Genomic DNA, 72,089 nt, shown 5'->3' with positions numbered 1-72,089 from the left:
CCAAAACATGGTTATTGGCTGAATACAGAACATAACACACAGGGACTCTAATCCATTTTTCAAGAGATAAACCAGTTCTTTTTTTCAACCGTGAAACTCTTTTTTTTCATCTTGGTCCAGCCAACTTCATAAGGATTATTTCTTATTACTGCCTAATTGCAAAGAAGCAATTATTAGTATTAGCAACATACTAGTTGCAAATTAATGTCCAGACAAGCAGGAAAGTTTTATTTAGCATAGACAGACAAACAACAAAAAATATCCTGAATTCAGAAAATACTGAAATACAGGCTTAACTTTCATGGTTAAACTTCAGAAGGATGAAATCCAGAATACTGAATATGAGCTTTCATCTGCATAGGATTCATCACGCTTTTTGAGTGTCTTGGTCTAAAAGGCAAACCCGTTAAGAAGTACTGCTTACCAGCTAGACTGTTTTCAGCCAAGCATTTTGAAGTTATCCTCAATAGGGTCATCGCATAATGGTCACTGGCCATCATTTGTCCTGGCAGGCTTTGCATGGTGTATACAATGTAGGTCGAGACCTCACCCTAGCTGATGAACAAAACCCTGCATACACATATACTAGAATACCCTGGAATAATAAACATAATTTCAGGTCAAGAAAGAGAGTCCAGTGGAGCACTGGACCACAGCAGAAGAAAGTTTCCATTACTTTTTGGGTCTGCAATAGGCTTTTCCCATGCCAGGTGACTGGCTGTGTCTTTACAGTTCTCAGCAAACACTGGTTCAACGCTGGTCTCCAGAACTTGAGACTGAAATACTGCAAGGTCACTCTGCTAATAAGACTTTTTTACCAGGAATTTAACCACTGGCCTGAAAAATGAAAGGACCACCCAGCCCAGCTCTTGGGTAATTTCATGTTTAGCCTAACCAAAGATAATTGCTTCATTTAGACATGACTTAAGACTAGCAACCTAGTAAAATAATTTAGACCTACTATTTAATCAATAAAAGCCCAAGCCAGCAACCCTTATACCATTTATATCACCCTTTATACATTTGTAAATGTCCAGAGAGAAAAATGTTGAGATTCAAATGTGAATTATTTAGTCCTACTGTATGTCTGTTTTGACTGAGTTTGAATTCAAACCAGAAGCTTTTTATTTAAATTCATACATTTCTCTCAAAAATTACTGTCTAAAATATGTGTACTTGGAGATGAGCTATTGCTCTCTATGAAACCAGTGTCAAACCTGCTATTGACTTTATTGGCACTGGAGTTTTCACTGAGCCATTACATCCAGCTACCCCACTATGTGTTAATTTACTGGTTGCTTTGTTCCATGTATTTTTATCTGTGATTTTGTTTAAGAAACCTGGTATGTACCAGGACTTTAAGAGTTTGTATACTTACTTGTTTTCTATTTTTCAAGGCCAGTAGCCTGTAGCATTCTTGCCATATCATCAGTCTTATACAGTTTTTAACCAAAGTAAAATAGGGAAGGAGTAGAAGGAAATACTTCAGGTTTAATTCTTGCAACACCTGTCCAAATTAATTTGGGATGTATTTACTTTGTTTTCCTGTTTCCTTTTTTCCTCCTTTTCTTCAGGGAAGGCTGTCAAAATCCTTCTCCCAGTCCAGCTCTCCTGTTGTGTCCAGATATCTGTATCTTTGAAAGAAATTGCCCCTTCTGGTATTTATATAATGAAATAATAAAAATCTGCCCCCTGTTGTACAGAAGGTATATGTACATTTCCTGTTTCTTAGTGTGTATCCACAGGGTCAAACCAGACTGGTATATACTGGATGACATACCAGTACTTTGTTGCATCTGCTAGCACTCTGGCAGACAAAAGAGAATCTGAATGGAAAACATGATTTTGCATTCTAAATTTTTAATTTCAGACATTTTATGTAAACACAGTCACAAATATGTATCAAATGGGAAACAGGTCATCTATAAAATGGAAAGAAACCTGGCAGTTTGAACACACTGCGTTACCCTGTAATAAATAAATGCAGGTAAATATAATAACAGGTAGCAATTCAGAAAGTTAAAAATAAAAAGTCATCCAAAGCTTAAACCTCTTGAGAAGACTGAAAACGCTAACAAAAGAGCTCCTGTAAAACAACAAAAATAAAAATAGATGCTGTACTTGCTGGATAAAAATAGTGTAGATTTAATGCCTTCTTCAAACAGATGGCTCTAAAAACTTGAAATGACAAATTATGATTTGTTCAGCCCAAAAAGAAGTCTTTCCAAAGGCTCTGTGAATTGCGGTAACACTGTTAGAGATGACCTTGAAATGGGTCTAGATACCTTCAAATGAAAACTTTTTTTGTGAGTTGAAAACAAGTATTAAGAGCAAAATAAAATAGGGAAAACAAATATTAGAATTCTAGATAAGCTAAGAATTTTACTAACATTTAATTTCTTGTACTGTGAACAAACTAGAAATAGTGGTAGGGGAAATAGAAGAAAACTTGTCTTTGATGCATTTTGCTACTTTCATTGTAGTGTCTACAGTCGTGGCTCATCAGAGAGGGGCTTCAAATTTCTTTTCTGCTGGTGTGGCACTTTTGTCTCAAATAGGGGGGAAGAGGAAGGAATGAAGTACCCATCCATGCCTATTTTTATTTCCAGATGTTGCTCTACTTAAAGATGCAAACCATTTTCTGAACGTAAAGAGAAATATATAAACCACTTCTGAAGCTTTTCAGGAATGGATTTTCCAAACAAAATGATCTGTTAATAGGCTAGTAGATAGAAATATCGACCAGCAAAGTACTTAATAGTCCCTAGCACCTGTGCTTTGCTAATGGCCTCACCTTGTTCATGGATGCAAACAGAACACTGAAATGCAGCTGCCTTTCCCTAAGGAACCGTAAGAATTATGGATGTGATTCACTTCTGCCTTGCTCCAGCCCTATTCTGCTGCAAACCCAGGTTGATATAATAGCCGTAATAATTCAGTGATGAAGGTAGCTTGTTATCTGCAACTTAATAAGTAAGGAAAATACTTTCAGGTGTCTGTTTTATAGAAAAACACCTTTGTATTATTAACCTCTGCCACATATGGATTTTCTTATTTTCACTGTTTCAAATTAGATAAGCTGCAATAATGGTTGTATATATAAACAGCTTAATGTTTCTATAGCAACTATCTTGTTGCAAAAAGCTTTACAACCATTAATTATTATTAATCATATTTATTATTCTTGTGCTTAAGGAATCAACCAATTTCATTGTGTCCAAAACTTAACAAACTAAACTATTGAGACTGTGCTAGGATGAGTGCTGGGAAATCTTTAACCGCTCTATATGGATGCTCTGTATTACTCCTGAATTTTATCATTTCGGGTGGGTGGTAGAATAGGGAGGAGTTTAATTAACTTGGGAAATGATTTAGGTCCTGCCCTCCACTAGGCAACAAGGGTCCCTTGCCCTCCTACAGTAGCAAGCTCTGACAGTGCACCACTGGGAGCGGCCGAAAACGCAGCAGCCCCGCTCCTTTTGCCCTCTGTGAGCTCAGCATTGGTCTCTCCATGCGGGTGGAATATAACAAAGGAATCAGCTGCTGTAATACGTCACACAGGCCTGAATTTAGTGCAAAGTGAAGAGACAAGGTAAGAAGTGAAAAGAGTAAGGTAAATCAGATGGAATAAATGGATGCGTGAGACCAGAGGAGGGGCAGGTCTAGAACAAACCATCATTCAGCACAGGACATACAAAGTCCTAAGAAAATTGATCCTTATCAACTTATCATTTGCCCTTCCTTGGTTGTGAGATTTGACTCTGCTTTCTGAGTCACATCCAGGACATAACTTGATGCCCTTTTCCTATTTGTCCACACCACTAACTGGAATGAAAAAGGCATCATGGTAGAAAATGAATTGCCAGTGGGACAAAATGCCTGTTATAGTATATTACAGATGTGCCTTTTCTTGTTCACCATGCTGCGGCTTTGCCCTGAAATCTAGATATCTGAAATTAAAAGCAGAGAAACTCTGTCAATGCATAATTTGCTTTTTCTATTTTCGGAACATGTCAAGAAATAATTCTCATAAGCAACTGCTTGTTAGTGGCAGCCACCCAGCTGCCATAAAAAATGGGAGACAATGTATTTTCAGAACATGAAAATGGCTGTACTAATGAGTTAGGCAGAAGTTCCATCTTTGGAGCTGTATCCTGTCTCTGGTGGTGGTCAAAATCAGATGCCAAGGGAAAGGTATAACAGGGTAATATGCGATATTGTTCTCACACTGCTAAATGTTTCAGTACATGTGAGAAAATTCTCTGGATGTTTAACATCTCTCTGTGATGAGAGCTCAGGGAAGGTGGCAGCCTCACCTGGTCACAGTAGTGGTTTCGACATCCAGTTCTTCAAAATCCCCTCACTAGTTTTTCAATCAAATCTTTTGTGGAAAGATATCCACATGATCCATTTAAATGTGCTCTCTGTCTGGGCAGCCACATAAAACCAAGATTCCCGAGTACAAACTGCTACGTGAATGAGTGTTCAGTATGAGATATGCTTTCTAGAAGGGCAATTTGTTCTAACTGGACTGAGATTAGTGCACTTATTTTCTGAATAAATGTAGAGTCAAGTGTTGAGGAGAAATGGCACCCTTTCAGATGGTTTATTAGTGGTGGGTGAACTTGTACAGCCTAATTTCAGATCCACTCTAACTTTGCTGTCTAGCTAATATTTTGTTTAATATAGACTGTAAAGAAAGGGACAGGAAGGTTGTGAGCTGAATCATGCCTGGTCACTAAGTCTGCTCACCTATGGGGGCAAGGATAAGACACAGAGCAGTTCCCCTGAGTCTGCTGACTCCTATATCTGCCCTGTGTTTGATGGTCAGGTAAAAAAGTAGCTGCTACAGCAGCCAAAATTTGTCTGGTTATAAAACAAGGCATTGACATTCTGCTCACTTTGTCCTCAATCATATCACTGGGATAAAGCAGTAAAATTCAGGGAAGAAAATGTGGTCTAGAGGAATCAGTGGGAGTTTCATCACTAACTTAAACGGTGACTGAATTTCACCCCATTTTCTTTGCAGGGCTCATGTCTATGTCTAGCCTTTATGCAAATGTAAAGCCTGACATACAGATTTCAGGCTGCCGTTAATCATACCCGAGTCTCAGTCTGGCTAAACAAAACCTGGAATCAAGAGAGCGGTGGGAGTCTCTGTTTCCCTCCCCACGAACAGTGCTGCATTCCCTAAGGGGTATCACAGTGTTTGGTATGCTCAGTGTTGCTCCTGCTCTTCCAAGCCCTGGACACAACTTTTGTGTGTGCCTGCGTATAACTATAGAAACTCTATTTGACTAATTGCTCTGTTATTGAAGGGTCTAAGGAGTTCTATCACAATCTAGGCAATTGGGGAGAGGACAGTTATGAAATTATACCTTAAGTTAGAAAAGTGACTAGTGAACATGGGTTATGTATTTAGCTTGCTTTATTCATGTATTAAATAATTAGTTGTACAGAAATCACAGCCATCGTAGCAATTAGTTAAAGTGACATTTATTTGCATGAGCTAATTAGCTATATTTTCCTTATGGTCCAAGAGCCACAGGTGTATTTGTATGGTTTTGCAAAGGAAAAGGAATTGGTGTGTGGAAGCTACAGCATCCTCTGTGTTCCCTTGGGTCACTGGCAACACAGCTGGTGATCCTAAATGTGGTCACCCTCAGCTCCTCTGCTCACTCTCAAATCTCAGGGGTGGTATTATAAATTCTTGACGTGGTACGATTCATCATGTCCTTACTCAGAGCTTGTTAATCACTTGCCCGTTTGCTGGCTGAGCTCCACTTGCTGTCAGACCAGTGTCACTCATCAAACTCACAGACAGGAGAAACAGCACGTGAAATTCAGCCAAAGATGGAGAAAAGCACTACATGTAAGAAATCAAATGTGTGAAGACGAAGTAATGTAGGCAGGCAACATCAGTGCAGAAAAAAATCTGGCTGTTTAGACAGCGACACTGAAATCTTAAAATTATCTTGGGTAGACAGCACTGTTTTACACACTGTCCTAACTCAAATCTTCTTCTATGCACAAAAATGAGGAACAGTTTTCATATAACAGTAGTTTCCACCAGCACTCACCAGGTCTGTGTTCTCGTTTCCCTTCGTGCAGTGTGGTATTTCCCCTGTTACACGACCTGCGTGTTAGGCCATGTCTGCTTCCATCTTAGGAGTCAACATCGCATTTCATCTGAAAAAAAATGTGGAGAGTTCTGCAATGCGGAATTTCTGTCTTAACTTTGTGTTTTCAGACCTTTGTTTCATACAGCCAGAACCAATAGCTCATTCCATTATGCATGCATTTTATTTATGTGCAATTCTGGCATTACTAGCTATGCCAGACTACCAGCTTAAAAACAAACAAAAAGAACCAATAGCATAGACTGGGAGAGCCTGAGCTATGAAAGGAAAACATACCCCCGGGTAGCAGCACAAAAGCAGATTTTTTGCATGAAAAGATTGTTATAGGAATAGAAAATCCATCAAGGAAGAATGCTAACGTGAACACAGCTTGACTATTCCAGAACCACTTAGAGGGTATCATGGAGCAAAATGGATCAGTGAAAGAAAAGGGTCAGATTTATTTAATGGAGTAATTGTGATTTGTACCATCAGGAGTCCTATCCCCCCAAAATGAAGCCTATCATATGAAAAGTATTCTTTTGTGTTCTGAGCATTGCATTTTCCTTCCTCTGTACTCCCAGCACACAGGTGGCAAAGTCAGAAGCTCACTTGAATCCTGAATATGTAAAGGAGGAGCTGCAAAGCATTTGAAACATCTCTTCTAGTTTAATAAATCTTCTAAAATATCAATATTATCCTTTGTTCTTTTTTTTCAAATGAAGCACCTGGAAACTACTCTTGTGAGTAGTGTCAGCTCGTTAATCAGCAAGCTAATCCCTTCCTGATAATTTGGGGATGATGTTTTATTTGCAAAAGAGTAATGTATCATAAAAAAGAAAAATGAAAGAGACTATTTCAGGAGATGAGCAAAGCTAAATCAATTCTTGTTAAAACCTTCCTGCGTGACTTTAATAATTTTTATTTCAAGTTATTCTGTTGTTCCTATGTTCTACCTCACTTCACTGGCTTCTGGACACCAATGCTTACAATGATTATCTGCAGGAATATTTCCTTAAAGTTACAGAATAAGCAAGAATACCGAAATGGTAGGCTTTAATCCACAGACTGCCAGTAATTTTTTTCTGCGGTGTCATCAAATGTATGATTTCTCTCCATATACCTACAGAAGATCCATATTTCTTACCAGTTTTCTCAGACACTGAGGTTAATTTCCAGAAATAATAAAGGTTCCTTTAGCTCAAGTTTCAGATAAGGATAGTGATTCCATTCTCTATTACTGCAAGCACCTTTTTTTCATTATTTTCATTGTGTCCAGTCAAGTGTAAGAATATGATCATATGCAAACATTCAGAAATGGGGTGTCAGCATCTTTGACTCAAAGCAAGATTTTGCTGATTTTTTTCTATCAGTTACCAGTGGATCAGATCCTCCGTTGATGTAATTTGGAATCATTCCATGGAAGCCATTGAAGCTAATCTGATTGTACCAGTAGAAGGACTGTTCATTTAGTATCCAAGTCTGAAAAATACCATTTAGTTAAACCACTGGGGACTTGAACACAGCTCCGGAGATAAAAGCAACAGCTTGGTCTAGAAAGTTAAGGTTAAACAGAAACTATTCAACTGCAGCTATAAATGCACCCTTGCTGTGAGATGCCGTAGGACACCCGAGTCATACACATGGGGCTGGCAAATATAACAGATGATCTACAACAGATATCCATGCACCTTGGAGGCAGCAGTTGGAGGCTACACACGATAGCCTCAAAGTCCAAAATGGCATGAGATATCCACATCGGAACAGCTGAATCAAGCCCTTAGTTCTTCTGAACTGGAGTTAGAAGGAGACCTAAGATAGGCACAACACTTACTACCCCAGACACTACTATTGGTCAGCCAAGATTCTCTGGCTACATGAGAGTTTGGCTCGTTTTCATTAGCTGAGAAAAAAGCCAAACCCTTAGGGAACATGTGCAATGCAGAACAGGACCTGCTACATTGGTGCTGAGGTTGGCACTAACTCCTGGCCATTAGTAGGTGTGGTTCCAGTAGGAGGAAGGGTGTCCAGGTGGATATATAGATTCAAACTCACATTTTCTCCTGTCCCTAGTCCAGTTAATTTTTATGCATTCAGTGCAGAGTGAAAAAACTTCACCAAGAGGTCTGCAAAAATTCTACTGTAAAGGCTGCCAGCTATTTCAGTGGCTAGAAAACTCATGCTGATTAAGTGAGATTTAAATTTTCTCAACCAAAGGGTCTCCGCATCTGAGGTGAGCACTCCAACTATTGAATTATTGAATTGAAATGCACCGCGCTGTTTGTGGTCCTTGAAAGCACGCTTATTTTAGGCAGTTAATCTTATTCAAAGTTTATCTGCATTGTGGCACTGTCAGACAAAGATCTGTGGTCAGTTTGGCAATTGTAGGGATCAAAAGTTAGTCGAGAAAGAAATGTTTTGAATGTGGCCATAGTCTGGGAACCTAAAATGGCAATTTAGCATTAAATTTGAGGAAAACTGAGGAACTTCATGATTGAATAAGCAGCAACCAGGGTCTATAAAGCCATTGTCTTAGCTTCTGATTTTATTAAACTGGTGCAGTTTCTCCTTGTGAAAAGGACACAGCTGAGAGGCAGGAGGGTTGGTCGTGTACTCTACTCTGCTACTATGTACCCATGTGTAAATCACATTTCCTCTATATCTATTTTCTCTCCCACTGTTCTTAATTACTCTTTAGGCACCGTGAAGCACAGATTTTAATGTGCAGTACAGTGCATTGTGTAAGGAGGGCTTGGTCTGTTACAGGTCTCTGCAATTCACTAAAACTTACATCTTGGGGCTATAATAAATGCCACTAATTTTCCTGTATCAGTCTGGGAAAATTTGCCTTTGCAGTTTAGACTAGTCACACATGTGATGGGAAAATTTAAGAGCTGTGCAAAAAATATCTGTAAACACTGTTTCTTGTATTAGGCTCTTATGTATTAAAAATTAAGTCATAACTATGCAGAAGAGTTAAAAATAACACAAGCGTGGATCTATGCAGAGACACATATAATACATACATACACCACAGGAACAGATTGAAATATCTTTTCCCACTTTTTTAAATGAAGAGCTCAATTTGGTTTCAAATATCTGTATTTTTTGACCTCTGTGAAGCCATTTGGTGTAATCCATCAAGTTCTTGAGAGCAAAACTTCAAAATACAACTTCAAAATACAACTTTAATTTGAACTACTCACACAGTGATGCATTTTGGAAATTGAAATTATGCTCCAATCTGTTATATTCTTTTTCAACAACATGACAAACCCACCTTTTTTTTGGACAGTCTCTGTTATGTTTGTGTTCTGAAATGCTACCATGTATGTGTGCAAATCAGGTGGGCAGAAGCTTCTTCTACCATAACGTACCAATGTGCTAATGCACCTGTGCACCTATTCATAAACAAGCCACTCAATCAGAGGACGCTTCAGCTAGATCTTAGGATAAATCAGTATTCCTGAGAAATCTAAATTGCAATCTAAATGAAAGTTGCTTATTCCTGGCCTAATTGAAAGATTATTTGAAGGATGAAATTAAGAAACCAAACAGACCTCCCCCTCTCAACAGCTTTCCAACATAAACAGAATCCTAGATATATGAACCACATAGAAGTTAGAAAAAGATCAGATAATGAGGCACAGGAAGATACATAGCTGGTGAGATCAAATATTCATGTTTACTGTCTATTGCACTAGCCAACAGCAAACCCTGCGAATGCATGCATAAGGAAAAGGTGGTATTCCCCGGAGTGCTCTCTTGCCCTGCAACTTTTTAGGCTTTAGCCTGTTGTGGAGCTGCAGTTGATGCTTTCATATGAAAAATTACCAACTATTACTCTCAGGAGAAGAGTCACTATGGAGAGGTGCACGGTTAGTCTTGAGTTGCTCAGGTCAACCTCTGTGCAGCCTAGGGGAAATGTTAAGATCCATAATTTCAGTCTCAATCTAATCTGGCACATGAGTTCTTCAATGACTATTCCCTCTCTGAAAAGATCTTTAGTGTACAAATAGGAATGTCACACTCTAAGGGGATGTCTCTCCTACAAACAACATGAAGAGCAGGGTTACTCTCTTTGGAAAATGATCCAAGCAGGGATTCATTTCACCAGATGTTTAAAGCTCTGGTAATCATTCTAGGGTCTCTAGTTATGGGGCTAGATGAAGTTGCCAATGGTGTCTATAGATCGGTTTAACTTTTTCTGACGCATATGTCCAAAACAGGTTAGGCAAATCACACCTCTAAGCACCCATCATTCTTCACCTACTCTTGGGAGACTCGCTTAGAGGTAATATTACACAGATAATAGACAGAAAAGCCCAATGTCCAAAATGTGTGATCACCAGCCTTGGTGCAGAGGATTTACAGACCAGAAGTAAAACATGAAGCTGCTTTATTCAGATCAAATTGCCCCTGGAGAGTCAAAAGCCATTCTCTCATCATATTGTTGTGATTTGTGTCCTGTATTGCAGTCAGTTCACTGATGGCACCCTTTCAAATTATGGAAAAGTCCTGGGTAATGGAAATTAAATTTCTGAGTCCACCAAATATAATCTGTATTAATATTATACTTTCTTAACATCACAAAACAATGTTTTCTGCGTTTCAGTTATACTGTGCCAGGTATTATGCCTTACAAAGTTTTTTCTTCTTACGCTTTTCTAAACTTGCGCTAGTTTAGGCTGTCTTGAGCTGAGGGTGTTTTATGGTCAGTCTTCAAATAGGTTATTTTTTTCCCCATTTAGACTTTGAGAGTACTGTTAAAAATATAACATTTTAACACATATTTGGTCATTGTTCATAAAGATTTGGTTTTATGCATAGAGTGTGTATCCAGCCACACTTAAAGGAAAATTGTAATAATACTGTCTTACATACAGAAATAATAGAAAGATCAAAATGAGATTGAAATAGAAACAAACAAGCAGAACAAACATCTTTTAATGTGTATATTCAGAAAAAAACTAATGAGTTCAGCTAACTGGCCTTCTTTAGGGCCTGTCCACGTTTCTTCAGGGAGAAGTGATCCTCCTGATACAATTTCAATAACTACTAAATAAAGTGATAAGGCAAATATGAAGCAAGTTAAGATCTTTGATGTGTAAGAGGCCATTACTTTTTAAAAAAAACCCACATATGTAATATATGCTTTTTGGCATTTTTCTATCCCTTAGGGTTTTCACTCAATATTTTTTGTTATGTCACTGATGTGCCATAAAATGTCATAATGTTATTGATCTAATGTCAGGTCAATGGCATAAGAAAGCTTTGGAATGACAACTTGAGTAGAAGGATTGTTAAATTTGAACTGATATGTTTGCCTTCCTGTCAAAACAGTGCACGAACCTTCAGCACATCCAGCCACCTGCCTGCCTGAACCAAGCTGATTTCAAAAGGCAATGCATCAATCAGTATTTTTGGAAACAAGCTATATTGTTCCTTTGAGGCTTTTGGTTTTGTTGTCTCCCTGTTGCACTCTCTTCAAATCTAAATATCAGGTTATAAAGTTATAAAGATACTTATTTCACCTTAACATTGCCTTTGAGCCTAGAAAGTGCATGTTGACACTCTTAATCTGTAGGTCAACTCACTAGCAAATAAACTGAATAGCTAAAGCTGCTAAGAAGATTTCATTTGCTTAGAGATTACAATACATTTCTCCCCACTGAATCAGTTTGTAAGAAATTAATCACATTTACATGATATTTGCTTGTGATTGTCTAGAACTGTTCTGCATGGCACAGGTCTCTGTTCTCTTCAAGTTTCTCTATTCTTCTCCCACCAAAATCAGTTTTCTCAGACGTGTTGGTTGGATTCTTCTATATACTCTATCTGCTTTTGGGCAAGACATCCTCAGTGGCCTTTCTAATCAATGGTGGAAAAAAGGTGCATATTTCTGCTGCCCAGGCAGATAACAGATGTCATATGCCCATCTCTATTTCCACTGTCTGGTGCTGTATGAGATGCCATAAGGTATCTGATACATCAGCCTGAAAGATGACACGGGGCACACAGGAGGCTTGTACGCTTCTGGAATGGCTATCTCCATCCCACATGGACGCCATGTGAGATTCCATAAAGTATCTCAGATGGCAGCAGTTCTTAATCAATGGGCAATTGAATCAAACCTAAATAATTAGGGCATGATTTCTTTCACTTACTTTTGATATATTTTTCAGGATAGAAAACTTCTAAAATAGACACTTAAATATGTTGGATTAATAGTTCCTTATTTTACTCCATTGATTAGAAAGGCAGTTTAAGATGGTTTTCTTAGGAAGTAGGTGCTGGTTCTATGGACATTTGTATTTGGTCAAGAAGAACATGACCCCCTCTTACCAGGTGAGGGTGCTTCTCACATGAGTTTTGTATGGGTGCAGGTACTCAGGTGCTTTTTTTTCTCTTTGTTAATAAAGTCTTCTGTCAGCCAATAATATACTAGCTAAGAAAGCAGAGTTCATTTCTCATTTTTCTTTTGCCTTCAAGTTTCATCACAGAAAAAGGACTAAAAAATAAATGTCTTCATTTTGACATTTTTAACTGAAGCATTTTCATTAGTATTTCAAAATAGTTTAGTCTGAAAATGTATTGACATTAATTTTTAAAAGATGTCCAAAGAACAGAAAATATTTAACTTCAATCGGGAAAAAAAAAATGGTTCAAACTTACTTTCCACTTGCTAAAAAAAACAAAGAAAAAAATCAACAGATTAGCTCATAGTTTGCTTAATTTTTCAAAGCAGCTAGTAAAAAAAAATATAGACTTGTCATATGTCTGAACATCAAGAGAAACTCTGCTGTTTCCCAAGCTTTTCCTGCTCCTCTATAGCTCAGCACAATCTTCTTTGAAACAGTCTACCTCATTACCGTGGGATGTACTTCTTTCACCAAGGCATCTAAACTGTCTATAAGAACCAGGTTTCCTTGTTAAAAAAAATACACAAATAACTTTTTGTTGTGGTTTAACACCAGCCAGCAACTAAGCACCACCAAAGCCACTCTGTCACTCCCCTCCTCAGCTGGACAGGAGAGAGAAAATATAACAAAAGGCTCGTGGGTCAAGATGAGGACAGGGAGAGGTCACTCACCAATTACTCTCATGGACAAAACAGACTCGACTCAGGGAAAATTAACTTAATTTATTGCCAATCAAATCAGAGTAGGGTAATGAGGAATAAAACCAGATCTTAAAAACACCTTCCCCCCACCCCTCCCTTCTTCCCAGGCACAGCTTCACTCCCTAATTCTCTACCCCCAGAGGTGCAGGGGGACTGGGAATGAGGGTTGGGGTCAGTTCATCATATGTTGTCCCTGCCGCTCCTTCCTCCTCAGGGGCAGGACTCCTCACTCTTCCCCTGCTCCAGCGTGGGCTCCCTCCCACAGGAGACAACTGTCTATAAACTTCTCTGGCATGGGTCCCTTCCCCGGGCTGCAGTCCTTCAGGCACAGCCTGCTCCAGCGTGGGTCCCTTCCCCGGGCTCATCTTCAGTCACAGACTGCTCCAGCGCTGGCTTCCCACGGGGTCCCAGCCTCCTTCGGGCATCCCCCTACTCCGGCGTGGGGTCCTCTCTCCCCAGGCTGCAGGTGGAGATCTGCTCCCCCGTGGAGCTCCCTGGGCTGCAGGGGGACAGCCTGCCTCACCAGCGTCTTCATCACCACGGGCTGCAGGGGAATCTCTGCTCCGGCGCCTGGAGCATCTCCTCCCCTCCTTCTGCTCTGACCTGGGGGCTGCAGGGCTGGTGCTCTCACATGTTCTCACGCCTCTCTCCAGCTACCATTTCTATGCCCACTGCAATTTCTTTTTCCCTTCTTAAATCTGTTCTCCCAGAGGCACTACCACCGTTATTGATGGGCTTGACCTTGGCCAGCGGCGGGTCCGACTTGGAGCTGGCTGGCATTGGCCCCATTGGACATTAGGGAAGGTTCTAGTAGCTTCTCACAGAAGCCACCCCTGTAACTCCCCCCACTACCAAAACCTTGCCACGCAAACCCAATACACTTTTCCAGAGAACAACCAAGATATTTCAGGCTTTGGAGTGCAGAAAATAGCTACCGGACTTGTGAGCACTTGAACTTACGATTCCTTGTTTCTGGGAAACTCCACCTGGAAGATTTTCTTGTGGCTGATAATGTGGTTGAGTTTCAGGTTTTCCCTTTAACTTGCTGTCAAAGTGACACATAAATGTAGGGGTAGAATAAGTGTCATATTCTTAGCAATAACCTTCATTATGTTAAGTGAAGGCATGGAAATGGCATGAAACATTCAGGGGCTTGGGGATTGTCCAGAGTGAGAATACTGAAGCATCTTCTGAAATGATCTTTTATAAGTCTTTCATTTCCAAATGGGATAGTAAAAAAAGTCTCTAGTACTGTACTGATTCGAAGTGTTTTGTTAATAACTCGAGATGAGTGGGAATAAACTGCTTACTTCCACTTCTGGATGAGGAAGCAGGTAGCAGCTTGGAGGATAATGGACAGGTTATGTATTAGTTAAGTGAGAAGCTGGAATTGTGGGGCTTGTGATAGGACTAGGCAGAAATCTGGATGAATTTTGGAAGAGAAATAACTCTTCTCTGTGCTTGCAACTACCCTTTAACTTCTGAAGCTGTAAATTAAAGTTTCCAAGTCTTGTTTTTGGAGAAATACTTGACAGAGTGCTAGAATTTAGACTTGCATCCAGCGCCACCTAATCTCTTGTCTATGAGAATCAGAAAAGTTTATAACATAGCAAGGTATATGTTGTATTTCTGGTTGAAAGAGTTCTTGCTGTTATTTATAACATTGACCCCTAGAACAAAAATAGACCAAATAAATCACTTTTAATAAACTAAATAAAACACTTAGATAAAACTCTTTTGATAGATTATTAAGGTCTTTTCCTCAAATTCTAATTCTAAAACTAGAGCCACACATACTTGTATTCTTCTATTTTGTTTCTTGTCTTCCCCAGTCGTTCCCTGTTTATATGACATATTTTCTGAAGGCTTATGATGACAGGCACTTATAGCAATAGTATTGCCCATCCAAGAAAACAAAGCCTAACTGAATTCTCCTACAAAGTCCCTCTGCATGTGGCTGCAGTCCTAGCGGCCATAAAATAAAAAATGAAAGCAGATAACAGCAATTAGAAATGTAGTGAAAAATCTTGAGACAACACTCAGACTTCACTTTTCAAACAGAACCTATTACTGTAAGCTACAATTATCAGCAGAGCAAGCATCAGTACACGCATTTGGAAGAAAACCCTTGACAAACCAAAGAGGATCAGGGTCAAAATAAGAGGGAAAGAAAGGGGGAGAGGGACAGTGTTTGCCAGGATAGCAAAACAGTGAGGTTTAACTAACTGTGCAGGAGGATTGTTTCACCCAAGAGATGGGACAAAATAAACCTGAGGCATAGGAGACCCTGTATTTTGTATAACTAGCAGAGCTGAATAAGAGTCTTCCTAACCCAGCAATATGGAGCCCTTTCTGTGTTAGGAGCTCTGGGAAGCAGGTCCCATGCCTATCAGGACGGACCAGGACTGGGACACCCAGCTGGTAGGGGGGCTCTCTGAAACAGTGATGCAGAGTGACAGGGGCTTTGTGGTCAAGACTGAATGGGCAGACTTCTGGAGAGAGAGGGAGGATTTGCCTTACAAGTGAAGAAAGGTGGATGTCATACCAGAAAATGGGGAAGAAACAACAGGAAGGAGAATGGCTGGAAGAAGGTTTCAGGAGGAGGTTCAGGCTGTGGTCTCCGTTGGAAGCTCAGTTCAGCCACCTCCACCCCAGCCTAGTCCGCAACCCAAACCCATCTGCCAGTCAGATGCTTTGCTGTCTCTGCTCCTGGTGTGATCTTGTTCGGAACAGTAAATCCTCACCTGAGACACCTTTCCCAATAAACAAGTTGTAGCAGAGAATTAATTTGTAGAAAATTATGTGACTTGTAACAACTCAGCCTTAAAATAAATCCCATTGTCATTTTAACAGAAAAATGGAAATGGTTGCATGTAGTCAGATCAAAGGTCCACTGAGTGCACTGTCCTGTCTCTGGCAGTAGACAGTAGTGGGTGTTTAGGAAAAGCAGATCCCTTCATTTGGTGATGTGAGTGCACAACAGAGCTTCATTCAGTTGCCCACACATAGACTTACATTGTTTTTTAAGATTCCTGCTTGGCTCTCAACTGCCACTACAGAAAGCACAAGACAATGGGAGCATGGCTCTGGATCATATCACTCCTGAAGAGATCTGACATACTCTGTGGCAACTCAAACACTGTAGGTATCTATGTATGGGAATTGCATTGAGACACCAAGCTCTTTTAACTCTGTTGATGAGATCTTCACTGACTGCAGTGAGATATTTAGGCAGCTGGTTCCAATGTAGACCTCCACAGGGTAGAAGAAACGAGTCAGATCAGATGTATCCCATATACGTGTGCACATTTTATTCACTGCTTTTCAGTATTATCTAGGGGTTTCTGTCTCATGCAGAAGCTGCAATACCATCCTTTTATGCTAGGGAACCTCACAAGTCATCAACTCTGACACAATTGAGTTAGTACGACTGAATGAGTTACAACTCAACTGGACTGTAGTAATTGACTGAGTGCATGCTCTTAGCATGGAAGAAACAAATAAAATGCATTAGCCTAAGAGTTAGTGACAGAGGTTTAAGCTTACATATCCTTTTTTTTGCATTTGTGAAAAGACAAAAATGTGCAGAAAGATGAGCTAATACAGCTCACCTGATGAGCAGCCACTCACTAAGCCTCAGTAGCTCACTCCTACATCTGAACCATAGCTCACGCTTTCAGGGGTGTATGTTTGTTTAACTCTTTAAAACGAATGAATGCTTGAAAATTTATACAAAATGAGAGTCTGGCCCTTTGCATCTTCCTGATGCAGAGAATGTCCCCTTGTGCACTGTACTCTCAGGAACAAAGAAGTGATTTACACGTTTACAGGAATAAGGCTTTGGAGCACATTTTTGAAAAAGTGAAGGTCAAACTGCTTGGACAGTTCATATAAACTGAGTCCTATTTAAAAAAACCCTCCAAAGTTGTTAAACCAGGATACTTCCCTCCTATTCCTTCCATGTAAATGTGATCAGCTTGGGTAAACCAAACATGAAGATTAAAGGCTAAAGAATCTTTACAGAGATGAACTCAGTGCTTTTGTATTTGGAGCTTATGGCAAGGCAAATACAGAGAGTTCTAGATCCTGTTGTACACTACGTTTTTTTTGCCTGTGTTTTTCTTGCCCCCTACCCCCGACCCTGCCAAGTTTTGGTAAATAACCAAGTCCTGCAATGCAGAATTGCATGTTTTAGGTAGCAGGAGCATGTATCTGGTCCTGTTATTAGGTTTCATAGAAATGGATTGCAGTTACAGAGAGCGTCTAAATACTTAAAGTCAAAGGACGGGATGTTTAGAGCAAGTTCTCCCTTTCACTGACCACTACTCATTTTAACCTTCTTACCACCATAATCACCTTTGTAACCCTTTCAGATCAAGCTGATAGCAATAACTTCTGGGGTGTCTGCTGTTCATCATTTCTAGGTGTTTGACTGTTACTTGCAATAGTCTGCCATTTTCTTCTAAGGATCTTGAAGAAGATCCATGCTGTGAGAGCCAGCTGGAGGATGGAAAGGCCATCTCTGGGCTTATTTGAAGGGTAAGGAGATGTGCTCTTGAAAAGTGGAAAATAACACATGAAAATTACAGCCTGTGCTTCTGAAATGGTGTAATCAGAACTGCACTGTTGAATAGCTTCCCAGGCTGAAACTACAACCAGCGCTGCTGCCATCCCATCCCACCCCAGCTGCTTCCAGGCTAATTCAGACACCCATCCATGCAAATGGGCTGCAGCCAGGCTCTTTGTTGCTTTTGCAGAACTGTCCTTAATTTATTTGTGCACACAGCCTCCTGTTAATGTCATGGTCCCTTCCACAGCTCTTGGGGACGTGTCTCTCAGAGAGCCAGTCATTGCACGGCTCGATAATGTCCACTTGCTCTATAGGACCAGTTCTCGCCTGGAGTTTGTGACAGCTGAGGGTTTTTTTTTTTTGCAGCAGGCTTCTTTGTGTGGCCACATGCTGTTTTGCTGTGTGCCAAAGCTCCGCATGGGCTGGAATCTGACGGAGCAGAGAGAACTGCCAGAGGAGCAGCCTCTCCTTTTAGTGTTCGCAGCAAAAGGGTTTCGAGCACAATGAACAGGTTATAAGAAATGGCAACAGAAACAAGTGAATTCCTTCCTAAGGGATCTTTTTCAGTTATATGGGCTTTATTATTACAGAAAGACAGGAGTGGTTCCAGAGCTCGCACAAATTAGAGTTGATCCGCCTTTCAGAAGTTTCCAGTTTTGACTCTCATCAGATATATGAGAATTCAAAGGACATATTATGCTGCAAATTGTTGCTATTAATAATAATACTACTACATGGAAATTCACCTGCTTTGCATGTGATATGATAGTTTCATATTATGAGATCTGTAGGGTATGCCTTGGTAGATGGTCCCTGTGATGTGCTCTGGCACTATCCTGGTGACTATGGCCAATCCCAGATGCTTGTGAGGAAAACAAAATAAAAATTCTAGAAACAAGCTGACCATGGGGAACTGTGCCCCCACCTACTTGTTAGGCAGAATTTTGCTTGCAAACTGGAATGTGAGAGTTTACATACCTTTTAAAATGCTTTAGACTCATTATAATCGCTGACGTTCACCTTTTTATAAATAAATATTAAGTTTCTTCATCCTACCTTGAGGGTTTCTAATATTTTGAGGTTTCTTAACACAATATTTTAAAAGGGCAGGAGGAAAACAGGAGCTCAAAAGGCAATAATGAAAGAAGTATTTAAGGAATATTCTTTTTCATGGACTACTGCTTATCGTTTTTAAGATCATACAGATATTTTCTCATACTGATGATGTATACCATCTAAAATTTGTTTATAGCACAGTTGTATTTAAAATAATTTTAAGTCCTAGTTTACTTACAAAACATCACCTTGCAGATATCCATTGATATGCACAGAAGAAGGTACAACTACAGGAGAAATATAATGCTATATTTGGAATATGTCAATGCATATAGATTTAAAATGTACACTGGGAGTACATTTGTTTTGAAGAATTACCTCTAGATTGTGGGGTCTTCAGTGTGTGTGTGTAGATTGTTTTAATTTTTCAGCCACAGTTTCTGAGTTATTGAGCACTGAGTATTTATTTTAAAAATTTTATGGAAATCTATATGTGTCTGTCTGTGTATGTGTACATACATTTTCTATACAAAAACTCAATCCTGTTTTCCAATCCTATTGGAAAATACAAGTTTTGACTGGCACTAATAAGGTTAAGTTTTAGAAACAGGAGATTTCTCTGCAGCACCATGAAATCAAAGACAAGAGAGTAATGTTCCACATGGCATTATAAAATAAATAAATAATCAGGTTGCTCTTGATTAAGATTACAAAGGAATGAGACAGTTGAAAACCCATCAATATGGAAACAAAGACTGAACATACAGCCAAGAGTTGTTTCCTGGGTTGGATAGTTCAATAGACCAATACAATATGGAATGGAATAATCCAAATAGAATATCACACTCTTTTAAACAGTAACTGTCAATGCTTAACATCCTGTAATTTCTTTTCATAAGAAATGCATGCACCAAAATGAACTATTAAAATACACCAACTGTTGAGTGCAGTCCACCTCTGCCAGACTGACACAAGGTTAGACGAGTTATTTGGGTGTTATGTCAGTATGAAGCACTCACATAAACCACATATACAGACACTGATGCTTGTGAAAATGCCAAGAAAAAAAATCGAAATACTGAATCTGAATGAAGATGGGAAGAAATACTTGGAAAGGGTGAATCTTTCACCTTATTGTAGCTGAAATGTGAAAAGGAAATAAACACAACGTAGGAAAGTCTGGACACACTCTGGGGTCCTGTATGGATTATTGTAGAGCAGAAAAAAACAACAGCATTTCTTTAAGGAATCAGTATTTCCTTCACTACTGGTATCTGTCTCAAATCATGCCTCTACAGTGTGCAGGTTTTGTGTGGAGAGATACAGAAGAGCTGGGCTACTATGTTCAGTGATGCAAGATTCATGAGGGCAGAGAGAGAGAGAGAGGGAAAAAACAGCTTCATTTTGTAGCCCAATGACACAGTCACTCACATGAGGGTTTAGTCTATGTTCCAGATGTTGTTCACATGTTTTATTCAAAGACTGTCTAATTCAGTCCTGGTAACAGGGTTTGACATTGCCATCCCCAGAAAGGGAGGACTAGCCACAAGGTTCCCCAGTTACATTGTGTTTTGTTTGGAAACCCTCTATCTTTTCTCCAGTAATTTCACATTTTTGGTGGTGCTGTGGTACAGGAGGGATGAAATGGGTCTTTGGTCCAGCCTGGTGCCCGTGCAGGCAATTGGTGCGTTCTCCTTGCTGGGAGAAGATGTGCGTTTAAATGTCTTCACCCTCAGGGAAATCCTCACTTCTGTGTCCTGGGATTTCTAACCCCTGGGCTGGCAGAGGGAGGTGGTGGCACTGTCCCTGCCCGGCTGGGAGAGAAAAGAGGAGGCCAGTGACTCCTGTGCCAAAGGCAGATCACTCCTTTTCCAAAAAAGAGATTTAGTTCCCTGAGGCTAGGAAGGGGATTCAGACTGGAAATGCTCATGCCAGTGCCACATGTGTGTTAACTTAAAACAATGATAAATCCTCACTTAACCAGTAGGTACTTCTATCAATTTGTATAGGTGCTAACTCTGCTCCTGGCTGTTACGGATTTCATCCCTCAATCCCAAATCTGTCTAACATTACTTTGGCCCCTCTGCACCATTTTCCAGAAATCCTAATATGCCTTTGGGTCCTTGCCCTCAGATGTATTGGTCTTCCTCTGCAATGAAGTACTTTTCAGACGTTACACTAGACGCCCATCCAGACAGGTGGTACCCCAACAGTCGTTGCAAAGTGTCACGCAAGGAACCAAACCAAATCAAACCAAAGCAAAACTCCAGCCGCTGTTGCGTTGACATCCCCACCGACATGAATCTTGTGTGCAGAAGCATCACAGATGAAACTTCACAGACCAGCTGTATCCCAGCACAATCCCACATTCCTAATAAGGGCAGCCATGAACCTGCAATCATCCTTTTTGCTTCTCAGCTGCCGGCTCTGCTGTCAGTAGAGCGGTGCTGCACGATTCAGCAGCAGGAGCACAGGGCTGATTTAAAGCCCAGGTGCAATACAACATGCATAAGCACACTGCAGTAAAGCAATTTATTCGCTTTGAGCTATTACAATTCTTGTCTTACCTCGTCTTCTTTTAAACAAACTTTGCAGCCTTCATCTCAACAAACTCAAAGGTGTACAAATTACTATTCAGTAATCAGCATGCTGAATTAGATTAGACAATAAGAACAACAAAAACTAATCTAGTTTAGGGAATATAAAATCCAAACACATTTTAAGCAGTAACTACATTATAGACTCTTTTAGCTCATTCCTTTGCGAAAGGAAAAGTCACTTTCCAAATTTTTACAAAAATACCTCTTCATTTATTTATCCATCTGAGAACAAGTAGAACTACTGCTAGCAACACTAAGCTGTAATGGAACTGGTCACCTTGTTTACCCTATACCCTCCAGCCCTGAAAAGCATTCAGGTTATAAGATTTTGGGTCAGAGGAAGACTCAGCTGACATAAATCCACCTGGCTGCGCTGACTTTCAGTGGTGTGGGTGCATCTGATTCACACACAGTAGATGAGCAGGACTCCAGATGCTCTGAAATGACACGTGCCATTAACTTCTGTAAAGGAACAAGGACTTTTGCTTTGTTCTGGAAGGAAAGTCAAACTCCAGATTCTGGTCAAAAACAGTGGGAAGAAACGGGAAAAAATCTTTAAAAAGAAATTAAATAAACAGAAAATGAGCTTTTTTGATTTAGTGTAAATGGAAGTTGTTACCCTCTGATGGTTGATAGGTAGAAAATAACAATTAGGAAATGACCTTAGGAAGGAAGAAGCTCCAATGTTTTAAAGCTGGGTTAATGGGGGAGCTTATAAAGCCCCTGTCTTCAGTGTATCAGCTCTGCAAACCCCATAAAGGGATTGACTGTTTGAGGACGATATTCCAGTACTTCACATTTCTTCTAAATGCTTTTTCAAAACAAGTTAAAAAACAGTGTAAGGGTTAGTGACTATGGTGTTTGGAAAACAGATCTTATTGAACATATCTGTATAATTTTCCATATTAGAATAACAATACAAATGAGTAAGTTCTTCTCCCTGAAAATGAGAATAAATGAAAGCTCAATGAAATGCACACTTATTATAAAGACTATTTATTTGCTAAGGCAGCACAGAGACAGGATTTACAGTTACATGGTGAAAATAAGGATCCTTTCAAACCTATTCCCTTTGCTACCAAACTGAATTAAAGATCAAATCCTCACCTGGTGCACATTAACATAGCTTCAGCAGCCCACTGCTTTTCGAAATACTGTTGTGTACTGCAGAATTTGTATTTGTGCTTTCTGGTGATTGGTTGTGCTTGCTTACTTTTTTGTCTGAAGGGAGTATGGTTTTTTTATAAGCAGCATCTGAGAATCAAGATTATGTTCACCCAGTCCTTAGTTTACTTAAGCAAAAGTCCAGCTTGTCAGGCTTCTGTCTTTCTTACTGGTGTCATACATATCAGTCAACAAAGACTTCTCCTGTTGCTAAATAGGAGCTTATTAATAAGCATATGTGAAGAAGGGAAACTCGGAGAAGAGACTAAATAAAAGCCATACTCCACACCCTGAAAAACACAGTCGGCTTAGTTGGTCTTTGGTTCAGCTTGTTTCTCTGCAGCATTTGCAGCATTTCTTTGCAGTGAGAATAGGACCAAGTGAAAATACTATTGCAAGTCTTGGGTGTCTGTTAAGATTCCCTAGGCGAGTTTTCTTTTAATAATGACAAAACCGTGAGTGTGATATTAGGATCTCACTGGGCATGGCTCCAAACACTACCCTCTTTCTATGCTGATTCAAAGTCAAAATTTGTTTAAAATAACATTCTATAAAATGAGCAGTGTTGCAAGGATAGGAGTAAGCAGCATTCGTACTTCTAGTGTGTGTAAAACCTATTAAGACCAAAATAAATATTTATGCATTGAAGCTAAGCAAATTTTAAACAGTTTCATAGAGATATGTGGATGGAAGGAATCTTCACTGGTCAACTAATCATTCCTGCTGTTCCACTAAAGAGATATTTGCCTGAAGTCCTGAACTGATCTTTAAAAGTTATTTAATGTTTTCCCCAAGCTTTACATTTTTTGCATCTTTTAATCAGTTGTTTGATGGAAGTATAATTTGGACACTTTTTAACAAAGCTCCTTCAAGAGGATGAGAAGAATGATTAAGGTGCGTGCATACATCCATACATGTATGTATCCCTCTAATAAATTCTATGTTTTTATTTGTAAACCATAAAAAGAAAAAACTTCATCTGGCTGAAGAGACAACTTGGAAAAGGTCTTCCGTACAGCTACTGACATGAAATTTTTCATACTTTCGGTAGAAGATTCTTCCTTTTAATTGTTCTGTATTTGAAAAAATAATACTGTCTTTTAGTTTAAGTGTTGATAGTTGGATTTCCATATTCAGAAGAAATGTTCTGTGATCTGAAATCAACACTGATTTAACATGGGATAACATGGGAGAAAAAAGGAACCTGTCGCTTCTCCACAACTTTGCTGATGCTGCATGCAGTGTGGGCTCTATGTTATGTGATAGAGATGCCAAAGTGTTTCCTCCTCTCTTCCACATAGCACTTTCACTGTGACGGTTTATTTTTCCAGTGTGTTTGACCAGTATTATAAAGGTCTGGATGAACCAGTGATCCTTTCCTGGAGCTGTGTTGCTTGGTCAATAATGTCCTTTCTGCAGTATGGTAGCTTTCCTCCTGCTTCTGTGCATTTTTCCTCTATCTGAAGGAAGGACTTTTCCTCCCAGGGAAGGCAGAGTCCAGGCACGCAGCAAAACACATCTTAAACCTCTGAATATATTGGAATATAATTCAAATGAAGGACAATTTTTTCTCTCAGATCCTCTTTCTCACACTAGGAGGGATATCAGGTCAGATTCCCACAACAGGATGTTTGTCCCTCGTTCTCCTTTCCAGCCCTTGGGACTCTTCACTCTGGCATCCCCTTCTTCTTTTGTCTTTCTCTCTGGTACTCTCCAACCTACCCTATCTTCCCTTAGGCTTTTGGCTCTTCACCAACAGTTTTTTTCACAACTTCTTCTATGTTCGGCATTATTTAGTTTTAGCTACGTGTTACCAATGAGCCCAGATTAAAATTTCTTTAGGGCAATATTTCTGCCTATACATGGTATCTCATGGTGCCATCCTGCATTACCAATTGTTATGATTAATAATTTAAATTATTAGTAACAGCATTGATATTATCACTTGTTTTGCTCTATTTCTATAACACTGCATTGCTTTCTGCTTTATTCACTGTTACAACAGCCCATCTCCTCTTGTAAGACTATCTATCTATTTTCCTTTCTCATTCATCATGATTTAGCACTATTTATTTTGAATATATATTCTCAAACAAACTATCTATCCAGCTGGAGTTGTCATCCCCATTTAATTTTCATTTCAGAGCAGTGTCACTGTCAGCCATACTCTGGGTCAGCTCTGATATACACTGAAAATGACAACTACAAGAAGCAAAGCTGTCATGATCCAACAGGGACACTATCAATGATTCAATTTAAAAAACCCAAAGAATTTAATGGGCAGAAGGGATGTGGCAAATAGGGAGACCATAGACTTAAAAAAAAATAAAGTTTGTATCCACTGTAAGGTAGTAAACTAATTAAAACAGCAAACACGCCTGAAAAGCAACAAATCACTTCGGACAGCTTGGCTAACAGTACAGTCTTATTCTATATACACTGTAGACGTTAAGAAACAAATTGGTATTTTGAAGTATGGCAGTAGAGAATTAGAATTGAAAAACAGGAGAATAACATCAATATTATGCAATTACTGTGTGTCTATGGTGGGGAAACCAGACTCTTCAGAGAGTTAGGGGAGCCAAACTACACAAATGTAAAAAGTTTACAGACGTAATGTAATTCCTATGGAAAGCTGAAAGTTGAAAGGCACATGTACTGGAGACACTTGTACACACAGAAAAACAGAAAAATATTGGATTTATATAAATGGTGAACAGAAAATAGAAAAGAATGGAAGAAGAACTTTAAGGTTCTATAGTTGATGGGAATATAATTTCCTCCAAACTTCAGGATGTAATATTTTTCCAAAAAATTTCTGTACTGTTCAAAGGGGAAATAGAGGGTCCCCCTTATTCCTGCATCCACAATGGATCTGTTCATTTCCATTCCTTCATGATCATGAACAGCACAAGTTTTTCTCTAAAAGAGAATTCATTCAAAGTCTACTGATCAATGCTGTGGAGGTTGCTATTCACAACCTCTGAGGAAGAGATTGAGCAAAAATGTTAGTTACTAGTGAATTCTTCCTTCCTTGTTACTGTTCTGTCAGAATATGTTGTCAAGAGTTACATCAAACTGTTTTTGTTGGTTTGGACACATATTTCCCAGGTGATCTTTAGATGTTAAACTGCAGACATGAATGTAGTATGGGATTTAAAACCAAGTCCACTTCTGTTCATGCATAGGAATGAAAAACTTCTCAAGTACTGGGACCAGCAGCAAAATAATAATTTTGTTTTTCCATCAGAAAAGAGAAAACTGAGGGAAAATTTGTCACAGAAATAAATACAAGTGTGTGTATTAAAAAAACCCCCTATATCCAAAAATGCATTAATATTACCACTGAGATTTGGATATTCAAATTCCATGAAGATAGTTTCCATCTAGAAGCTTTGACTCACCTGTCCTAAATATGTAGAGTCAAAAGGGCAAGCATCGATTTTACATATGGCCTTCTCCATGACAGACCATAAGGCTCAAGGTTGGTCAGAAATTTTATACAAAACCGTATTTTCTAAAAAGGAGTGTATTGGGTCTGGTTGAGTTGGAGATAATTCTCCCCATCACAGCCCTCATAGCCCTGTGCTCTGTACTGGTAGCCAGAAAGGTGTTGATAGCACACCAGTGTTTTGGCTACTGCTGAGCAGGGCTGGCACAGCATCAAGGCTGTCTCGCCAACATCCCTCCCTCACCAGTAGGCTGGAGGTGGGCAAGATCTGGGGAGGGGACATAGCCAGGACAGCTGACCCAAACTGGCCAAAGGGGTGTTCCATACCACATGATGTCTGCTCAGCAATAAAAGCTCAGGGAAAGGAGGAGGAGTGGGGACATTCCTTATTACAACATTTATCTTCTGGAGCAACTGCTACACATACTGAAGCCTTGCTTCCTGGGAAGTGGCTGGACATCATCTGCTGATGGGAAATAGAGAATAAATCTTCTTCTTTCCTCTGTTTCCATGTGCAGCCTTTGCTTTTTCTTTATTAAACTGCCTTTATCTTGACCCATGAGTTTTTTCAGTCTTATTTTCTCCCCACCCTGTCTGGCTGAAAAAGGGAGTGATAGAGCAGTTTGGTGGGCACTTGACATCCAGCCAAGGTCAACCAACCTCAAGAGCCATTCAAAGAAATGGAAACATCTTTATGAGTGAGAGTTCTTAACCACCTAACATCAAGGAGCAAGTAAAACCAGAAATCACTGGTTTTACGTAAGTACTTTTCACATATTCACATTGTAAGAGACATTGAATCAGCTGATAATTCCACAAGCAGTCTCATATAAAGTGAACGAAAATATTTTCTACCAATCTTCCTTTTTAAGTAAAATTCAATTTTGGTATTTTTCTTTTTTATGAATCCAAAAGATTTTTTTAAAAAAATTTTTTACTCTTATTTATAAATGTGAAAAAAATTGGGGGAAAAGAAGATGAAGGAGGAAAAAGGCAAACAAACTGACATCAGAATAAGCGGGAAAAATATACAAACATTTTCAAAAACAAAGAAGTTGAGGCTGTGAAATGATTTTTGTTTTTATTTTGTAATTAAAAAAAAAATTGCTTTTCCCCCTTACTTTTTACTAACTGCGATTCTGTGCAGTGATTTCTTAAACTTGGGAGTTTTATACAAGACTTACATGACACTCAGGGGCACAGTTTGAATTACCTTGTGCCCCTGAGTGCCTGAGTCTTTCTACCTGCAGAGTTATTGGCTTGTTCCCAGTAAAAGCTGAAGATTGAGCCAATGGGTAGGCACCGCAGATGACCAGGGAGTTTGACCATGGGCATGAACTCAAGGTTAGCTGAAGTGACAGCACAGATATAACCTCTTTAATCTAATATTAAGATAGCCTGAATTTTCCAGCGCTATGTGTTGGCACATTTCATTGGCATATAAAGGAATGTGATGAAATACCTTAGATGAAATTCTGGCCTAGACACAAGCAAATATCATAATAAAATATCCTGAGGCAGATTAAAATGGAAAAGTCTGGTTTTAGAACCCAGGAAAGAGGAAGAAATGGATGTAGTGTTAAATATAAGGGCTTTTTTGCAGGTAGTCACCTAGGGATGCACAAAAAATCTAAATGAGAATTATTTAAGAGTTAATGCTCTGCATCAAAATAAAGATAACTAAATAAAATTATGAGGCCAGACCTCCACAGCTACTGTTTGAAAAAAAAAGTGCTATGTGGTAGGAATTTTTCCCTTAAATAAAAGCCGTTATAGAGAAATAGTATAGGCTGATCCTTATACAAAACTGAGAATGAGGGAAGAAAAATACAAGAAAAAGTCTTGACAGGGGCAGTGTAAAACCAGGTACAAAGCAAAATTCACCAATGCAATAGTTATCCCAAAAGGACTGAAATCTAGCAAGCAAACAAGATATTCTATTCTGAAGGAGATAGGAGGGAAAGACTGAAGAACTCGGAGTTCATATAGTGTTGTGGCAGCAACAGAAACACTCTGATTTTATTCATTTTTTTAACCCTTTCAAAATGGAAAGAAGTATGGTAACAAAAATCATGAGGGCTTAAAAGAAACTAGAGGGTGTTTCCTCTTGTCTACCCTTCTATCTGCTTACATGCACTTTCTGTCAGACAGATTGCTTCTTCGTGTTTATATCTTTTATAAGTTTATCTCATGAGTCCTGATCCACTGGCCAGTTACCTTAATATAAAGTCTGAAAGGATGAGCACAGTTCTATCGAGACCTTTCAGAAAAGTAAATATGTTAAATAATATCTTTTAAAATAGACACATATAAATCCCTCCCTGCTGAAGCTATGAAATGTCCCAGTAAATGTCAACACCAGCGTTGGCCAGGTGTGCTAAGCAGCTGAAAATCAGGCCTCTGGAAACACCTTTATTTGAAATGTTCCCAAAGGAAGCATTTACCAGGGAAATGCCTTTTCTTAATAGGAAAAAAAACCTCTTCAGAAACATTGCTGCATTCCTCTACTGATGAAATAGATTCTTCCTTCAGTGACACACTAAAATTCAAGGCTGACTGATAAAGTTAATGCAATAAATATGAATGTAGGGAGGGGAGGGGAGAGACAGGGAGGGTAGAAGGAGAACAGGTAAAATTCAATTTCATGAATACATATATATATTGGTATATATATATTGGTATATACATATATATATATACACCAAATAGAAATAGAAAATTGAATGAATTTTGCATTTTGTTGAGACTACTGGGGAAAAGACTTAACTGCATTAATTATGAAAATAAAAAAGAGAGGAGGGGATTTTTAATGGTGCTGAATCTGAGGGAGCTTCAAGTCACAGAATACCACCTGCTGAAAGCATCATTGCTGTAGGGGTTTTGTGTCTAAGGGACTAATCCAACCGGTATTTATAATTATAAAATCTAAATGGAATAAACGTGTGGCTGAGAGTGCTCTCAAAACTGTGAAGTTGAAAGGACTGGACAGAGTAGATAAATCATGAAGGAAGGCTTGGTCAAAACAAGGAGCAAGGTGCTCCATTTAGATACCTCTCTGATCATTTTGGCCTGAGCCATTCTGACTTGGATAATGTAGATGAATGGTAGATGACAATAAACCAATGGCCCTTTTCTTATGCATAAGTAATAAAGTTATCTCCTGCTATAGCAGTAATTACCACCATAATCAGTGTAATCCATCCATTTAAGATCCATCATCTGTATTTCAGACACAGCCAGAGAAAATACAATTATATTGGTTTTAAGCAGTTTTGAGACTGCAGAAGCTTTAAAAACCAAACACCAAAGCTGCGAATCTCCATGTGCATTAGCAATTCTTTTTCATGTATACCAGAAAAGGTTTAGGTTAGATTGATGTAGTTTATATTGGGTGCCGATTTGCCTTGTTTGATCCTACGTACAAGCCGAACACGTGTCTATGACATTGCTTTTTCAGTTTTTGTGGTTGCAAGAGACGAACAAGATCTATAAGTTCTGATACAGAAAATAATTGTAAATGTAAAAACAAATTTATACACATGACTACACGTATGCATCCAAGCAAATGAATGTAATGGGACAAACTAATATTCTTCAAATAGTTGAAAGTTTGCTTAATTGTTAATGAATATAACAGTAAATAAAAGAGAGCCTAGAAGTGAGCTCATAACTGGATCTCTGATTTTATAAACTGTTCAACCATTAACTCATTCTCTGGTTCTGTTTTGCACCTCTTGAACTAGTTATCTCCCAAACACACCATTTTAGAGTTTACAGAAGAATATAGCTGTATGCCAGTCAATGCTACGTTCCCTTGAAGCTGTTCCCTGTTCCTCTTTTGTTTATTAGCATAGATGTAATCAACAAAAAATATTCAGCAATATGCTTCATTGGATAGATATTTTTTCTTCTGTTACAGAAGTATGAAAAATATCACAAAGTATCCCTTTTTCTGTCCCTGATATAGTTAACATCCCAATGAAATTCCTGCAGCAGCAGCATTAAAAAATATTTCCCCCTTCTCTTACAGTTTTGATGTAATAAAACTAAATATAATTAACTAAAAAAATCTCATGGATAGATAAAGAGCTTCTGGCTTCTCAGGGTGGGTGGAAGAATGTTTTTATTGAGCTTAAAAAGAAACAATATAAGAAAAAGCACTAAACTGAGGTAATCATGGCTTTTTCAAAGGGCGATAAACACTTACAGAAAGAGCCAGCAGATCAATACCTGGCTCCAAGCCTGGTGTCACCAGCAGAATTTGGGACGTTTTGATCATGGGTCGGTTTAGATGACACCAGGCCTGCTGGCAACAGATGGGGTACACCTGTCTCAAAGGGGGAAGAGGCTCTTTGCACAGGAGTTAACAGGGCTCATCGAAAGAGCTTTAAACTAGATTTGAAGGGGGAAAGGGATAAAACCAGGCTCACTAGAGATAAACCTAGTGGTGGCACACCAATGTTTGAGGGGTGGTGTGCTAGCAAGGTCCTTTGGTCTGCCATCTCAGTGGATGCAGGGGATGGAGATCCATGTGGCAGCAGACATGCAAGGGTTAGTGATGTATTAGAAACCATGGAAGTGCCCAAGAATGGTCACACAGGAATTAGGGCTTCTTCCCCCAGAAAGGTGGTGGGATCAGTAGCCCAACTGAAGTGCATCTACACCAATGCACGCAACATGGGCAACAAACTGGAGGAGCTGGAAGCCATTGTGCAGCAGGAAAACTGTGACATAGTTGCCACCACGGAAACACGGTGGGATGACTTACACAACTGGAGTGCTGCAATGGATGGATGGCTAAAAACTCTTCAGAAGGGATAGGCAAGGAAGGAGAGGCAGTGGGGTAGCCCTGTATGTCAGGGAGTGTATTGACTGTCTAGAGCTTGATGATGGTGACAATAGGGTTAAGTATTTATGGATAAGAATCAGGGGGAAGGCCAACAAGGCAGATATCATGGTGGGAGTCCATTATAGACCACCCAACCAGGATGAAGAGGCAGGTAAAATATTCTGTAAGCAGCTGAGAGAAATCTCACAATCGCTAGCCCTTGCTCTTGTGGGGGACTTCAACTTACCAGATGTCTGCTGGAAATAAAAAACAGCAGAGAAGCAACAGTCTAGGAGGTTCCTGGAGCATGTGGAAGAGACCTTCCTGACACAGCTGGTGAGTGAGCCAACTAAGGAGGGCGTCCCGCTGGACCTGGGTTTGTGAACAGAGAAGGACTTGTGGGTGATGGGATGGTTGGAGGCTGTCTTGGGCATAGTGATCACAAAATGACAGTGTTTTGGATTCTTGGAGAAGTAAGGAGGGGCATCAGCAGAACTGCTACCTTGGAGTTCTGTAAGGCAGACTTTGGCCTGTTTAGGAGCCTGGTTGACGGAGTCCCTTGGGAGGCAGTCCTGAAGGGCAAAGGAGTCCAGGAAGGCTGGAAATTCTTCAGGAAGGAAATCTTAAAGGTGTGGGAGCAGGCCATCCCCATGTGCTGAAAGATGAACCAGCGGGGAAGAAGGCTGGCCTGGCTGAACAGAGATCTTTGGCTGAAACTCAGGAAAAAAAAAAAAAGAGTTTATGACCTTTGGAAGAAGGGGCAGGCAACTCAGAAGGACTACAAGGATGTTGTGAGGTTATACAGGGAGAAAATTAGAAGGGCCAAAGCCCATCTAGAAATTAATCTGGCTACTGCTGTAAAAGACAGTGAAAAATATTTCTATAAATACACTAGCAACAAAAGGAGGGCTACAGAGCATCTCCATCCTTTATTGGATGCAGGGGGAAATGCAGTGACAAAGGATGAGGAAAAGGCTGAGGTACTTAAAGCCTTCTTTGCCTCAGTCTTTAATAGCATGACCAGTTGTTCTCTGGGTACCCAGGCCCCTGAGCTGGAAGACAGGGATGGGGAGCAGAATGAAGCCCCCATAATCCAAGGGGAAATGGTTAGTGACCTGCTACACCACTTAGACACACACAAGTCTATGGGGCCAGAGGGGATCCACCCAAGGGTACGGAGGGAGCTGGCAGAAGTGCTCATCAAGCCACTTTACATCATTTATCAGTAATCCTGGCTAACTGGGGAGGTCCCAGCTGACTGGAAGTTAGCAAATGTCACTCCCATCTACAAGAAGGGCCAGAAGGGGGATCCAGGGAACTATGGGCCTCTCAGTCTGACCTGGCTGGCAGGGAAGGTTTTGGAGCAGATCATCTTGAGGGCCATCATGTGGCACGTACAGGACAACCAGGCGATCAGGCCTAGTCAGCATGGGTTTATGAAAGGCAGGTCCAGCTTGACTAACCTGATCTCCTATGTCAAGGTGACCCACTTAATGGATGAGGGAAAGGCTGTGGATATTGTCTACCTAGACTTTGGTAAAGCCTTTGACACTGTTTCCCACAGCATTCTGCTGGAGAAACTGGCTGCTTATGGCTTGGATGTGTGTACTCTTTGCTGAGTCAAAAACTGGCTGGATAGCCAGGCCCAAAGAATTGTGGTGAATGGTGGTAACACCAGTTGGCAGCCAGTCACAAGTGGTGTTCCCCAGGGCTCAGTATTGGGGCCAGTTCTGTTTAATATCTTTATCAATGATCTGGATGAGGGGATTGAGTGCACCCTCAGCAAGTTTGCAGACGACATCAAGTTGGGAGGCAGGGTTGATCTGCCCGAGGGTCGGAAGGCTCTACAGAGGGATCTGGACAGGCTGGATCGATGGGCCGAGGCCAGCTGTATGAGGTTCAACAAGGCCGAGTGCCGGGTCCTGCACTTGGGTCACAGCAACCCCACGCAGCGCTACAGGCCTGGGGAAGAGTGGCTGGAAAGCTGCCCGGTGGGAAAGGACCTGGGGGTGCTGGTCGACAGCCGGCCGAATATGAGCCGGCAGTGTGCCCAGGTGGCCCAGAAGGCCGACAGCATCCTGGCCTGTACCAGAACTAGTGTGGCCAGCAGGAGCAGGGAGGTGATCGTCCCCTGTACTGGGCACTGGTGAGGCCGCACCTCGAGTCCTGTGTTCAGTTTTGGGCCTCTCACTGCAGGAAAGACATGGAGGGGCTGGAGTGTGTCCAGAGAAGGGCAACCGAGCTGGTGAGGGGCCTGGAGCACAAGTCTTATGAGGAGCGGCTGAGGGAACTGGGGTTGTTCGGCCTGGAGAAAAGGAGGCTGAGGGGAGACCTGATCGCTCTCTACAACTACCTGAAAGGAGGGTGTTGTGAGGTGGGTGTTCATCTCTTCTCCCAAGTAACAAGCAATAGGACAAGAGGAAAAGGCCTCAAGTTGCACCAGGGGAGGTTTAGGTTGGATATTTGGAAAAATTTCTTCACTGAAAGGGTTGTCAAGCAATGGCACAGGCTGCCCAGGGAAATGGTGGATTCCCCATCCCTGGAGGTATTTAAAAGACGTGTAGATGTGGTGCTTAGGGACAGGGTTTAGTGGTGGACTTGGCAGTACTAGGTTAATGGTTGGACTTGGTGATTTTAAAGGTCTTTTCCAACCTAAATGATTGTATGACTCTATGACTGTTTTTACTGAGCTTACTCTACATTTTAAATTGCCCTCCTCCTTCTGTCTACATCTCTTTTATAGATTCTGCTACATCATTTTCTTTTAGATAGGTGTTTTATTGATCATAATAAAGAAGAATCCATTTAAAACATAATTATATGGGAAAAGCTTAAAAAATTTAATTTACTTTGTGCATCTTTTCCAAGTTTATCCACTGAGATTTTAGGAGCTTTTTGACATGCATTTTTATGTGAGTTTCAGTGTGGTGTTCCTCAAGAAAAAAAAATAAATTACTTAAACAGGTGTTTCTTGTCTTTGCAATAAGCTAACTGGTCTTTCCAAAATGAAAAGAAAACAAAATTAAACGCACAAAATTTATTTAAGTGATTCTTTTCCTTCTGGAAAGGGCGAGAATATTAACATTTTTATGAAACATTTGAAATGCAGCGACTTCTATAGGCCAATACATATCTTTGTGTTAGGTGTTGCACAAAAATATGAAGTTGATATCTGCATTAATGTTTTTACTGTCTAAATACACCTCTAATTAACAGTCAAGTTCTAGTTGGGATTTTCCTTCAGTTCAGCATGAAAACTGAATTCTGCTTCATAGTGTAATGACTTGGCAGTTGCCAGTTTCTGTCTTACTGGCATCTAACTTTATGGGAACTTGCAAGTGATCTTACCAATACAGAGGGAATACCCCAATTACAGAAAAATAATCTGTGAATGTTTGCCTCACACATTAGTCTAGAAGTGAACAGTGAGTGATCATTGCAATTCTTCCCCTCTGCTGATGGGCAAATGGCCTTTTTCTGCAGCCACCAAGAATACAGTTGTGGCTCAACTGCCCCAGTTAAAGTCTTGTCCATGGGGCATCCTGTGCTTGTCTCTGAGACTAAGTGAACTACCACACGTAATTTCAGCCATTCTAAAGAATAAGTAAGACTCAGACCTCGCAGGTGAATTAGTGGGGTTACAGCTATTGGTAGCACTGGTACATCTATATACCCACTGGGATTGCAGACTGGACCACTCAAGTAATGTCCTTACCTGGGGGAGCAATTTGCTCGTGTGAGGAAATATAAATATCTGGAGAAATTCTGCAATAAAAGTCACAATGTAGGTTTTGGAATCCTGGGCAGGAAATCTCCTGAAACAAATCACAGCTGACAGATTTCCAATATCCATTGCTTTGGTCAGGCCCAAAATAGCATAATTGTGAAGTCCAAGTGCGCCGTTTGTCAAACACAGTATTTCTACAGTGGCTATTGCGATGTGGTTCAGATTACAAAATCACTAGTGCCAATGGAAGCCAGAAGTTTGGTGCAGAACAGAAAATACAATGTGGGAGAACTGGTTGTGGTTGACCGCTGACCAACAAAAAGTCTCCAGCTAGCTTTAAAAGAGCAGTTGATGTGAGACTGTGGCTTCATTTTAGCAAAGCAATTGTAAGCGAAGACTCACACACCTACTACACTACCAGCATCCATTGAATAGAAAAGAAAAATCACTTAATTTCTATCATACTGCTCACTAAACCACCTTTTGGAATACATATTTTTCTCCACTTTACATTAACCAGCCCTTTATTTTAGATAATTCAAGCACATGATTCATCTTCGACATGGTGGCATGCTTTCTTTATTAGAAATCTGTACCAGTGTCTTTCTATGACTGTCCCAGAACATAAGCCACACAAATGTTAGAATATATATCAATAAAAAAGTTAAGAAAATTAAAAAAAAACAACTCAGGTTATCAGTCTAAGAAGAAAAGTTGAGGGATACTCATGAAAATTTTCAGTTGCCTACATTAAAAAAAAAAAAAAAAGAAGCCTCACTGAGAAGAGGAGGAGAATACATAATTGATCTAGTCACCACGATCAGAGAGAACAAGTAATGGCCTTCATTTCTATTAAATGTGTCACAAGACAGAATGAAGGATGCTTATATTTATCCATCCATAGAAGATGAACAACTCAACCTTGGTAGTGATGGAGTCCAAATTCCTAGTTTTATGGCCTATCGTGGAGCAACAACAACTTCTGCAGTGATGCAAAATATGCATCCACACAAAGGAGAGCGGTTCCAGTCTGTCCTGTGGATCCAGCCATGAGCAAGTGTTCCACTTCTGCACTGCGTGGGCATTCAGCTACTGGGACAGCAATATTGCCCAGAAGCTTTTCTACATCTTCATGATGTGAGAAGAAACGGGTCTGGCAGAAGCTTCCAGGCTATGGTATCTGCTAGTAAGTCCCTGGTTGATCTGTGATAAACAAAACATCTGTAAACATCTGTCAAAAAAAAAAAAGGTAAAGGTGATTCTGCTGTGGTGCAGATGAAGGAGTAGATGACCTGTCAAGCTGTCTTCTCTTCTGTATTGAAATGAAACTGAACTGCATTGTGTAGTGAAGGGTTTGCTTTTCGTTTGTCTTTGTTATGAGCACGGGCATTCTCTCTTATGTGAAGTGGTTATCCCAGTCTTCAGGGTGTTCTTTGATTAGAAAAAAAAGAAAAAAAAAATCCGTTTGTAGTTTTCTTTATTATAATGCAAAGAACCAGGCATTGTTTTGGAAAGCACTGAGCATAAAACTAAATGTGAAACATAGTGGGACTCCTTTCATAAAATTCATGAGAAAGAAAAAGACATTTATTTCTCTAATCCAAGGGTTTCTCCAAACCCAGTGACAGAAAATGCATGTAACATTTTTTATTGTGATGCATCTGACTGTTGCACAGTTTGCTGTGAAAAGGTACACCTGTTTTTTGGAGACAGGAAGATGTTAATGAGGTTTCAAATACTGATGCATGAATTCCTTCATTCATGTTCTTTTGCCAGTCACCTACTTAGCATTCAGTAGAAAACTATTGTTTTCCACATCTCAAGGAATAAAGGTAAACAGTAATTGCTTCTTAAAGAGACCTGAAGACAATGTTTACATATAATTTCTCTGTAGGAAACAACAGCAACGACCTAACACCAATGAAAAAACTGTCAGTTTTCTAAGGAGAACCCTTTCCATCTAGAACACATTTCACAATGGTGAGTCATATAATCGCAATTCAGAGCCGACCTACACAGCTTATTAAAAATTGATCTCAGTCTAGCTAAGACTGTAAAGGTGCATATAAATCATGTATTCCATGTTCTTGAAATTGATAAAAACATTTCATTAGTTATTTGTTCTCTAAATTTGTAATGCTAGCACTACTGGGATAGAAGTGGAGGCTAGTGCCATCTGAAAATCCATATTCTGGCTGACAGTATTTAAATAATGATCTACTATATTCATGCAAATGTTATCTGGGGACATTAAATCTCTTAGTCTTGCTCATGGTTTGCATGTCAATTGTTTTCTGAAACACAAAATTAGGGGTGTGGGGTGGTGTGGACATGATGTATTTGCTAGGAAGTCTGCTCAGATCAGACAATTAATTTTGGAGCAAAATTACATGTCTTTCATTTCATTGAGACCACTTAGGTGAACATAATTACTCTTCTTCTATTGTCACAGTTGAATTATGTTCAAATTGCCCTCTGGAGAATGTAAGGAATTATGTCTCTTAAAAATTTAGATTTTTATTAGATAGATAAACTGAGTCACATAGAAAGTAGGTGAGTAAGAAAAATTTTCCCTCTGGAGAATGCAAGGAATTATGACTCTTAAAAATTTAGATTTTTATTAGATAGATAAACTGAGTCACATAAAAAGTAGGTGAGTAAGAAAAATTCTAACAGTAATTGAGCTGTAAAGCCAGGAATTTCATCTGCTTCATTCTCTGGCCTCTGTAAATTATACGCACCTTAATTATACAGACCTTTGGAAATAAGGTGGAAAAGAGTAGACAGACAAATTTAAGGACAAATGTACCACAGGGAAAGAATCTGATGCTAGCTGCTTTTTATGGCACTTACCAACCATCAAGGTATTATGAAGGAAAATTTTCCTGACAAAAGGAATATAAAAAGTGTAATATAGATTGGCAGCCCAGAAAAATGGACTCTGGGTCAAAAACTGAAAGAAATTGAGCCAAAAGTCATCCAGTCTTAATTCTATCTCAGTCCTTGGGACTAATGTTCCTCACTAATTAAGTCCATCTGGAATCCTGGAGCCAGTTGATAAGAAGCACCGAGCACAGGGATTTAGGCCAGATAAATTTGGGCATCAGAAGGAGCTCTGACTGTCCATGGGCCAGCAGTCTGGGAATCTGGCCTGACCTGGACTTCATGGGGGTTTTTTTTTGGCCAGCTAACACAGTCAAACCTTAAGAAAAGGAGTGAACTGCAATTGTCTTCAAGTTTTTACACTGATGAGAAAAAGTTACAAGGTCACAGGGAGTAGCATAGGAAATAGTATTTTGGTGTGGGGTTTTTTTTAGAAAATTAAAATATAACAAAATTACATAAGCCTTGGTAAGGCAGGTGCCTGTGTTAACATTCATAGAAGGTTTCACAGAGCAAAGAACAATACAAACCATTTTAATTACAGCTGGTGCATTCTGGTGGAACATTCATTTTACATTGTGAAACCCACCATCGCATTCAAAGCTGTGAGGTTACTAAAACATTATTTTTCTGTTCAATTGTCATTGCCAAGTGTGATGTGAATTTCCCCTACTAATGTAATTCCATGCACCTTTAGGGCAGCATCTATGTGAAAATTGACCTATAATTTGTGTGAAATATTATTGTAATATCCACGTTGGAAATGGAGCATAAAATTATACTAATAAGTACACACAGGCCACATTTGTTTATTTTCGGGGCCTTGTTTCAAGACTGTTATTTTATCTACCAGGTTGTTTTCAACATGAATCTTTTTGAATCATTTAATAAAGATCTGGAGTCTTAATTTTGATCTGACAGAATTTGAATCACTATAACTCCATTGCCTTTCTTGTATCAAGGCAAATGTCTGAAGAATCAGGCTGAGGTTATTAACTCTAGAGATGCAATTTAAAGTCACAACTGGATTCCTCAGTTTTAGCTGTGACATCTGCAAGCACCAGATTTTAAATGTGTTACATGCTGTCCCTTTGAGGATCTCTTTTCTTTCACTTATGAGACTAAAACACTTTGTTAAATACTGAACAGTGGAATTCTAGGACAAACCCTTTGTGCTTTTATTTGCATTTCATTTTTTACTTACATACCAGTTGTAGTTGCAGTCCCAAAATAGAAAGTTAGAAATCTCAAATCTCTCACTAATCAGTGAAGAGAGATAGTTGCTCCTGTAGGAACCCTCATCTCTCCATCCCCAAGCTGTGTGAGAAAAATATTTCTAGCTTCTGAGCAAGCTCTGAACTAGTAACTTTTATTTCTAATGTTTAGTTAGCTAAATTTATGAGAGATTAAGCCAACCACTAGCATCCAGATCCACAAAAGTGTGTAGATACTTCACTCGAGCTGAATCTGAAGGATTTATACTCATAAATTTGAGAGACTTTGGGTTTGATTTTGTTCCCCTGTAATTTTGGGGGAGAAAGCTCCTAGTGATTCCTAGCATGCCAGAATCATAGAGTATAAATGGAAGAACTGAGCAACAGAGAAGAAACCACAAAGTTTTGTGCCCAAACCATAAGCCTTAACACCATACAACTTCTTGCAAAAAAAACCTGATGGGAAAATTCAATTCAGTCTGAGCAATATTTGCAAATATTAGAGATGATATTAGTTTGTGCGTGCTTGTATTACCTAAAGCTTATATTCCTAAATATTCAACAGAAATAGAGACCCAGTGATTTCTTGAATGGTTACAATTTCCAGGGCCTTTTTCTGCTTTCTGAGAAAGTTTCTACATATCACAGTAGGGCTGCAATTACTCCATCACTGCAGAAATGTACTCTTGCTAAAGAAAGAGCCTAATTATCCTCTTATTTCCAGCTTGTCTTTCTCAGTATGACATTTGAAAGGTTTGTGTCAGAGCATTGCCTGTAATCATACATGATCAATTTGGGTCTATCTTTAGGTCTTGGCATAGCACATGTATTGTGTTACTGAATGAATTTGATGGGATATTTTATGGTTCAGATATCTGCAACAGTGCCTATTGAACTTAGAATCAAGGGAGAGAATGAAAGACCTCCACATTCAGTCAAGCTGGGCAGAAAGTAAATATCTACAGGAAGATGGAAATACTTGGATTAAGAAGAAATAATATGAATTATAATAGGAAAAGAAATTCCATTAAACCCATAGGTTTAAAATAAGCTGTGGGTTTAAGAACATTACACCACTTCTTACTCTCTTTTTTGTGTGTGTGCATGTGTGTGTGTGTGGATGAAGATGGGTTGGTGGATGTAAATGGTGAAGTAAGAAGCTTTTCTAGTTAGGGAAAAAACCACAAAAGATAAAAAAAATATGAAAAATTTCTGACCTGCATCATGGTATATTCAAAGCCCTAGAGATCTTTTTTTTTTTTTTTTTTTCCCAAGGGAAAGAAATGTCCTTCCATATTTTGGTACTTGAGATGCTTAGCTTGATCATGCCTACTGGACTTCCCACATGCATCTGAACCCAGATGAATGTCATGGACTGGACAGGTCAGTGCAAGCTTCACAATTTTGACCAAAAATGTAACTTAACACCAGAAAAACTTTTTAAGTGGATCTTTGCTCCAGGCAAGATTTGTCTGTGAAAGAGTTCACTCAACAAGCTGACACTTTTCAGCAGAATCTTCCAAATCACATCTAAAAGGTGAGATTTTCAAGCAAATCTGTGGTGGAAAAACTGCTTTGGGAGGAGACAAAGCTTTTAAGACAGAACTGTGGATGAATAAATTACTCTAGGAATAGTGGTGGAAAGTGATGTAGGAATAACGTTCCTTTTTTCCAGAGAGCTAGTAAACAGGACATTTTCAGAAAGTTTGTGATTGCGCACTGAAGTTTATCAGGTCCACTAATACCTTTTCTTATGGAAAATTCTTAATATAACCTACTCCTGAAATCTGCACAAAGTAATGCAATAAGTAAAGGTATTCATTCTTCTGTGCCTTGAAAGAAAAGAAAAAAGAATTAAATGGTAATCCTCAATTCTTTTAATTCAAACCAGTTTTGCAATCGAAAGGCAAGAATATGATCTTAGTAAGATGACACTGTAGTGTCCTACATTTGTTCTCTCCCAGATATGACTGTTTGAAATTTAGTCAACTTGCTGTAACTGATACTGCTTCAAACTTACTCTACAATCTGAAAATCAAGCTGGTTTGTTCAGCATTTTGTATGATCTCCAGTAATAGAGAATATGAAATTAGAGCTCTACTGGCAGTTTTACTGATGAACAATGCACAAGACAATGCATTTCACTCTTCAGTCTGTGTCCCAGGAAATTATTCACGGGGTAAAAAATATGCAAGGCAAAAAAAGAAAATTATTTTTTGGCAATTCAAATACTAAATAATACTATAAATTTAGCTAGTTAAGAAATATTTGATGGAGATTTTTCATAAATGTTGCATTTATAGAGCATATTTTCTCACAAAAGTTATATAAATACTTATCAGCAATCAAGAGATGCTTAAATGATATAATGTGTGCAAAACTAAGCATTACTGTTAAATAATAATAATAATGGTGAGTAAGATGGCTTTTTATAGTAAATTTTCAACAAAAACATACTTTTTCAAGGGCAGAGATAGAAAAATAAAAAAGAATGTTTAATAAAGTGATATATAAGTGCATCTCCTATACAGATACACATGTAGCTGTTAAATAATGATGTAGAAAACCCATACTAATTCTTACTGTTTATTTTAAGTATCTAATTTAGGTAGCAAAGCTTAGACTGTAAAATCCTTATGTAGCCAATGGAAGAAAAAAATTGTTCCTTTCAAGGGCATTTCTAATCACTAAAAATACTAAGTAGCCTTCTTTTCTCTTCTGTGTATCTAATGTGGCAAGACTATTTTCTAAACATCTAAATTGGATGCCTAAACTAAATGCTCTAAGTGGCATAACAGCGCCTTTTAAATCAGATATGAAAACATAGGTAGAATAACTTCCAAAAAAAAAAAAAAAAGTTAGAAAACAAAGTGAAAACCATGACACCACTTGCTTCTAAATTCCAGAACTACTCTAAAGAAACACGAAATCCTTCAGTATGCCTTCTGCAAGAAAATCTTTTTAGCTGACCAGGACAAGATGATACACTTTATTTATGTGCTTAGCTTTTGAAGAGCATGAGACATCTTTGGCTGTGCTCCCTGGTGGTAGCACACTCTGGGTGGTATTGGATAACTCCTTGTCACTGAAAAAGACAAACTCCTCTTTGCCCCTGCGGTCTGGGACTGTAGCCTAATACTCCTTAAGGTGAAAATCCTGAAGGTTTGGACATTATTATCTGTATAAGAAGGTTATCTATGCTCTGTGTCACCCAAATATTTTAGCATTGTTTTACTTAGCACATCTTTTCCTGTTTCAACAAGCTTTAATGTTGACTTGGGCTGATTTTTAAGACACTTTAAAGGAAGGAACTTTCTTCTCTGCACAAAGCAAAACTGTCACTGTAAGATTGGAGAGTGGCTCAAACACTAACCCAAAGACATGAAGTGATGTTCTAAGAGAGAATTAATACCAGTGTATTTTTTTCTGTTATACTTGCTTCCACATCCGATTTTAGGATTATCTCTAAATTTTCTTGTTACCAACCGGCTTGTGACTAACTAAGATAAAAACAAAGCAAAACCCTTTGACTGCTCTTACACTTAGGCTAATCAACTACTACACACCTTCAACCTTGGACCATCATTTGCAAGCATTATAAGAAAAGGAAGGAGTTCTTTAGTGCAATTAGGAAACTGGTCTTCCTATATACTTAATCTCTAGCATGAAGATTATTTCACCTGCGCCATCTTTTTAACTGTTTTCATCCTTCCCCACCTCAGCATTGTTACCAAATATGCAATGCATATTTACACAAACAAAAAAATACTGAAATCAGAGGTCATTTACAAGTTTCATTACCTACCAAAACACTCTTTATGGAAATACCTACTATGATAAACCTGAGATCCCTGTACCTCATCCACATAGATGACCACGTTACAAAAATTCAGTGGACCTTTCCGAGGGGCAATATGATTTAAAATTCTACTAGTAGAAAATTGATCTTATGTCAAGTACTTTAAATTCTTCACTACTAAATGTCATTTGCCTGTTGAATAGCAAGTGGGATCTTTAACAGGAGTCAGTTAATCTTTGTGGTGAATTACTATTTATATAATGCTCAAAAACTGTTAGCCTCTATGTAGACAAGTATGGTGAGGACAAGTCCTTGCCTCAGAGTTCAGACTAAGAATCTGATTCTGCAAAAACATCCTCACATGAATTCATTGAATCAAGCAGCCTCATTGAACTCAGTGATAAAATTCTTCTATGTATTTAAGCACATACACAATTTTTGTATGATATGTATTAAAAAGTATCAGTTCAATCTATTTTTTATTCCATAACTGTTTAAAAAGCCAAACAAGGTTTTGGAACACAACCAACAAAGTTGTGCCTTGTGAGTCTAATACTATCTTCAGTGTCTTTATTATTGAAGAGGCAAAATGGGAAGAAGCTTCCTACATTCAAGAGAAATAATAATTATAGGTGTTCTAGCACTTCACCTAGAGGGTGTTTGCACTTTAAGGAATAAAAGACATTTCTCTGACATGCAAATAACAAAGGTGGATCCAGCACACGTTTCCGAATGACTGAAATCCTTGATTCTTCCCCTTCCTGATTCTATCCTACCCTGTATCTCTGCCTGTCATTAAAGACATAAATTTCTAGTCTGATGACTGAAAACCAGTGCCTTGAAATCAATAGGATCTTTGACACTGAATCTAAGAGGAATAGGCTTTGGCCTTGAGACTTTCAAGATAGGAATATATCATCATTTAAAGTCATCTCTGCAAAGGAAGGGGTTCAGGTGTTTTGATGTGCCTGTGGCTGAACTCCCAGACAGCAGACATTGAGCCTCAATGCGCTGGATCTTAATGCATGAGCTCTCCTGCCTTAGGTAAGGAAAACCTCCTCTATTTGCTCAGTGACCTTTGTATCTGGGCCAGCAAATATTAGCATGGGAAAAAAAAGGCACCACAGCAGACAGGTCGCAAAGGCCAGTACCAGCTTAGAGACTGTGGGTGAGATGTGTTATATCAACCAGAAGAATTTTGCTTCAAGAGGCAGAGGAGAAATGAGCACCCTGAGAACAAGCAATCCCATAGCCATTGCAGTTGAAGGGGAGAAAGAAGGAGCAGAAAGAATTGTTGGGAGCTGTATTCCCATATAGTCCTTTCTCCAGCTCTTACTGGTTAGCTGGAAACTGTTAACTCAAAGAAGTAACCATGGTTTCAGAAGGCACAGCATAAATGGGGGTGGTCTTGGAGGAATGGGCATCTCCAGAACTGCCCCTACTCAAATCTGTGTCCAAAGTAACAATCTAGCCATCTTTAGCTATTTCAGTTAAGGTAGTATTTTTTTCTTTACCAGTATTAAGGGAAATACAATTACATGATAAAGACATGAAGCCATTCAAGACATTTTGGAGGCATCAAGTCCACTTTGAGAATCATTTATGTAAACCATTTAAAGAAAAAACGTCACAGGCATTAGCTAGATAATGGGTACATATACGCTGGGGTATGTGAGTTTATATATGTTTGTACACATCCACATACACCTATATGAACACACATACAGTTCTGGACCTTTTTATCAGACTTCCATATGCAACAGAATTGAGTGAGTTATTCCCACAAAATCTCATTAAAAAATAATGTAAATTATAGTACTTAATGGCCATTTTAAATTTTTGGTTGACAGCCTGCTTTCAGTAGAAGAGAACACTGGAGAAATTAGAAAAGAGTAATTTTTGTGCCATCACTGCAGGGCAAATAAAAAAAGTATTTCCTTTCCATTTATGAACAAAGAAAAGCATAGCTTCCCCCACTCCTGGGAAGTCTGAAACTTATTTTATTCTTCAGTCCACCTCTTGTATTCATTTCCTTTTCTTTACTCTTTTGGCTTTGTGTTTTCAGCTGGGAGCCATCATACCCAGTAGACCACTCACATATTTATAGCTTGGCAAATTGATTCATTCAGGAACCTGAAGTGTTGCCTGAGAGGCAGTATGACTGAGCGCTGACGAAAGGGACCTAGACTGGGCTATTGTGCATAAAACAGCCTGCTGCTAAGGCGGGCTTGACAAGCCAAAAAAGCACAGTGCCACTTGTGTGTGTGTGCGCTGATGAGAAAGAATGTTAATTCCATAGGCTACCTTCATCTTTTTCTGCATTTATTTCCTGTCTTTTATAAGCTGTTTACTCTTGACTATTAAAACCCTGGCATCTTTGATTTGCTTCTGTTAGACAATGTGCATACTCTGTTTGTATGTATCATGAAATGTTCTGCTGGTCTCTGAGATTTAATGCAAAAAAAAAAAAAAAAAAAATCAAAGAGAAACCAAAATACTTGCAGCTTGTTTTGATTGCTGGCCATAATTTACTGCAATTCATAGGGCAAAGGTAAGTATGGTCATTTAAGCAATGTTCACTAACTGAAATAAATCAGGAACATCGGAGTTGTTAAAATTTGGCATTCAGGGTTTCTACAGGTTCCTTTGTTACCCAATTGGGATTGATCCTCCAGGAAGAAAGGTCAGAGATATGGTAAGAGTCTTAGTTAAAGAGCTAAAATTACAAGGGCTTTATATGAATGTGAATAGCTTATCTTTTTTTCCCTAGAACTAATGGTTTCCATTTCCAGCTGTCTGCCCTGCAGAGATGAGCCAGCTATTTGTGAAGTCATTGCTTGAAATTACTGCCCCAAATATAAAGATAAACCAGCACTTAGGTTATGTTAAAAGTCTGAACTCTAGTGGGTTCAGCAGTTGCTATACAAGTAAATTAGTTTTCTCAACAGCAGAAATGGGGTCAGTAAAGGCTAAGGGGGAGAGCAAAAAATGAGGCCACTACAGATGTTTCATGGTGTGTTGTCATTAAAAAGGGCAATATATGCAGAATAGAGATGAGACAGATGAATGAGATGAAATATTATGAATATTAAAGAAAGAGATAAGGACACATTTATATATATTATAAAGCAGTCAGTATCACCAATTTCTAAAGGATGTCAAAGGCTGTAATCAAGTAGTTAAAGGTTGCTGCTTTCCTTCCTTCTTGATGAGATATATTTGCATACTTATTTTGCAAAATCTCATGCAAAATAATGTAGCTCTACCAGACAACACAGAGAAAATGATGAAGTTTGATAACACTGGATGAAATGAAAAAATGAAAAATAACACAGATACACACTTGCGTAAATGTATTTATATGAAACACATTGCAATGATTCTTTAAGCTACCTTATCCACTTAGATGAATTAGAAGGGAGGTTTGACAGTTAATGAGTGTGCAGATAAGTGTGTCTACTAGAGGGCAGAACTGGTTTTATAAAAGACTGTTTTCTCCCCTTTCACCAAGACCCATACAAATTTAGTTAATATAAAAGTCTTCAAAACTCTTGAGAAGTGAAAAGTTCCTCTCCCCTAACTTTTTTCATTCAGACTTAACATTTACTCCAAACTAGAGTAGCCAAACCACTGAACTAGTGAAATAGGTTTCAGTTAGAGTCAATGGTGATCAATAAGTACTCCCAAATGATGAGTCATCTCCTTATGAGCTACCCTTAGAGCTGTCTGGAGCTTTGGTTAGTATGTTTATTAATATCAAGTCTTTGCTAAAGGATTAGCCAAAGCGTATCCCCTAGAAGCATTATTGACAGATGAACTGTTCAAGCAAGAACATGATAATGAACTCTGGTAGCTGGTACAAGATATATTTTGATCCAGAAAGGGAATAAAAGGGATATGTTTAGGAAGTGTAAGGTGGACTTGCACTTCTGTGGTCTCTGTGATGGTGGTGGAATATGTCCATCCAGATTAGATGAAATTTATTGTTGTTTTGTACCATTATTTTGACTGCTCTGTAAAGAAGGATTCTAAAAATATATAAGCTTTGCATTGTCCTTGAGGTTATAGCTTTGTGGCAATGCCTTGCTACACAGTGCTTACACATTTTTGGAACAACTATTAGGGCTGTGTCTTGTAGGTGATAAATTTGACAGACTCTTTAGCGCTAGCCTAAGCCTTTGCTTATTTTCTGTGAAACAAGATTAGCATTGACATCAGTGAACAGCCAGTACAACAGCAGTGAAGCTTCTGTTGTTGCAGTCCTGACAATTCACATGTACTGCAGACAGCAGCAGTCGCTGTGAGAATAGTGTTGAACATAAATAAAGTGAATCAATGCACGGTAGCGCCTGTATTAAGGATGATGATGCATTTTCTGTCTTCTGCTGTTTTACACAAAAAGAGTATGGTATATATATAAGGAATATATGTAAAGAGTCCTGGGAAGTAGAATCTGACTGAACAAAAGGGGTTGAACTGAGGAACATGGAAAAAAAAGAAAGGCTCTGATGGGAAATGGTGATGATGTTCACCTGCATGGGGGTAAGAGATCAGACCAGAGCAGGAACAGGCTGCTTGAGCCAAGGCAAACAGGGACTCACTCATAAAGTCTGTGCCTGCTTTGTACAATCTCCAAAATGGAAACCACATGTCCCCTTTTACTTAGGCAGGCTCTACTGACGTTTACAACCTATTAGTGTTACACAAAAATTGAAAAAGAGTGCCCTGGGTGACACCTCGAAATCATTCAACCTTTCCAGTGCAACATGATGGAATAAAAAAAAAACAAAACCCCAAACAATCAACAGCTTGCTGCTTTGTAATTAGACCCTTTTCCTGCACCATTTATAAATAGAAATTACTATATGTACAGAAGTTCAAAAATATAGTAAAGGATATATTTTTATTTTGTGAATGGCCTCCTGATTTTAAAATGTAACTATGATTTACTCTATAATTTTGAAATTCTGTTGTGAAACTATATTTATTGTTCTGTTGGTTTTGTCATTCGTACTTTGTCTTGTATATTATCACACGTGATAGAAAAAAAAGTCACATGAGAAGTTTGACTTTGAAAAAGTGAAAATGGGATGAAATATATTTCCCTCCCCCCTCCAACCCAAAATGTCAGGAAAATCAACACTTTTTTATGATCATTTCCATTTTGATGGAATTGCAGTTTCAAAAAGCAAATGGTTCTGTCAATGAAATTCATACTGGCTCTATTGCTAAATCAATCATTTGAAATTAGAAACTGCATTATGAAGCAGCCTTTCAATATGATCACACACTAATTCTGTTTGGGTTTCTGGGTTTGTTGTTTTGTTGGTTTTTTTTTTTTCCCACAGAATCCCTGCCTCTTTAAAGATGCAAAGAAAAAGTGGCTATTTCAGATGCTTTCTTTTTCTTCATTGTTTAAGTGCATTTTCTGCCTGCCTGGCTTTGGAGGCAAGACTATTAATTACTTACTAGCCTTTTCATTTTTTTCATCCATGTCACATCTGTGTTTCTCAAACGTGAAAGAAAGTACCTTCATGACTTCCCCAAGAAATGAACAATGGACTGTTTTCCCATCCTAAAACTAAAGAAGTAGGAGACAGATGAAAACAAAATTATCTGATTATTTGGGATGTCTAATTTAAGGAACAGAGTTTTAAAGTTATTAGCACTTTGGAGACTTAAAGCAGAGCACTTATTTTGTCTCAAAACATGATTTAGAGTGCGCAATTCTTCTGAAAATCAAATACTGAGTTACCAAATCAGGGACCAGAAAATGAGGCTCAGAGTACTGTGAAATTTTAGCTTAAGTATTTTGATAAGCTGCACAATTGGTTTCAGGAGAAGGCTCAGCATCAAAAGAAACTCCCTGCCCAAATCTCCTCTCTCTCTGCTTCTCAGCGTAGGTGATCTGTCCTCAGGACAACCAGGGAACAGCAAAGCAAAAGCACACCCTTACACCACTGACATCTTACTCCTTCCCAGTATTTTATGAATGGCCTCATTCATTTTGTGCAGTAACCTTCCTTCATATTAAAGTATTCTACAGGGAACTTAAACTTTATCTTATCACATCTTTTCTCCAGTGATATTTGATAAAGAAATCTGTGTTAAATAACAGTAGTCAAGCTACTAATTGCAGTATCAATTTGGTTCCAAGTGTCGCCCTACAGCCTCCGAGGACAGGACACACTGACATGCTGTCAGCTGCGACTGCTGCCTTCCTAAACCTCCTATTTTTGATACATAAGAATAAACCCCACAACTCCTGCTATGTTCATTAGAAATGCAGTTAACTTCAGAAATGGATAGGCATCTAGCATGTGAGCCAGAAGTCCATGTTTCTGGACAGCGTGAAGACAAATGGGGTCTCGGTAAAAACAGTATGATACTGATTTTAGGACTTCTTTACTCAGCAGGTAGTGAACCTGCAAATTTTTTTTTTGGCCACAGGAAGTTGTGAAGACAGTTTTTTCAGCTTCAGGAAAAGATTGTGTAACTTCATGAACAACAGTTCTCTAAACAGAGGCTGAAAGGAACAGACTTGTATGTCGTTTCTAACATCCTTAATTAGTTGGAGGAGGAAATGTCAGAAGTGACCAGACCAAACTTTTCTTAAACAATCTCTAATATTGCATAGTCCTGGACCAGATGGACTATTGGTCTTATGCAGAAACACGTTTCTCATATACTCAAAGATAAACTGTTGTACTTATCTTCTGGGTTATCTGAACCTCTATGTCTCTATGGACTTTTAATGTGGACAAAAAGGGCAAAGTCCCACGGCTTACTCCAACCATCTTTCATTACAGAGTTAGCTAAATTATATTACCTCACCTCTTCTGAGGGTTTAAGAGGGCAGCGAGAAAATTACCCCCACTCAGAGGACAACAATAGCTTATTGTATTGAGGTAAATTGATTAGAGGTGAATTCTAACAGAAAAGACACTATCTGCTGTCTCCAGGTGCATTCACACTGGTGAATAATACCTCCTTCGTGTTCTGGGGCACCGTGTTGCTGTGCATTTTGTGCATCTCAGTAATGACAAATTTTTACTGTAGCACAGCGTTGACAAATTCTTTGATTTTTTCCCCAGATTAAGTAATGAGTACTAGCTCTTTTGCAGTGTCCCTTTTCAGTACACGGAAATTTGTCCATCCACTCTTGAAATACATAGAATAAGTCTTTTAGGAAGACATTTAAGGACTCCAAAAGAGGGATTTCTTATCCTAGCCTTAGTCATGTATCCTAGTTAGTCATTGTAAATGTAGTTAAAACGATGTAGATTCTTTATGATTTCATAGCAAATCTTTTCCGTAATGACTGCAAAATTTTCTGTATCTTTTCTGTTACAAGCAAAATACTCCAAATTTATCTGAATTAACCTCATTCTGTTTCAACTGGATTCAGCCATTTCTCTCATTTATTTATATATTGTTGCAATTCAACTTTGTTTTCTGTTGTTGCTAGTCACTACATTGGTTCAAGAAGTCAACCAAAGTACTTTTTTATTCTTTCTTGCAGATGATATATAAATAAAGATGTATAGTTATACACACAGACGATCTCAGTTTTCATACCAAAGATTGATATGGAGGAGTCAAATGTGTCTGTGAAAAAAAAAAGTAGATTTTTCTCAATGAAGTTTATAGCATACGGAAGGTATTAATAAAAATTTTTATGAAAAGGAAGTGAAATTCTTTTTTCCTCTAAGTAAATATTTCCATGGACAATGTTTGAAATAGCTTCTTTCTCTTTTTTATTAGCTCTTCCACCTCCCCAAACCTAGGTTTTGAAGCAGTACTTAAGGCATTTGTTGTTCCATTACTTTATATAACAATTGAGAAACAATCCATGGCAGTTCCATGCCTTGCTTTGCCTTTTGATATAACTCTGTATTACTAGTTTTTAAGAAATGAATATACAGAGAGTTCTCTGGCCAGCTCTGGTGGTCAGTAGCCATTAAATCCAAGGGAACATGCAGGAACAAAAGCATTGCAGTGGTGAGCACTATAACAAAATCTTTAGGGTCTAATTTCTCTAACTCCATCTTTGTGTTACTTTTTTTTTTTTTTTCTTTTTTTGAAGGCTTCCTGAGCAAATTTGTTGTATCAGCCACCTGCAATCTAAATTCAATAACTGTCCCATTAAAATAAAAGCTGGTGTTAAGATCTTGTTGAAAAATCTTGAAAATGGTCTTTCTATGTGAGAGAGAGAATGAGGACAAGAGTGAGGAGGAGGGTGCCTAGCTTTTTCTTAGCTTTTGCTTAGCACGGTAATTGTTTTCAGTTTTCTGAACATCCATTGAATACCATACAATAGAGCCCTGGGAGACATAAATCTGACTTCCCACCTCAGCTGTTCTGTGATTCTGTGATATGTGTTGATATGAAAAAGGAGAACTCTCTTCCCTAGAGGGTCATGGGTCTATTTTCCCCTGAGCTGATAGAAATGCCTAACAGGTAAACATCTTTTTGCCATACTTTCTCCACTTTTTTCACAGATTACCTCATTTCTTGATTCATTACTCACTGGTTCTGCACTTTCTAGAGTTAATAAAAATTAATCTTTTGGAAAACACTCATTGCTGGAATGCCTTCTTGGTTGTTCAAAGCCATTTCTGTGTCTTACTTCCTTGTGATGCTGACTTCTGGTCTTTAGGTTCCTAAATACTGTTCAAGTAAAGGACCAACATCTCTGTCAACAAGTCAGGTATACCATTCATATTATCACGCTGATCTGGTAGTTCTGGAAATAGCCTTTTTAGAATTAGAGTATATGCCACCAAGAACTAATTCTTTCTTCCAAAACTTGGGATTTTGCCCTCTTTTCATTTGAGAAGAACTCCTTTTATTCTTTTTTTGTTATCTAGCATCTGTTACCAGACATTTGATTACAGTAAACAGGTTATTCTAAGCAGAGATCATTATATCAGAAAGATGATATAATTTTGTTTCTCCCTCCACTGAAAACTCAATGAATTGTAAGGAAAATAACCAAATTGCTTTCAGTGATGTAGGGGTTCTCACCCATGCAAACGAAATGAGCTTCAGTCTGACTCATGCAAGGGCTCATCAGCAGACTGTGGCGGAGAAGGCTTTGGAGTCTGCAGGGAGGGAATTGCCTGCCGAGTGGGAGCGAGGAGGACTGCGTGGCATGCTTTTACCCCTAGGCTTCACTCTCTGTGGGTTAAACTCACTGCTGATTGTGCAGCAAAGGGATTTGAGGGGACGTTGGACCATACTTGTCATGCAGTACAGTCTCCTTAGCTCTCCAAGAGCTAACTTCACAGAAGTTTGCTACAATTTCTCCCATGCCACAGTGATGGTGTGGGGAAAAAGATGACAGAAGCAGCCCTCTATTGATTAAAAAATGACCTACAGAATTTCTTTCTTAGGGATCAAGAAGCACAAGAGGTAAAATGTACGTCCTGTATCCGGATTCAAGGGCTGCCCAGGGTGTATTTAAAGTATTCTCTAATTTCACTCCACTACCAACAGCCCTAATTGGCCCTGAGAAGGGAAGGACCAGCCATCAGCTTTGTCACAGCTCTGTCCATACTACTGTACTACTTTCTTTCTCTTCCTCCGGTATCTCATCCTACCCAGTCCTGGGGCGTAGGACAGACTCTACCAGAGTTCTATAATGTTAGCTCTTGTAAAGCAGTATGGGCACCCTGCATGGAAACTCTTCTCTGATATACGTTCATATTCCTTGATTTGAGTGGGATCCTGGGACCCTGATGAAAGGAGCCTGGCAAGTACAATATGATGAAGCCTCCTCCTTCGTACACCTTTCATTTTAGATTCAGAGGAACAGAAATGAGGAATAATAAAGACATAACACAAATCCCTCTTTACTTTACCCTTGATAAATTCACATGACAACCTGACTGTGTTTGATCTCCAGCCTTCTATGGAAGCAGCTGGGCTTTGAAACTACACTGTAACTTCCAACTTGATTTTCCTCATGAATAAGAAACTGTCACCAAATCGACCACTGAAAGCAAATTACCGGAGTGGCATTTCTTAGGGCCCTGAGTAAGTGAATGCTCCTGGACAATTTTCAGGCATGTCCTCATGAAGGCATCACTGAGTGCCTGTAGCTGCAAAACACTTGAACAGTTTTACTGGGAACATCAGTTATGTATTGCAAATTGTGAAATAAAAGCAGGTTAAAGCAAATAAGCCAAAACAAGTTAAAGGGGTTAACTGCACAACTCTCACTGAATGTAAGTTATTGATGCTTTTGCAATCTCATTTCCCATCTCTGATTGAGTAGACAATGCATCCATGTGCAGATATTGTCTTTGCAACAAAATATAACTTTTTTTCAGAGATTTAGGCATCCTGGATCCTCTTTCAATTCAGTGTCAGACCACATCTCAAGAAAGTTAAGGCTTGACTTAAGTAGGCTGGCTTCAGCTGTGCTGTGCTGATTTGTAGCCATTGAAGATGCAGTCCTCAGTTTCTGGCATCAGAAGAGTCAAGATAGTTCAGTAGTTTTGGGGAGTCTTTGTGGGTGTAAGGCCCTCAGTTGAGTTGTAGCATACCAAATTTAAATTCCATGTTCTTCCTGGACTGGAAACTGAATTTTCTGATGCAAAAGGGACATGGAGATTGTTTGAATAACTTAAAAACTACCACAGTTAGAGTAAGCAAAAGGGAGCTACAGAAAACACTACTACAAAATATTCCTTTTTCTAATTGCCTGAAATTCTTTTTAAAACTTATGAAGTTCAAATACTTCAGTTTATACTGTTTAATTTACATCTCAATAGAAATGGTAACTGCAGTGACAGAAAGAAGTATTTAACACCACAATTGCCAGTCCTTTTCATGCAACAAGTTGCAAGCTCTGACATCAGGAAAACAACAGAATAGATGGTTCAAGATTAAGGAAGTAATCTATGCAGACAGACTCATATTTCCCTTCCTCTTTTCCATTTCCTTCTACCTTCTCACTGTGTCCCTTCTGACTTCAAGGGCTAATTTTTTTGGTAGTAAACTCTTCAATGCTCACCTTTTATACCTCTGGTATATGAACTGCTAAACACATCTGTCAGGATACTATAATACGAGAGGAAGTAGATTCAGGGGTGCTATAAATCACCCTAGCCCTATCAGAACCATTAAAACTCCTAGAGTTTCTGACAATCTAGCTCTTCCATTTAGATATTCAGCTTTCCCTCATCTAAAATAAAACAATGAAACAGGCTGTAGCAATATCAAAAAAATCTGTATGTGTGACTTACAGAAAATAATTGATCTGAATTATTGTGGATTAAAGTTGTCTGCACTGGATCTACCTGACACAGAAGAGAAGGAATTTGAACAACCGAATATATTCAACCTTCACCAGCCCAGGACTCAGAAAGCAAGAGGTTCTTACCTGAGCTGGCTCAAATTGCCTGCAATGCAGCACAGTTTGCTGCTCCGGCACCATTTAGGTGGTTACAACTCTTCTCCCCCACTTCTTTCTCTTTTTCTCTGCCCCCTCCCTCACCCTCATTTTATTTTCAAAGTATTAATAGGAAATTTTCCCATGAGACACTTAGTAAGAAAATGGCCAAAGTCCATTTTCCAAACTGGCTTAAGATCTAATCCGAGATTCTACTTTACTGTCTGAGTGACAGTTTTATCTGTCTACTATCCAGTCAGCATTTTACATCACTGCACTTGACTTATACAGTTATGTAAGTCAATTAAATGACGTAGGTAAACTTACTTTCCCCCTCCCCTTGCTCCCCTCAAACGACTCTTTAAGGAAGGATTTTGGTTTTGTTGTGTTTCAGTTATCTTCATCTGACACATGCAGGCTACTCTGGCATGATGCCATTGTAGGAGGTCAAACAGAAGCAAAGAGGGAAATATAAGGGAAAAGGAAAGGAAAGGGAAAAAATATGCTGAGGAATAGATTGCATTAATGTGTGTGCTTTAATCGTTTTTGGCACATGAGACTTTACAGTGAAGATATAAATGCTTGATATAATGCATCTTTTCATGTAGCAAGCACCAAGTGAAGGATGAAGCCAGGGATAGATCTTATTAACAAATAGCTTTCAAATCCTGCTGCCCATGGAGCTGCTGCATTGACAAAGTGTATTAGTTAGAACAATTGTTAAGTGAAGCAGTTCACGTTTATTCTCCAAACCTCATCCCCTCACAAAAGACTTGATGGATATAAAGATTATGAGAGTGTTTTAGAAAATATACAGAAGAACAGAATTAGGTGTGGGCTACCTAATGAAGGGATTTGGAATAAATGTAAAAGGACAGCTAAAAATGAAGGGGATAATTGTCTTTGTGAGCTGAAGTTTTAAGAGAACCTGTAGCAAGGTCAACACACGACAAAGATTTATAATGTCTAGGAAATGTGAGCACTTCTCTGGTATTCATGAAATTTGGGTTCTTCTGGATTTGCAGCTGAATATAGTCTTGCAAAAATTACTTCCTTTCCATAAATATTTTTCTTTATCTGTCTAGACTGTAAATGGCAATTGCCCCTTTATGCATTCATATAACACCCTGTTATATGTGGCCAGCATGATTCTAGTACCAATACCCTACTCACATCATGGGTTTGGTCCACTCAATAACAGTAGCAAAGCAAATCATTATTTCAAGTGCTTTCTATGCTTAATTTGTTTCTTATAGCATATTTGCCTCTTTTAAATGACTTTTTCTTTTTTAAATTTCTTTCAGAGTTTGGGATATTTTATTGGTATGTTGATAGACTGCCTCTGTGGCTGGAATTGAATATTATATGCATCTCATTAAAGGAGAAGTACCAATGTGAAAAATGTGAAGTACATTTTGAAATTATATACTTTTTTTTTTCTCCTTCCTTTGGCATTTTCAAATTTTCCAATAAAAAACTCAGCAGAGAAGGCTGTCCATTTTTCCCTACTTTAATTCTAATTTTTTGTTATTTTGAGCTCAGGTGCTTTCCCCACATTTCCTTCAGCCCTCTCTTTTCACAATGATCACTGCCAGTGCCAATGGCATTGTACTGGGAGTCTGTATAACAGCAAAATAATAATCCCACAGTTTGCCCTAATTAAATATCTGTCTTCTGTGGATTTGTTTCCACTCCCATTCACAGATGCGATGGCCATCTGTACTGAGCTCCTCATGTTGGCTTTGACATAGCTGTCACAGTGCAAACATGACAAAGAAAGTCTTTAGTACAAACTGTTTAAAACCTCTCAGGACTTGGAGTAAATCTCTGAGAAGACAGCCTTTAAATCCTTACCAACGTGGTTTCAACTCACTTGTACTTGCTGGCTAGAAGTCAGTTGGGTACGTCCTGCTTGTGCCAAACTCACATCCCGATTTCTGTCTACTCAGGTAAGTCTAGAAGATGTAGAAAAAATTTCAGTGTCATATAACAGAGGAGTAAGGCCCAGGCTTTAGCATTCAACCACATCCACAGGTTCACTAGTGGGATAGCTCAAGAACTTGTGCTTGTGTTTCGGCACCAAGCAGAGCCCCCCGAGCCAGCCGAGACGAGTGCAGTGGGGGGCCTGGTACCCGCTGCACCCACATCAGCCCCCCACGCAGTCCCTCAGTGCTGCTCAGTAGCTCCACGTGGGTGGGCGACACAAAAATGGGTTGAGGACAGCAATACTGATGGCTTGGGTGTTTTCTGTTCTGTACACGTGTTCAGGATGAGCCTTGGATGTTCAGGGAGGAGAAATAAATGTCACTGCCTTGTAAGAGATAAGCCACTTAAAAACTACCGGAGGCAGCAGCACCGGGTCGGACCTTATCATTTCTCTGAACTTGTTCAAAATTACAATTATATCAAACAGACTAATTGATGATTTTTATTTTTTTTTTCCTCAAAAAGGGAATTTTTCCTTTGGGTCTTTCTCTCATGAAGGAAATGGGAAGGAGATGGAATCCAACAACCCCAGACTGTTGTTACCGTTAAACTACTTACAGCCAGATGATCCTTATTTAGTTCCTCCTTCAAGTTGAATGCAGGGGACAGAATCAATCCCATCCTTGATCTTGATATATGGAAACTTTTCTACTACAACCAACAAACAATTAGCAATCAATCTGTAACAATAATACTTTATGAGGTGCCCAGAAAATTTCATTAAAAACCTCTTCAAGGAGTTATAGTAAAACAACTGCCAAATCTGTAATCCAAAACACACTGAATATCTCCACATGCCCATTGAGCCCAATGAATTCACAGAAGGCTCTGTGCCTTTTGAAGTCAGCCTTCAGGTGAAGTGTGCCTTTGTGCTATTGAAACATCCCATTTTAAGCCTACTTCAAATACAGAAATGTTCCTTTTTCTGATTAGTAAGTCTTAAAAAGAAATGGGGCAGTTGGGAAAGGTTTCAAGAATAGCAGAAGGCTGAGGAAAAACTTCCTTCTCCTGCCTTTGATTACAAAGCACTAAAAATCATTTGACATTGTACCTCGGTTAAACCCTGCCATGTACATAAAAGGAGGAGGAGGAGGAGATAAAGATGAAGAAATGTAAGACTTGAAAGTGCTTTGTCTCTCAGGAACTCACTAAGGAGCTGTGGATAACAGTTTAAAAAAAAAAAAACTAAAAATTTTCTCTTTCCTTCCTACACTTACTGAATTCAGTCCTTTTAGTTGCTTTCTTTACACCCTCTGAAGAGCTGCAGATGATTCAGATAGTTTTGTGAGGGAGGTTAGGACACTCCATATGCAGCCACACTCAGAAACTCTCTGACTTCACCTTGAACAATGATCCCATATTTTAGGCAGCCTTGGCTGCCTAGATTATTCTATTGCACTATCCTTGAAATGGGGAAAGGATAATTTGCTGCAAGCAGGTAAGATTATTGCTCCACTGAAGACATAAGAGCCCCATCAGTTTATGCCTGCAGAAGATTTGGATCTATATCTCTGTAGTAGTAACTTTACAAATAATTTAGCTGTGGCTTTTTGTTTTCAATTTCATGCCTTGTACGTCATAATTCTTCTATGTCTGAAAATTTCTTAGAGTGTAAGGCATAGTAGAAAGCTGGAGCACTCAGCATAAATTGTGCTCTCTCCTTCACCATGAGGCTATTAAACACATATACGCAGAATAGTTGTAAAGGACTGGTATGTGATCTTAGAACATAGGGGTACTTCAGACACATCTAGTGCATTTTCTGCACGCAGGAAACAAGATAGATAAGGACATTCCCTTCTGCTTCTCCATACTGCATCTTTCAAATGTTCATACTTCAAATGTTTCATGTACTTCTAAAGCCTAATTGAAACATTCCGATTAAATCTAAACATAAAGTGAAGCCAGTAGTGGAAGAGTCTTATATTAAGGTACAAGACACAGAAACAGAGATGGACTTTCAGTAGATTTCCAGCTTAAGGTTTTCCATTCCACTCTTCACCCTCATAGACGAAAATTTCTTTAGATAAAAGACAATAGGAGTCACCTGTTTAGCGATATCCAGTCTATAGCCTTGAAAGTGCAACCTGCTTTTAATTAGGGAATGAATTTTAGTCTTCCCCATACTTTTGATTCACATTGCTATTTTCTAAATGTGGGGTCAGTGGGGAGTTGGCCAAAAATATCCATCAAAGCGCAGTATATTTTTTGAGCAACCTGTAGCATAGTTCATGGAATTATGACAGGATGTCTTGAAAAGAATGTCTCCAGGTAGGGTAAAGAGTAATTAGTTATCTGCTCAAAAGTACAGGTGTAGCTTGCAGAGACCATAAATACTACTTTTCTTACTTTACCATACCTACTTCAAAGCGTGAGGTGATATAAATACCATCCATGGTTTGTGTCTTCTCTGAAGTGTATGAATTATCTTAGTCTTGCCTGTTTTACCTTGAACAGTTTGCAAATACATACGGGTATTGTAAATATGTTGTGTTGTTCCTGTGGAAGAACCAGACAAAGTTGTATCTTCGTGGGTAACACGTGGTGGTGCGGTCAAGATGGGCCTGGGAAAGAGATGAACCCTGCTGTTCTGAAAACAGAGTTAAGAGATATTATTTGGGAAGTGGCATAGCACTCCTTTCATCGGGGACTCAGTCCCATTCTCAGACCAATGTCAGAGTGGAGACATGGGACACCAGGCTTATGCCAAGTCATGCAAATTATTATAGAGGGATCATCTTTTCCTCAAACCCTCTCACTCATGTAATTCAGTTCAAGTAGCACATCCTCCATTTTTCATACCTCTTTTTATATTATCTGGTAGCCATGCTAGGCAGAAATTTCATGATTTCTAACCTTGGTTTGAAGCCTGAAAGCAGTGTGTGGTCTGCATCATATCCCATTAGAGACTGTTTCTGAGGAATCATTTCCCTTTATAGAGTGCCAGTCTCCTACCTGCTCACACCAGTCTAAAAATAGCCTCGCCACTGATATTCAGTATCACAGTACTTTGGCAAACACCTGGCAATTGAGATTCACTGTACCAGGAGGCTAATATCACGTCTGGCACTGAAAATGGTGAAAGAGAAGTGTTGCACAGCAAGTAATAAATTATTATGTTTCAGAATAAAAGGTCACTAGGAAGATAAATCTACCACTAAGAAAACTAGCAGTGTGGTGGCAAGTGCAGAGTTTTATATGTGGTCCTCACGCAAGAGCATAATCAAAATCCTTATTGAGTCTCACACTTCTAGCTTAGTAAGAGTGCAGGAACAGTGTAATAAGCAGGTGGTAAATCAAGGTTCTGGAAAGAAATCATCCTCCAGACCTGACCCCCACCTCCTGGCCTCAGTCCATGTTAATGTCTTTTAGAAGGCACGGACTCCATTATTTTCTTGTTAGAGAAGTTTGAAAGGATCTGGAAATCAGATTCAGTTCAGGTAAACACCTCTTCTAAAACAAATAAAAGAGAGGCAGAATGCTGCTTGCTTCCACGGCTTAAGTCTAAAATCTTATGAGTGCAAACCCCTTCTGTTATGGGATTTCTGCTCCTTCTGATTTAGACTGCTGTAAAGAGAAATATTGAGCAGAGAAGACAGATGCACCACAATGTTAACGTTACACAACACCCAGCAGAAACACTGCACCAGCACGTCGTTTCTGGTTTGGAGCTGGCTCCGTCTGCGTGCCTCAGAATACAGCCAGGACATACAGACCCGGGTTCTTGTCACTGTCCCCTGGAAACCCAAAGAGAGGTAGAAAAGAACCCCCTCCTTGTCTTAGTGTCCCTTCAATGCCATGTTAAGGTGATGCTGAATGCCTGGCCTTTTCTGCTGCGGACACGTCAGTGTGCCGAGAGCTGCCTGGGGGTCTCCAGCTCACGCTCCTTTGCTCTGCGCTTTCCTTTCCCTCTGGCGTTTTTATAAACAACCGCTTCTTTTTTCCTTGCCATTTGTCAGTTGTTGAAACAGGGGCCAGGCAGAAGCCTCCAGCTCGTTTGTGATTTATGGTCCAGTGTTCGGCCGTGACTTCTTGTGCTTGTGCTCTGGATTTTACCATTTACCGGTCCCTGCACTCGCAACAGTGAATTAATCAGGGCCAGGGAGTAGCCCTCAAAACCACCCCACGATGGCTCATGCTGCTTAATTATTTGCGTGCTACCTGGCACGATTTTGGCCTGTGTCAGTAAGCGTTCTCCCATCCAGTGCCCAAAGTCGGTTTGCAGGATAGAATGGGCTGGAGATGGTTATTAGTATTCAGTACATCCAAAGCAACTCTGTTTTCAAAGGAGGGAAGACAGTTTAGACGTCGTGACATACCACTGGGTTCCAGGGACAGAGGACAGGCTTTTTTATTTAATAGCATAGGCATAGCTTCAGACGAGTACTGCAGAGGTCTGGGAATACAGTACTGTCATGTTTATGGCCTCCTGGGTTGAGTATTTCTTTCATAACCTGCTTTGAGCAGCAATGTGGTTCCATGCTGAGTAGGTAAGATGAGGTGAAGAGTATGCCAGGGTCAGCACATCTCAAGAGTGAGAGGGGCCCCTAGGGTAAATTTCCCTTTCTACAACTGGCTACTCTCCCTTTCTGGCCGGTAGGATCTTGGTTTCTCGTTCTGTCTCCTCATCTCTCACTTTCCCTTGCCCTTGGTAGTCTGCTTCAGAAATGCATCATCACCTCTGTGTCAGTGACTTTCCTTTTTCCAGTGGTAGCCTGAACCCACATTTTTGTGTATAAAAGCAACGTATTTCAATAACTCACTGGTTATCTGAATAGCTGTTTTCAAGATCAGCACTTTTACATTAATAGGGATGATGGTCCAAAGGGGTAGAAAAACTCATTTCTTAGACCAAGATAAAAAAAGGCATTTGAAGACAATTACTGTAATGTTATTAAAATTTACCTAGTAATTCTTTTTTTTTTTTTTTTCCCTTGACGCATAGTTGGGAAGGAATGCAGATCAGTGGGGTACTGGCCTGGGAGTCAGGTCTTCAATTTTAACCTCTGCTTCCAATTTATATTGTGATACTGAACTGGTCCTTCACCACTTTCTCTGCCTCATCTACATCTTTGGAAAGGGTCTGTCACTCACTAGCTGTATGTTCATTGTTCAGCACAAGGACCTGATTTAAACGAAGCACAAATTTAATGCAAAAAATGAACAGTTCAAATTAGGCAAATTAGTCCACAGCTAAAATTTCCTACACAGATTCGAGTTTTAGGTCATGTAAAAAGACCTAATTAGAAAGACAGAAAAGAATAATATAAAGAAATGTGTCTCATTAACTAGGGAGGAAGTTGACTTAACAGAGAGTGGTGGAAAAACTTTCCTGTTCCCTGTGAATTTAGAGAAATGATACACACCTCACATGATGTTATTCTGCACCGCATTTAGCACAAGACTGTCAAGTACTTAAATAATGTGGGGAATAATTGTACAGCCTTGAAAGTGCAAGATTACATCCATTTCATGTCATGACACAATGCAGTGTAGTCATCTACATGGTATAGTGATGAAAGGTTACTGGTTTATTTATAAAATCAGTAATGAGCTCAAAAATAATGGTGTCATAATTGATGTAAAATTGCTCTATTAGAATGATTTATGTTCATTATACAAGCTGAAATTGTTTTTAAATGAGGCATTTGGGGTTCATATTCATTGTCTTTTGTCTAATTTTAAAAGACATTTAAAATACCTTAAAGCAGAAAATTAATTGAGTAGGTCCAGAATACAAAAGCAGTCTTGAAAGGGAAGTAAAGTTTGTTTTAGTGATTTAAATATATAATTCAGAAGACATATGGGAGAAAAAAAGCAAAATGATATTGTTTATCTGCAACTTATAGATTCAGATGCTGAATAAAAATGGAAAAAAAACCTTTCCTCTCTTTGAAAGAAAAATAATATTTCATTGTGATGAGGAAAGAACGGACTAATTTCTCAAGTAAAGGTGGCATTTTTGTCAAAAGAAGAGCATGTTTCATTTCAAAACAGCACAGTAGCTGCAGCACTCATCTGAATTGTGTCTGGATGTGGGACTTCAGTGAGACGCTCCGATGCACTGTGGCAGTTGGCTGTCCCAAGGCAGCCTTTCTCCAAAAGTCTCCTTTCTGTTTCATAGTGTGGGATTTTACAACTGCTGAACTGTTCATGAAATTAAATTATTTTTCTTATCTTTTCTGAAGCAATACCCTAAGAGGATTTGTAAAAGTAAATCCAGCCTTCATTACATCCTGTTCTTTACTAGACAATCTGGGCATAATTCTGCTCTTGATTTCACCAGTGGAAATGAAATTACTGTGAATAGGAATTTGTTTAGTGGAGGCTAACATTCAGACTGCAGCCTTTTCTACTACTGGAAAAGATGCTAGTCTCCAATCGCCCCAAATTTCCTTTGAATGGGAGTCATGCTGCAGTTGTCTGTCAGCTAGAGATCGAACTGCCTAGAGAAAATAGAAGAACACAGTGAATACCAATAAGTCTGCTGTACTCTGTGGGATGTTTTTCTTTAGGAGGTCCAAACTCAGGTCAGTGGAAATCCATACAACAGCAAATAGCAAGAATTTTAAGACAGTCATGCACACGTATATTTGTAAGAGTCATGCCAAAGAATCATCAAGTTAGAGACTCAATCCAAGTTTGTAATTTGTGCATATGACAATCCGCCTCTAACATATAACATAGTCAATGACTAGGCATGGCAATGACTGTCCTTTTATGAAAGTTAGATGCAATTATAGTGAAAACAGAGATGCCTAGGAGCACAACTCTGGCTTTCTATGGGACTAAAAGACAATATTTTTACTAACAATATAATTGAAGAATAAATCCAAGGGGTGGAATGGCTCATCAGATTACATTGTACATGCAAATATCATATGTTTAGGAGCTGCTGCTTTAGAAAAGAGAATATAAAAGAAGAATTACTTTTACTGAAGTATGCAAACTGTGGTGAAAGAAAGAGAAAATTTTTATAATTCCTCCCTTTCTTGAAATGTGTGGGATAATTCACTATTAAGCAAAGTACATGTTGCAACATTTTCCAGATGTTCGTTGTGAGCAAGGTGTCATTGGAGAGATTAAAATAACCTCCGTGAGACTTTTTGTTAATTTGCCAAACAAGTTTCACTCAGCAGATATTTTTAGCTGCTAAACACAGATCCAATAAACTGGGAAAAAAAAACCCCATTCAAATCCAAACCAGTCATAAAACTTACTCTGATTCTGATCACTTATTCTAGATCACTTCAATGAAACATAAAGAACAGCTAATGAGCAGTTATTTCTGTAATAGGTGCTAATTCCAAGGCAGATCCTAATCTTTCAGGAGTAAAAGCTAATTTTAAAGATTTTTAATGTTGAATTTAATCAGTACTTTTTAAAAAATTATTTAAATTTGAAAATTTTCCCAAATCATCAGAATTTTAATGTGCATGGCTCAATCAGGAGATCATAAAGGGCATACTCTCAAAAAATTAATTTTAAAAATATCAACAAATTGTTAATGTAAATGGCAATATTTTATGAAATAAGGCCTGATAAGAAAACAGCTTTGCTTGCCTTTTATTTTTAAAGGAAGGGAAAAAAAAGAGGACAAGGTTTATTGTAGGTCACCATTAGTAATGGCCCAAAAATAGAAGAGTTCTGAAGTTATAGATTCTTTATTAATAATCACTGTCAATGTGTAAAAGGAGTTACCAAAACCTACCTAACCTCTATCTAATAATCAGACACAATGAAGTATCTCTGATGTCATATCATCTCTTTCATGTGTTTTCCGAAACACAGGCTTTCCATTTGTTCAAAAAACTGTTTTACGGAAGCTTTTCCCAGAAAAGCCAGAAAACGAGGTGGGAGTTCATTCCTATTCCTCTGTGCTGTAATGTCTTCTCTTTCATGGGGAATGAACACACGGGCTGAATCCATCACCGACTTCCCTCCACGTACATGCCATCAGCCATGTAGCTGTCACATAATTTTGTTCATATTACAGTTTCATGTACTATTCATCAAAGGCAGTTAGCAGCAAACTGCCTGCAGCTAGCATGTCAGAAAGCTCCTGAGAAAGAACAGGAAGGAGTAGCCTGAAGTGGGTGACATTTTTCAGTGGTTTATAAAGTTTTCATTTGTAAAAAGTGTGTTATTGTTACCGAGTGAAGATTGGTTTATGATCGTACTGATGCCTACTGCCATCCAGGCTATGGATAATGTGGTCTATATTGGAACCAGTGGTACCGCTGAGTGTGCTTTCTAATGCAAATGGGAACATAATTCAGGAGCCAATTGCATATTATTTGATTGGCATTGCCCCTTAGCATGTTTCTTTATTTCACCTTTCAATGTTACGTAAACTAACATATCAAAATTATCAGCATTTTCCTACAAACATAGCCTGCTATCTTAGTATAATTCTTAACATTTAATTTGCTCTGTTCCGTGACTCAATTAGAAAAAACCTAATATAAATACAATTGTTATGAGAAGTGAAATAGTAATCCTTTTGAAACCTAATCTACTCTTCAAGCCAATACCACAGCTTTCCCCATGTTTCACCGCCACCTTCTTGTAACGGCAAAAGGTCTCCTTTTTGTGCCTTATAGTTTATGGTAATGACTTTGGGCAATGGACAATGGACAATCTTTTGCATGGCCTTTTTAAATACTGAGTTAAATCCAGGCTTGTAAAGTTCAGAATTTTGACTATGAGATTTGTGGTTTAGAATATAGATTTTTTTCCACCCCTGTGTAACTCAGTAGAACACTGCTTAGCTTTTTTTGGTCGGCAGCAGACAGCCAAGCGTCACTAGGAACAAGACAAAAGTAATTTGATTATGAAGAGAGACATTGATACTGCTGCCCTTTAGTCAGAGAGAACGAAGACTACTGGGAATAATTTATCCTGCGCGTGGCAAATTGTCATGCAGTCTACATCTTATCTGCCAGACCCTTGTCCTTGAAAAAATGCAAGTTCAATCAGGTAATAAAATCACATTTTCAGCATAACATCTGTAAGTGTCGGGCTTATTCCAGCACAAACCCCTTAAGATATCCGTGAGTAGTCTGGGTTTATTTCCAAGCTATTTAAGGAGCCATGAAATGTATCTCAGCTCTTGCAGCTCTAGTAATTCTAGTCCATTTTATGCATTGTCTTCAATCTCATTTTATGATACTAAGCCCAAAATAGGATTCATGTGACTGAAGCTACGAGCTTGCCTGAAGTTCTCCATGGTACCACTGGGAGACCCCAAAGGGAGAAGTGGCTGTGGGATGGAGCGTGGCTGTGAATGAATCTAACCAGCGATGGTCTGTACCATAGAACGTGGTATTGGTGTTTTGTGGCCTGCAATGAAAACCAAAGTCCTCTGAGCTGGAAAAAGGACATGTCATCCAAGTGCCAAGTGCAGAAGCTGCATAATAGCATTTGAACGTTAACTCAAGAGCTCTTGAACTTGAGTGTGCTGCTGTTGTACCAACCTCCTTCCATACAGTCAAGTCTGGGGCCATTTAAATTGTGCTGAAAAAGAGTCCTGTAGCCTAACAGGGAGGGTCTGGTAACACTGATACACAAGCACAGAAGTAAATACTCTTACATTCAAATACATTTGGAGGATTTGGTTACAGTTCTAATTTTTGGAAGTCTGAGTTTAATCTCAAAAGCCTATTTTGGGGCTTTGTCCATCATTCCTACAGTTAGACCGCCTAGAAGAGAAAAGCTTTATACCGAGGTCCATTGTTAAGTCACGTTTATTCTGCTGCTGTCATAAACTCTGAACAAAAAATAGCATATGTAAAAATACCTTTCAATTCTCCTGAAGTATTCTTTCTTCTGGACTTTTAAGTGCTTCATATCACTCACTTAGGGTCGCTTTTCTTTTGCCTTTTCTGATGTTGAACAGAACCATGTACTTCAACCCTGAGAACTCAGGTTACTAAATGACAGCAGATGTGTCAAATCTTTCCATTAATCTAGGGTACTATGACTGTCTTCTTTCGAGTCTAATTTTACAACTTTCTCATTGAAAACAGATGTGTATTTTTAAAATTACTATTAATTTCCATGGAGCTACTTGCAAAATACCATAGTCCTGGAGCAGAAATACAAGACCTTTGAATTTTCCATGGCACTAAAGGTGCCATTGAAACATTTAAATAAATCATGATAAGGTTAAACATCCCCTGTCACACATAAAAAGTTTCTTTTCCTTCCTTCATATTACAGAATCATTTAATAGCTAGCTAATACTTTATCTCTGGACACAAAGGAGGAAAACTCAGCCCACCTGCAGGTATTATTTCATTTCACTGGTAGGTGAGGGAAGAACAGGGCTTTCATCTGTATAGAACAAGTTCTCCCTTTTTCTGTGCATAAATGCCATTGAAAAATCTTCTTAAGTTTTGCGATTGAAATGTTAGTTAAATAAAAATAAGTTGGAAAACTCTGCCTCCTTGTGTATTATAGCTCGAGGGAATGCAGTGGGAATCTCACTGGCTCATTACTGGCGATTATAAAGCAAGAGCTATTGACAGAAGAACTAGGAGCTGTTTAAAAAGGTTATTTTAGAAATTAGAGCAAGGTAAAACACAGGCATTTTGTAAACAACCGCAGCTATAGAAAAGAGGTGCTATTTAAACATTGTTTAAAAACACTCACTCAACCACTTAACACCTAGGACTTGTAATTGGTTTAAAAGCTAAATAGTATGTATGCTTTAGACCGTTTTCGTTAACACAGACTGCTAATAGGAAGTTATGTTTTTGCTTCAGTAGTTTTCAGTTATTAGCACTGAAAGCTAGGGAGATAGATGACTGTGAATGGTCATCAATTACCTACGTTACCCTGAAAATCTGCCATTTGTTAAAAGCTAAAGGTAGGGGGAAAAGTACAAGATTTTTAAAATACATAAACATTTAGTAACAAGGTATAAACTTGTGTTATATAAGTACATCCTTACTTAAGGGTAATAAAACAAATATTTCCATCATTAGCAATTTTAATTATTAGTTCTTAAAATTATTTTAGTACTTTAAGTTCCTGAAGACAACTGTTAAGTTGGTTATCTGCAAATTTACCCACAACGTCTAAAAATAACATCTTCCTAGGATAGGAAGATATTCTAGTCTTAACAATCCTGAATTATTATGTTTATAGGATTAGATTCTTCTTAATCACAAACTATTCAGCCTTTAAAACCAGCTTCCAACACATGCTTGGGAATTCTATGCTTCGAAACTTCCCATTCTTGCATTGCAAATTCTGATGCTGTCTGGTCACAAAAACTGCTTTCTCTCTGCCTGCATCCCAGCTTCACCTGTGTTTTGCAGCGTCAGGTTTGAAAAGAAAGCACACAGATCATGAATACACTAAGTCAATTAAAAGAAAGCCCCAAATTTATCGCTTCTGTCTTTCAGCCTTACTGAACTCCATTTGCCAGAAGGGAAAAGCAAACCTATAGTCTGATTCCCAGAGGGTCTCTCTGTGAATGGCACAAAGGAGCATGGCAGACATCAAATTTATACTGAAATAAAGGGCTTTGGTACAGACTATTATAAATGATTTGCATAAGGAAGGATGCACTGCATATTCTGCATAAGTGTGGCCAGCCTTCAGGTAATCCTCAAATATCAGAGCAGGCACACATTTAGGAATATAGGCCTCAATGTACCCAGAAATCATAAAGCGTGCCGATTTTTGCAAGGCTATATGTAGAGCAACACAAAGAGGATCTTCACGTCCTCTCTTCCCTGGGGTACTAGCATCTCTCCTGTGACTCTCCTTCTCCACTTTCCTCAGCTCTCATCACTCACAGAAAACAGATGTTTGAGACTGGTAAATCCTTAGAGGATAAAGGGCTTCCTAAGTAGGTTTGCTTCTCATGGGACGTTTCAGGCAGTACAAAAATGTTATTGTTGTCAAAAACATTTTTCAAAACCTAAAAAGTAAGAGAAAGAAAAACAGATCAATATTTTCCTTTGTTTTTTTTTTTTTTTTCTTCTGGTCAACTCAAATGAAAAAGAATTCAGTCACTGTAACAGTGACATATGAATTTAGGATGTTGATGTGAGCAGCCATAAAGGTGGCCTGGTTAGAAGAGAAAATTACCGAACAGAGAAAGGCCTGCCAGCCTGGGAGCTGTCAGCCTGGGAGCCCAGTGCTGGAATCAGAAACATCTTTGAAAAGTGCAGCTTTGAACTACAGCTTTGAACTACAGCTACAGTATCTAGAAACCAGAGACATCTTGAGATACCACCAATAAACACAAAACCAAGAAACTCTAATGGCAACTTATGATCTGAAAAAGTGGAAACAGCCTGGAAAAATAAAACTGGGTCTGAAAGAACAGAAAACATCATCATCTGTTGGCTGTTACAGGTGAATAACTGAAAATAACAGCATCTGTTTGTTGCTCGAAGTGATGGTGTCCTATGCACTATTTTGACTCTATGAAACAAAAAAGGCCTAACTTTTATCCAAAATGAAGCCTTTCTTTCTGAACAACTTCCTATGCTGCATGTACTTTTCCTTTCCTAAACATAATAAATTCTCCACAAAAACTTTCTACAAGATCTTGCACTCTCACTGGGGACACTTGGATGACTCCAGACTTTTTGCCACAGATCATAGAAAAATAAAATGGTTTGGGCTGGAAGATCATCCAGTGCCAACCCCCCTGCCATGGGCAGGGACACCTTCCACTAGACCAGGTTGCTCCAAGCCCCATCCAACCTGGCCTTGGACACTGCCAGGGATGGGGCAGCCACAGCCTCTCTGGGCAACCTCGTCCAGTGCCTCACCACCCTCATAGTGAAGAATTTCTTCCTCACATCTAATCTAAATCTACCCTCTTGCAGTTTAAAACTGTTACCCCTCATCTTATCACTTCACTCCCTGATAAAGACTCCCTCCCCATCTTTCCTGTAGCCCCCCTTTAGGTACTGGAAGGCTGCTGTAAGGTCTCCGTGGAGCCTTCTCTTCTCCAGGCTGAACAGCCACCACCCTCTCAGTCTGTCCTCATAGGGGAGGTGCTCCAGCCCTCTGGTCACCTTTGTGGCCCTGCGCTGGACCCGCTCCAACAGGTCCGTGTCCTTCTTATGTTGGGGGCCCCAGAGCTCAACGCAGTACTGCAGGTGGGGTCTCATGAGAACGGAGTAGAGGGGGAGAATCCCCTCCCTCGACCTGCTGGTCACACTTCTTTTGATGCAGCCCAGGATATGGTTGGCTTTCTGGGCTGCAAGAGCACATTGCCAGCTCGTATTCAGGTTTTCATCCACTAATACCCCCAAGTCCTTCTCCATGAGGCTGCTCCCAATTCACTCATCGCCCAGCCTGTATTTGTGCTTGGGATTGCCCCAACCCATGTGCAGGACCTTGCACTTGCCTTGTTGAACTTCATGAGGTTTGCACAGGCCCACCTCTCAAGCCTGTCCAGGTCCCTCAGGATGGCATCCCTTCCCTCCAGCGTGTCGACCGCACGACACAGCTTGGTGTCATTGGGAAACTTGCTGAGGGTGCACTCAATCCCATTGTCCATGTCACCGACAGAGATGTGAAACAGCACTGGTCCCAATACCAACCCCTGAGGAATACCACTCATCACTGGTCTCCGCTTGGACATCGAGCTATTGACCACAACTGTTTGAATGTGACCATCCAGCCAGTTCCTTATCCACCAAGCGGCCCATTTGTCAAATCCACGTCTCTCCAATTTAGAGACAAGGATGCAGTGTGGGACAGTGTCAAATGCTTTGCACAAGTCCAGGTAGATTGTCAGGCTGTGCTGAGCACATTACTCCCCAGTGGTGAGCTCAATGGACCTCAGTGTCCCCCCTGTTTAAAGAAGACCAACCTGTGGGTTGCTGTGTTTCTGTTTTGTTTTTTTTTTGCAGTGGGGAGGGGTGAAAAGAGGTTGCCATTTATGAAAATCCACTTTTTCATTTCAACTTATGCAAAACCTGAGTCTATTTGGATTCAAAGAACACAACCCTCTTCTTATGGTTTAGGCTGCTGTAGCTGAAATGTCACATTCACTACTGGGAACAACAGCACTTCTTACATGAGTGTAAATACCGAGTTATACTTCTGACTTGGAAATTAGCCCTCAACTCTCCACTGGAATCATTTTAAGTGACTTAGGTCTCCAAAAAGCCTCTGTACAAAATATTGGTCTGCTAAAGAAATTTCACTCTTAAGCTTGCTCATTCACATCCCAAAGCCAATATGAAAAGGAAATCTGATTATTTTCCCTTTAAATCACATGTACTCTGATCATTTTCTGCAATAATATAATTCAGAATAAAATAAGGGGAGGGATATAAATTTTCATTGACTATATTAAATTGAACAATGTGCATACTTGTTTGGTTTTAGATTTCATTACAAAGGAAATTGAATTGCAAAAGACAGCCATTTGAAGCTCTATAGATTTTTCTGCCCCATAAGCTGCAAAGAATATGTTTGAATGTGTTCATCCTTTCTTTATAGGTTTATATGATTATATTTATATATGTATGCATATGTGCAAACACAAACACAGAGACAAGTGTGCTACAATTATGAGGAAAAAAGACTCATGCTACTTCACTTGCTGGAAAGATGAACGTGTTTGGGTTTTGTCTATTTTTTCCCATGTTTTTAATTTTTACTGTTTTTCACTATATTCTAGTCAGTTCCTTGGGAGTGGGGAGGCAAGGAAAAGGGAGGGAGGAAGGAAATAAATGAAAATATACACTCAGACTCTTAATTAAGATTTATTTAATGCAGCTACAAAACAGTATTTAGCATCCTGATGGGAGCAGATTGCTTTCACATTTTATGTAATTTCCCATTTTTAAATGAGAAAAGTGGCACTGTATTAGACCTGAATTATTGCTTGGGTGTTGAGACATTTGAGATTTCAAAGCACATACTTTCTTCAACAGTGGGTTTGCCACAAAGCCACAGCAAACAGCCCAGCAAAGCTTGCCCTTTGCGGCAGAGCTCCCTATGTTAACTAACCTCAGAGGAAGAACCTGCAGAAGGGAGAGATGGCTTACCAAAGGCAGCTTGCACTTGCTGCATGGATCTTTTTATAGCATAACCTTGATGGCTCATGGTATGCAGTAAAAGGTCAAATGGGACTTACTGCTCTGGGCCATATCTTTGAAAAAGCAAACTCATGGAAATAAGAATGAGATCGTATTTTCTAAAGCACATAGGAGTCTATCTCCCACTGAAATGGATGGCACTTACCTCCTAAATTATCTCCAAAAGATCCATATTCACCTCTAAATACCTAAATACTTTTGAATATATGGTCCTCAATACCAAGGGAGAACCATAATAATGAGAAATAATACGTGACCCAAATCACCTACAATACTATAGCTATAACGGTAAACTAAAGAGAAACAAATCATAGACATTAGCAGTGGCATGGGCCAGACTTTCTCAAAGCAGATGTCCTTCCTTGCATGGTTTTGGGTCATGCCAGGTACTTTGGGGGCTGATGTGAAAGAGACTTCAGCCCATATAGGTATGAGCTCTTGTGTGACATTTGTCCTCAAGGACAGAGAATAGCCATGGCCAATTGCACTTCTTAGCATAGTCTTTTTAGGCCTAAATGAGGGACCTGTAGACCTCTAACATCTTTCCTTCTCCCCTCTTACCCCTAGTAAACCAACCCTTGGCAGGGATTTTTGGACTAAATTGCAGATGTTGCTGTTAACCTTTATTTTTAAATCCCAAGCCAATGACAGAAGCTACAACACAAGGAAGAATTTTGGTGGTGAAAACAGGTGTAATATTTGGCCACTGGTTACATCATCACCATGCCCAAAGGAGAAAAGCTACAAACAGGCATTTCCACGAGTATACACTGGCTTGTTAGTAGAAGTACTCATTAAGCACCGCTTATGTAAAATCTGCACAAGAAATCCCCCAAGCTCCCTGTATAGGTCAAGCAGGCAAACTCTGCAAACACGAGGGGGGGGTGGGGAAATGTTTTGCAAGTCCACAATCTCAAGACAATCTCAGTTATTCAGTTCTGAAGCCTTTCAATGGAAAAGAACTCCATTACCAGACTGTTTTTTCCAAGGAAAGGATTTGCCACTGGCTCTTCCATCCTCACTGTTTATATGTGCCCTGCTGAAACCAGGACACTTCTAAACCAGGCAGCCTTGATATAAAGGTATAT

The sequence above is a fragment of the Buteo buteo genome, chromosome 1 (genome assembly GCF_964188355.1).
Source record: "Buteo buteo chromosome 1, bButBut1.hap1.1, whole genome shotgun sequence".
Taxonomy (NCBI): Eukaryota; Metazoa; Chordata; class Aves; order Accipitriformes; family Accipitridae; genus Buteo; species Buteo buteo.
This window is presented reverse-complemented; position numbering follows the sequence as displayed.